This window comes from Ornithorhynchus anatinus, chromosome 4 (assembly GCF_004115215.2).
Source record: "Ornithorhynchus anatinus isolate Pmale09 chromosome 4, mOrnAna1.pri.v4, whole genome shotgun sequence".
Lineage (NCBI taxonomy): Eukaryota > Metazoa > Chordata > Mammalia > Monotremata > Ornithorhynchidae > Ornithorhynchus > Ornithorhynchus anatinus.
In genome coordinates, this window is record NC_041731.1 from 1,013,792 (window position 1) to 1,085,880 (window position 72,089).

The 72,089-nt window shown below is 45.2% G+C and overlaps 1 long non-coding RNA gene across 1 annotated transcript; it reads right to left on the reverse strand.

Moving 5' to 3' along the window:
* Window positions 1-20,896: 20,896 nt before the first annotated feature.
* LOC114811327 lies at window positions 20,897-35,089 on the reverse strand. Its single transcript, XR_003759011.2, has 2 exons — window positions 34,859-35,089; window positions 20,897-21,128 (listed from the first exon to the last, which is right to left on the reverse strand). It is a non-coding gene; the product is annotated as an uncharacterized LOC114811327 (long non-coding RNA).
* Between the last annotated feature and the right edge of the window lie 37,000 nt (window positions 35,090-72,089).

Genomic DNA, 72,089 nt, shown 5'->3' on the forward strand with positions numbered 1-72,089 from the left:
GACTTGTCTGCTGGGTGACCCTGGACAACTCAATTTCTTTATGCCTCAGTTCCCTCATCTGCAAAATGGGGATTCAATACCTTGTTCTCCCTCCTACTTAGACTGTGAGCCCCATGTGGGATATGATTATCCCCAGGGCTTAGTACAGTGCTTGACACATAGTGTTAACAAATACCACAATTATTTTATTACATCAGCATTTTTCTCTTGCCTGTTATAATGCTTGCTTAAGATGACCAGTCAGTCAATCAATAGTATTCATTACCCACATACTGCCAAAAAGCAGAATCTTGGGTGCTTACAATTTGCACAGCATTGTACTAGGTGCCTACTATATACAGAGCCCTGGAGTGGGATGCTTACTCATCTGATACCCTAGCCAGGATCACGTTCAGGTGATAGTTTAGTGTGGGATTTCAGATGATCATAATAATGGTTTCCACAATGTGGTAAAGAAGAGACGGTACTTTTTTTTTTAAAAAAATCATTGTTCTGTTGGGTGAAGTGGGTTTTGCAATTCACGGAGCAGAAATAGCAATGTCACTCAATTCCTCAGAGGGAAAAGTCTATTTAATGACTGGAGGCAGTTACTGCAGTCCTGAAAAATTAATCGCCACAAGTGAGATGTTAGGGAAGTTCTTAGAGCTCAAGCACTCCTCACACATAATTAAAAACCATACATAATTAATGTGGTGGAGCCAACTAGATCTGATCCTGGGAAGAAACAACTCTGGGATCATCTCATCTCTCATGGTTTCCGTTTCCCCATTCTCGCCTTCCTCCGCAGCAGAGACAGTGCAAGGGGGTGGAGAGAAAAAAGGCCGGGGGGAGACACGGAGACCACCACCCCTTTGGTCTCTCTTTGTAATGGACACACCAGACCTGCATCATGAGAGGCAATAGGCCTAGTGGACTGGGAGTCAGGAGGCCTGGCTCTTAATCCCAGCTCTGTCACTGGCCCGTTGTGTGACCCAAGGCAAGTCAGCTAACCTCTCTGGACCTCAGTTTCCTCATCTATAAATTGGGGATGAGATTCCTGCTCTCCTTTCCTTTTAGGCTGTGAGCCCCGGGTGGGATAGGGATAAAGTCTTTTTTGATGACCCTACCCCACAGCACATTGCCCAGAGTAGGTGTTTACTAAATACTATTGTTGAGGATGATAAACACATTGAGTTTATATTTTTAAGTCTCTGACCAGTTACCAGGATGTGTGGTGTACGTACTGAAACGTCACCATGACTCCTCAATCGTTCAAGTGCTTCCTGTTCTGTAGTCTGGACTTCCACGCCCCTGATATGTCTATGCTCTGGCTACATAGCCAGAGAGCTGTGCCCACTGTCTACAGAATTCTCTAGGTCATTCAGGACAAATTCTATTTTTGGAGCCTGAAATACCTGGGTCACTGGGGTGTGTAGCCATAGCCCTGGGGAGCCCAAATCTGTCTATGCTAGTCATCTGTCTGTGCTAGTCCAGTACAAGTTGGTACAGGTTGAGTACATGGGGCACACACGTGGCCCCTTGAGGTGAGTGTAGGGGTGTATATAGGTTGTTACAATGAACCATGGGAATGTCCAGTGGTCTGGTGAGGGCTGTGCTCCTCCCCAAGTGCCTCCTGGATCAGCAAGGATTTTTCTCCACCCTGGGAAAACTGGACCCAGAAAAAAACAAGCCCTGAGAGGTTCTGCACAAGAAGTAATGTGGCCTAGTAGAAAGGACGTGGGCCTGGGAGTCAGAGGACCTGGTTCTAATCCTGGCTCTACTACTGGTCTGTTGTAGGCCCTTGGACAAGTCACTGAACTTCTCTTTGCCTCAGTTTTCTCATGTGTAAAATGACAATTCAATACCTGTTCTCCCTCATACTTGGACTGTGAGTCCTATTGGGACAGGGATTCTGTCAGAACCAATTATCTTGGATCTACTCCAGCGCTTAACACAATGCTGGCACATAGTAAATGCTTAATGGACACCACAATTTATTATTATCATTATTATTGTTGATGTCGTTGTTATTATCATCCTGCTGCCTGCCCCGGTCCAATACCGAACTTTACCAGTCCAATTTCCATTTTCCCAATTAAGCAGGCCCCCCAGCTCTGGAAACCCAGGAGGCCTGTGATCTGTGCTGCTCCTACGCCAGCCTAGCTACCATCATGGCCACAATCAGCCAACATGATGTCAGGATCTTGGATCAGCAGGCTGGATGATGGCTTGGAAGCTGATGTCTGGTCATTGGAATTTTGCTCCCCTGTCAGTCTCTGTCGAGCCAGAGATCAACTCTCTGTTTCATTCAAGAAGTAGCATGGCTTAGTGGAAAAAGCCTGGGCTTGGGAGTCAGAGGATGTGGGTTCTAATCCTGGCTCTGCCACTCATCTGCTGTGTGACCCTGGGCAAGCGACTTCACTTCTCTGTGCCTCAGTTACCTCATCTGTAAAATAGGGATGAAGACCGTGAGCCCCACGTGGGACAACTTGATTACCTTGTATCTACCCCAGTGCATAGAACAGTGCTTGGTACATAGTAAATGCTTAACAAGTACCATCATTATTATTATTATTATCATTATTATTCACAAACCTCTTTTCCCTCCCAGATTTATCTGACTGCCATGTATCTGGATGTTTGGTTGTTTCAGTTTCACTGTGCTTATTATTCCAGGACCATCAGGTGAGTCCTTTCATTTTCTGTCAATCTCACCTCCTCCCTGCTCTCCTTTCCACTCATTTCATCTTCCTCATGTACCGTCTCCTCAACAGGGGTGGCCCTTACTAATTCCCTACTATTTTGCAATGTGACTCTTAGCCCCTCAGCCATCCTTCCTGCCCTCCTTGGCAGGTTAGGGGAAAACAAAATCCAGAGTGGCAACAATGAAGAAAGATTATGGGGGGCGGGGGACCGGCTGTAATTCTGATGCTTCTGGCTTCTCACCCAAACCTCTGCTTCTTTAAGCCTCCTTCTCCCATCCAATGTCACCTTCACAGCTCATCGTCCAAGTTAGTCAGTAGTACCTACTTAACACCTTCTGTGTGCAGAGTGCTTGGGCCTCTGGGTAGGGAGCCAACTGGCCTGGCCTACAGCACAGAGAGGGGCCTTTCAGAAAGAGCCGGTGGTCCAGAGGGTCCCGGGCCCACGACCGACAGAGATACAGGCGCTCGACCCACCAGAGGGAGCTATTGGCCTGCGATTCTTCCACCGTGTCTCCACGAGGATAGTGCTAGAACGGGAAAAAAATCGGGCCATCCCCTTCCCAAGCTGAGGCATTTAGAAGGCCCTGGCCATTTGACGGCAAATGGTAAAGTGCGTGTGTTTGACTACCAAAACACACACACTCTCTCTATCTCTCTCTCATACACACCCACACATACACAGTCCACTGGGCATTGGATTCCCCTGAATCAATCACTCAGCAGAAGATTCAAAATTATAAACTTCCACCTGGACATTTACCTCCCAGGGGAGGTGAGCTTTGCCCCGGGCCTGATTCCATGTGAGCCCAGGGCCGAGGAGCAATTTTGAGTCGAAGCTGGGGCCCTGGATGGACAATGTCAGTTGCCCTGGGGTTGACTGGTTTGGCCGTGGAAACAGGGAACCAAGAGTCCGGGGATCCTGGTTGGGGATGGCTGCTGGGAGAAGCTTCCAATGAGGACGAGCCAGGGTGTAGGAAGAGAAATGGCCTCCCTCAGTTTTCGTGAACAGTATGAGGCCTGTTGGTAGTCTTGTGTTTTTCAGGGCAGTCCGATTTTCGGCAAGTCCGTCTCCTGTCCTGTACTGCGTGTGTGGAGGTGGGAGGAGTCGCTGAGGGGTGTCTGCTATCTTGGTATTCTTGGACAGTGGGCCTGCAGAAGCCACCCAATCTCCTAGCTTGGCCTGCGGCTCAGGCGATGTTGCTGTGATGATAGAGGATGTGTTCCAGGCAGCATCTGGGATCCACCATTTTGATTTTGTCAGTGAGCAGAGCCAGAAGGCCAAATACACTCTCCCTTTCTCTCCCCTCCCTTCCCTCCTCTCTGGGCATCCTGAGGCCAGGTGCAGGTATCTATTAATGTTCTCTAGCAAGACCCTGCACACAGCACTCTACACACAGCAGACCTCTAATAGAATGCTGTCAGGCCAGGGAGAAAAAGGCCCACCTTTGTATTAAAGTCCACAGAGGAATGTGGTGGGCAGAAGATTGTTGGTGCATAATACTGTGGGACCACAAAGAAAGCTTTGGGAAAGTGAAGGGCTTTGTGGGTAGTCTGGAATCCTTTTATCAAACCCTACTGCTAGCCGTGTTACTTAATTCAAAGCCCTTTCTTCAAGACGTCTGACCATGAGAAATGACACTCTCGAGGCTTGTGCTTTCCCCAAACAGTATATTCTTTTAGCAATCTCAACAAAGATTGACAAAAAAATCCACTTTCACTCTGGGTTTTTGTTCTATTTCTGTTGAAAGTGGCAGGCCACCAGGGGAAGGAACTGTGGGAATTGTGTGTGAGTGTGTGTGTGTTGGGGGTGGTGGTTGGAGGGTCTTCACAACGCAGACCTCTGGTGGTTTTAATGCAATATGGAAGTATCAGGAGGGTTAAAGCTTCTGTACAAAAGGAGACGGACAATGGGTGGGGGGGGCGGGCATGACTGCTGCATTGGTAATAATAACTAATTTGGAAATCTTACTGTGAGGGAAAAACGTTTTTCTTATAAATCACAGAGGAAAACAAACCATTTCACTTGTGCAAGGTAAGGAAGAAGGGACTCCGGGACCAAGGCCACATGTGGATAAAGGCTATTTCCCTCTTTGCGGGAGAGAAATCAGACTATTTTCCACCCGCTAATTTTGCGACATGCTTTCCAAGATTGGCCTGTGCCTGTGCCATGACTCTCAGGAGAGGCAGGATAATACCACCTTCTATTTGTCTCGCACTTTGATTTTCCCCAGGCACTTTCACATCCATGATCTCATCTTATCCTCACAACATCCCTGGAAGGGAGGGAGAATGGGAATTTTATCCCCATTTTACAAAGGAGGAAACTGAGGCCCAGAGATGTTAGGTGACTTGCTCTAGGTCACACTCCAGGCTGGAGCAAAGCCAGAGCCATCCTGGCTGATGACTCTCCTGATCTCAGATTGTGCCAATCCTCATAGTCACTTTTCACCGTCCACATCCCCACCAAGAAGTTCTTCTTCCTTCATCTTCCTCTGCCTCATAACCAATATTCATTCATTCATTCAATCGTATCTATTGAGCACTTACTATGTGCAGAGCACTGTACTAAGCACTTGGAATGTACAATTCAGCAACAGGTAGAGGCAATCCCTGCCCAACAGCGGGCTCACAGTCTAAACGGGGGAGACAGACAATAAAACAAAACAAGCAATCTGGTGACAATCAATATTATTATCAATATTACTGATAATGATAATGACGATACTACTACTAATAATAATGAGTTGTCAAACACTCTATTAAGCACTGGGATAGATACAAGATAATTAGGTTGGACACAGTCCCCATCCCACATGGGGCTCACAGTCTAAGTACGAGGGAGTAAAATTTAATTCCCATTTTACAACTGAGAAAACAGAGGCACAGAGAGGTTAAGTGACTTACCCAAAGTCAACAGCAGGCAAGTGGCAGGACCAGGATTAGAACCAGGATCTACTGACCCTGGATTCTTTCTCCAATGGGCCACACTGCTTTCCCCCACATCCTGTATCTATCCTAGTGTTTAGAACAGTGCTTGACACATAGTAAGCGCATAATAAATGCCATAATCATCATCAATTGTACTGTCTCCTAAGTGCTCAGTAGAGTGTTATGCATACAGTAGTTGCTCAGTAAACACCATTGATTGATAATGGTGTCAAAAGGACACATGACAAACAATTTTGCAGCGACCCACAGAACTTGGATTATTTCTCTGGGAAAGATTGAGAAGTGATCACTGACTCCCTGAACAGTCAATTGCTTAAGAGATGTTGTGTTTGCCATCCCATGTGCCTTGAACATATATCTACCAATTTAGGAATTATGCAGCTAAACTGTGTCACTTGTGTCTGCCTGTCTTTTATATTGTAAGCTCCTCGATGGGAGTTACTGTGTCATTTGCTTCTATTTACTCTGTTAAGGACTTAGTACAGTGCTTAAAGTGCTTTACACCCATCAGGTCCTCAAAGAATTATTTGAACTATGGCCTGAAAGGTTCAGCATTTTCATAATTTGGAAGTCTGGATCACAGTGTTGATGGGTAAACTCCAGTGGGCCTTTCCTGGCATGTTGCAGGAAGTCATGGGACAACTCTGCTTTTCTTGTATAAAATTGCTCCTCTCTCCACTGTTTCCCTGCTTGCCACCAATCAGGATCACTCCGGAGTCAGCCCTGGAAAATAACAGGGGTTTATTATCATATATCAAACAGAAAACACACATTCATTTGGACCCTACCAGTCAAAACCACTTTCAGCAGGTCCTGGAGATTAGCAAATTGGGAAAAATGAGATTGATTGTTTGGGATGAGGGCACCTAAATTCAGCTACCTTCTTGGCTCTCCCATTCATAAGATCATGAAGACAAGGAACTGTTTATAACTCCTGTGGTCAACACCACAGTCTGTTCTATTTTGGGGAAACAATCTCAGGGAATAAAATCTCCAATTCCAAAAGGCCTGGTGAATGTAATACCTGTACACATTTTTTTCTGGTTCTTGAGACTATCTGAAAGCCTTTGAAGGCTTCTGGGCCCTCCCATATTTTATTTTATTTTTCAAAAACAAGAAAGTTTTAGGAAGTGTTGATCCCTTGTGCCACTACAAGAGAATCATTTTGCTGACATTCTGACCCTGCTGGTCAATTTGGCAAGAGTAATGTGGAGAAAATCCCAACAGCTTTAAAGGAAGTAATTAAACCCTAATTGGCCTCCTCTAGAAGGTAAGTTTGCTTTGGGCAGGGAACATGTCTACCAACTCTGTTGTACTGTACTCTCCCAAGCACTTAGTTTAGTGCTCTGCACCCAATAAACACTCAGTTAATACTATTGACTGATTGTTTGATTGATAGGTAGATAGAAGGACGCATAGATGGATAGAAAGATGAATGGATGGGTCGGAGAAATGGGTGAATGCATGGCTGGAGCTAGAGAGTGAGAGAGAGAGGTAGAGGTAGAGAGAGATTAAATGAATGAATGGGAAAGATGGACAGGCAAAGATAAGCAGATAGCAAATACCAAAAGATGGACCCAGGCAGATGACAAGTTTTGGCTGGACATATGGTCAAAGACAGCGGTACGGATGGTCAGATGAACAGAGACAGATAGCAGACTGGACAAACATAGAGACACAGACAGTGGGCTGCTGGACAGATGGACAAAGACAGATGGTAGGCTGGCCAGAGAGATGGATAGTGCTGAGAACCAGGGCTTCTGCATGATTTAAGTCCCGGTTATTTTCAGAAATGAACCTTCTCCAAATCCATCTTCAGAATATCTTGGGGAGAAATACATTTTCTAAATTGTTTAAGACCTCGCTCACAGAACAGCCATTTAAGCTGTTGTTCCATTATGCACATTTTGTTGTATCTATACTAACTTTCATTTTTTTCCCTTTCATTCCAGCATTAGCACAGAAAAAAAATCAATGTTCTACTTATGGAAATTGCTCAGAGGATATTAATTCTTTCGCATCAGACTCCAGATCTTTTTTTTCCATTTTCAAAATTGAAATCCAGTACCAAAGCATCAGAGTTGTAATCACGTAATCCACTAAATTCATCAGAAGACAAGTTAAAGGAAAGCACCCAGTGTTATAAACAGAAAAAATTAACTATCCCTGGAAAAGGGCATCCCTGAACTGTCAAACCTGTCTTTTAGGTGGGCAATAAGTGGTGGGGAGGGAAGTTTGCTTTACGGAAGAAGTGAGGTCTAGTGAAAAGAGCACGATGGGCTTGGGAGTCAGACCTGGATTCTAATCCTGGTTTCACCACCTCCTTGCTGTGTGACCTTCGGCAAATCAGTTAATTTCTCTGAGCCTCAGTTTCCTCCTCTGTAAAATGGAGACAAAGAACATTATAAGCCCCCTGAGGGGCTGTGTCTGATCTGACTGTATTATATCTACCCCAGTGCTAAGGACAGTACTTGGCATATAGTATATAGTTGATAATGACCACAATTATTCCCGGCTTGGAGTAGGTCAGGTAGCTGATTGCTGAGCAGATGGTTTGGCAAGAACACTGAGGTAGTTCTGAAATTTCATCAAATGAAACTTCAGGCTCTTCTTTCTCGAGGGTCCTCTGACGCAACTGTTGAATTTTAAATGAATTCAGAGTATGAATCTACAGTGCAATCCTGTATCCCCTTCTCAGACCTTTGGTGCTGGATTGGAGAAAAATGCCACCCAAAACAGGCTGCTGTGATGGAGGCTATTGCTATGGAATTCACGGTGCCCCTTGGTAGTTTGAGCACAGCCAAAGTGACATAATCCAGCAGGAAACCGGACTTGTACAGTGCTCTTCACCAGTAAGTGCTCAGTGAATACCATTGTTTGATTGCAATATTGGACCCATAGAGATATACTAAGAGATTCCCCTGGTGGCACTGTAACACAGAAATAACAATTCTTGATGATATTTATTAAAGCACGAGAGTAGGCATAAGAAAAGCAGATGGGACACAGTCCCTGTTTCAAACCCTCATAGTCTAAGAGGGAGGGAGAAGGTATTATTCCCATTTTACACATCAGGAAACTGTAGCTCAGAGAGGTTGAATAGCCGATCTGGGACTGGAACCTGGATGACTGCTAGACTGTTAACTCCTTATGGGCAGGGTTCGTGTCTTTTGTTCTCTCTCAAGTGCTCAGCTCAGTACACACAGTAAGCGTTCAATAGTTCACTAATTGATAGACTGATTAAATGAGTTTGGATGCAGAGTGCAGAATGGCCATTTCATTCATGTGCCAGATAGAAATAGAAACAAAACAAGGTTTCTAATTGTACAGGGAATAATGATAACATAGTGGTATCTGTTAAATACTTACTATGTGCCAACGTGTTCAAACACCTGGGTAGATACGAGGCAGTCAGACCGGACTCAGTCCCTGTCCCACATGGGCTCACAGTCTTAATCCCCATTTTACAGATAGAACCGAGGCTCAGAGAAGTTAAGTGACTTGCCCAAGGTCACACAGCAGCGTAGCGGAGCCGGGATTAGAACCCATTGACTGATTTTCCGGCCCATGCTCTTTGCACTAGTTGACATGCTTGTGGGTGTCCAAAATTGTAATTTTCTCAGGTATCTGTGCATAGCCCTGATGGTGATGCCTTTTGCCTTGGGCTACGTTTTCCCCCTAAAACCCTCACTGCAGCATGGTTTTACAAGTGCAAGTTTTGATTTGGATGTCACCCTTTATCTGCCCCTCCCTCAGTCCCACAGCATTTATACATACCCTTCCTTTGTTTATATTATGTCTGTCTCCGCTGTAGACTGTTAGCTCACTGTGGGCAGGGAACATGTCTATCAACTCTGTGATATTTTACTCTCCCAAGTACTTAGTACAGTGCTCTCCACAGTGAGCACTCAGTAAATATGATTGATTGATTTACTGGTTTTCATTTGCAGAAATCAGGCTTTCATCCCTTCTATGTAGAATGCCATCAGCACAAGCTCTTTTTGTTGAATTCTAGCTATTTCTCAGCAAAAGATGTTCTTCTTGAGTCCCTGCACTCGACACAGGCTGCTCGTGATAATTTCAAGTCCAAGAGACGCTCTGTGCCAATTACCGTGAAATCCTGCTGATCTGGAAAAAACCGACATACCTATGTATAAGACAGCAGTGGTAAGTACACCAAATCTCCGTAAGCGTGGTGCCCAGTATGTAGGACACTTCATTTAACCTCTCCCAAGTCACATCCAAATGTGTATGCACTTTAGCTGGTCTGGAACCAAATTTATTCTGTTAAAACGTTTAAAATAGCACCTCACAAGGAGCCAGGTGTCTCCAAAGCCCTGTTCTCCGATGGTACATCTGAGAGCAGTGCTCAGGCTGGGAAGAGGCCCCAACCCTCCATTCCAGTAAGGAAGGCTCCTACCCTGTCTCACTCTGAGCCGGCAGATCTCTGGGCTCTCCTCCTGGGATCTCCAGGCTCTCCCCTCTCCACTCAGCCCTGTGCCACACCCTGCCCCTGGGCCTGCTTCGGCCCTTAATGCAGGCACCCAGGGTCTCCCCAACCCCAACCTCGGTCCACAGACCGAGTGAACACTTAGGTAGCGATGTTTAAAGTCACTCCAGCCACTGACCTGGCTGGCCACTGTCCCCTTGGCTCCTTCACCTGTCTCGTCTGCTCAAGCCCCAGGTATTTCACTGCTAGTCCCTCACAGTCTAAAACAGTGCTGGCTGGGGGCCTCTTCTGTCATCTTCAATCCTGGTCAGGGCTGAGGTTACATTCAGATGAAGTTGGCTCAATTAAAATTGAAACCATAGCAGGTTGCAGTATTTCCTAGGAGGGAAAATGCAGTTTTTTCTGCTTTTTGCATTTCCTTTGCAGTTAGTGGAGGGCCAGGCTGTAAAAGACCTTTACTACTGGCCCTTACTATCCTACTTCTATATTGGACATATTCCACTTTCTGGCCTGGAACTCTCTTCCCGTTCATATCTGGCTTCATATCATAGCCCTTCTAAAATACATCTCCTCCAAGAGGCCTTTCCAGTCTAAGCCTCATTCCTGTATCACTCTCCTTCTGCATCCCCTCTGCACTTGAATCTGCACCTTAAGCACTTGATATTCACCCCACCCCCATTCTCACAGCATTTCATGTAGATCCTTATACTTTCCATTTCTCCTATCTATAATTTATTTTAATATCTGTCTCCCCTCTGCATCTTGAAGGCAGGGATAGTGTCTACCAATTCTATCGTATTGTACTTTCCAAACACTTAATACAATGCTCTGCACACAGTAAGTGCTCAATAAATACCACTGATTGATAATTGTTTAACGTTACAGACTTCCACGAGTTACCAGACTTCACAGCAAAGGTTTAGCAAATTGCCTCCAGTCTGATCTCTCTTGGTTATGCAGTATTCTCTGCGCACAATCTACTCACTACAGATGTTCTGAACCAAGGCATGTCCAGTACAGCATTCTGCCCAAGGTAGGTGCTCGATATGTACTATAAAAGGAATTAACTTTCAAACCTAAAAAAGGTATTATATGAATCAAACAGTATGGGGAGAAATGCATGTCTGGCCTGGCCCCCTCTGAATCCCACCCCCCAACCTTATTGTGTTCAGAGTAGGTTGCTATGGCAACTGGAAGGGGCTTGCCCAGCTCTTTAGGGTCTCTCTGTTACCATGTTCCAGCCAGAAAATGTGAGATGATTCCGACTTGGAGGAGGAGAATGATTCTAGAATTTGGTATCAGTGACGTGTAAATCAGACCTGGAATCTAAACATTGGAAACAAGAGGCTCCTTGGACCAAAATAAGATGCCACGTATCATGTCCCGGGTTTGGAATTTAGCATCAGAAGAGCCTGGAAAAGCTCCATTATGAGCAATCAGAATTCTTCCAAATTGCACCTTTAAACTGATTTTATGAGAGTGCTGAGAGGGTTGATCCATGAAAGAACTCCGCCCACTGTTCAACGTCAGCTCCTACAAAAGCAGGGAAAGATGGGGGCTTTCTTACATGTCTCCCTTGTGATATCTTTTATGTAATATCTCAGGTTATCTACCCTAATGGTACCATGAAACGCCTTGAGATTATTTGCGGGAGCACACACTACCCAGAGATTAACAAAAGGACGAAATGCTTTTCCAGAATAGCAAGATTCTCTGCAAGAGAAGTTAAGTTCCAGAGAAAGCTTTTTATTCGACAGGCTTTATGGCCTGTGCTGTTTCCTTCTCTCAGCACCTAATCCTCAGCCACCATAAGGCTTCCAAGTTTAAATAAAGGCTCATTTGGTATTATCAGAGATCACTGGGAAAAGATATACAGACACGATGTTAGCCTATGCACATCAATCCAGGGTCTATCCACCAATAAACTCTCTATCCAAGCTCTGCTGGAAGACTGGATTCATAATCATAAAAATAGGCAAAACTCTGAAAGCACTTTTCCTCTAGTCAGCTCCCACTTCTCAGGAAGGGGAGGGGAAAGAAAGGAGCAGTGCCAGCCTAGACACTGTAGAGTTGTTAATGGTTAATGCTAAATGCTTAGTATATGCCAAGCACGTACTAAGCACTTAGATGATATAGAACAACCAGGTTGATCATGTCCCTGACCCACATGGGGCAACAGTCTATAGAAAATGGCCTTCCTGGTGGAGAATGTGTTTAAATCCCCCAAGTAGGCTCCCAAATCGTCTCCCTGCTTGCCTGAGTCGTGACCTAGCTCATCTGCCAGAAAGAAACAATAGCATGGTCCAGTGTGGGAAAGAGCATTGGGAGTCAAGAGACCTGGTTCTAATTTCAGCTCCACTTGCTACTGTGATCTGTTCAAATCACTTAACCTCTCTGTGACTCAGTTTCCCATGTGTAAATGGGAATTAAATTCCCATTCTTCTCCTCATTAACTGTGAGCCCATGTGGTTCAGGGACTATCATAGCTACTTGAATGGTTTAATATCTCAGCGTTTAGCATAAAAGGACACGCTTAACAAATACCACTCTTATTGAGCACTCACTAACCTTATCATCCTCCCTATAGTGAATGTTGGCCCACTGCTCTCCTCTAGGCTGGTTTGACCCATCCGTCATCACCACATCTATTCTTCTGCTGCAGCCATCCAGCCTGCTCACCTGTCCTTTATTGCCGCTTGGATGGAGTGCAGCAATTGACTGTGAGCAGGGGCATTAGTTCGCATCAGGGAACTGCTGGCGTAGATGGAGAATGGGTTATTGTGGCAGAGGGCTGGACTGGGCACCTATTGTTTTGTGAGGACGCACTGGACCCTGCTGTACGCAAGCCTGAGCAAGGTTCTTGCAATTTGATAAAACAGATGACACAGTATGTACCCTCACGAAGCTTTACAATCTAATGGCAAGAGACAGCTGATGTAAATTATTTACAAATAGTTGAAGAAAATATTAGTCAGAGTGGTAGTAGTAATGATAGATTATTAAACATCCATGGTGTATACACTCTAATGAATCCAGGCCCCCCAGATATTTCCCCAAAATAATACAACGTTGCATGATGATACATACTTAAGTGGAGAAGCAGCGTGGCTCAGGAGAAAGAGCACGGGCTTTGGAGTCAGAGACCATGGTTCGAATCCGGCTCGGCCACTTGTCAGCTGTGTGACTTGGCAGTCACTAACTTCTCGGTGCCTCAGTTACCTCATCTGTAAAATGAGGATTAAGACTGTGAGCCCCACGTGGGACAACCTGATTCCCTGTGTCTACCCCAGCGCTTAGAACAGTGCTCGGCACATAGTAAGCGCTTAAACAAATACCAACATATTATTATTAAGTGCTAAGTGTGACTGTTGGGTTTCTCATGTTGGGAAATCGATTTGGAATCAAGAAGGAGGGCAAGATTCTTGGATTTGAAGGGGGAAGTAGTTCCAGATAGATGTTAAGGACCAAAAAGCCATTCTTCTAAAGTGCTGACAGTGAAGTAGATCCAAATATGAGCAGTAATTTGAGAAGAGGGAGACGGAGAGAGAATGAGAAAGAGAGAGGAGAGAGAGGAGGGAGGAAAGAGAGAGGGATGGGGAGAGGGGAGAGAGAGCGAAAGAGAATGTGTGTGTGTGTATATATATAGATATATATATACAACAAATATTCCAGGTATTGTGCTGCAGGTGAAGCTGTGCCACAGATGTGGCAAGTAATGAGATGGTTAGTGTCCCTTCTCTTGCAATCTCTCATTATACAACAGAAAAATATTGAACTTTAATTCAATTATGCTGTAGCAAGGTGAGGTAAACACTTCAGCCTGATTTTCAATCAGCGTGTGGACATCATGGTTCGTGGATTGTGGGGGCTGATCTCATGAGGGTAGAGTACACTTAGTGGGTGTCAAAACAGCAGTGAGAAGAGAGAGACAAAGAGGCCAAGACAAGAACCATGCAGGTGCTATCCCACTCAACAGGCACAAACATTACTGCAGGGAAAGGAAAGGAGGGGGACCAATTCATCAGGGAAACTAAGCCCAAGGGAAAAGACTGTAAACTTTAAACAGGGGAAGCAGCATGGCCTAATGGATAAAGCCTGTGTCTGGGAGCCAGACAACCGGGTTCTTACCCCAATTCTGCCACTTACCTGCTGTATGACCTTGAGCAAATCACTTACCTACTCTATGCCTCAGTTTCTTCAACTGCAAAATTGGGATTCAATACCTGTTTTTCCCTCTTTAGACTGTGAGTCCCGTGTGGGACAGGGACTGATCTGGCTGATGAACTTGGTTCCACCCCAGAGCTTAGATCGGTGCTTAATACATAGTAAGCACTTAACAAATACTGTAAAAAACTTGTCTACCAACTATTTGTTTTTTACTCTCTCAAGGACTTAGTATTGTACTCTGCAAAGTAAGCACTCAATAAATATCACTGATTGATTGATTACTTTGTGAGCTCCTAGTGGGCAGGTTACTTCTCTTTTGCTTCTATTGTGCATCCCAAGAACATGGGTACTGCTACTCTAGCTCAAAGTTGAGGAATTTGATTGTTGTTAGAATACTTGATGCCCAGCTCAGGGCCTGGGTTTCAGAAGGCTATGGGACAAGTGGTGTAAGTAGAAGCTGGAATTAGGTTACTGAAGTGAAGTCGAGGATGCGGGTCCGGGGCCAAGCAAGGGACCAAATGGTTGACAGAGCCAGGTTTACCCCAAGTGGTCCATCAGCAAAACGTGGCCCAAATGGAGAGGTATCTAATGGCAGACAGGGGTTAGCCCATGAGCCCAGGCAGAGAAGTCCAGAATGGACCAAGGTCCTGCAGAATAGACCAGAATGGATCAAGACCCTGGCAGCACAGGTCAGCAGGAAACAAGAACGTCGGGATGACTGTCACCCTGGATGGTTTCAGCATCGCAGGAGGCATGATCAAACTCTCCCTTGCTTTTCCTTTGGAGGTCTCTTCAATTTTTCTTCCAGTCTTCAATCCCAAGACGTCGCTGTGGCTCCGCTCTTATCTCTGCTGGGAAATGACGCTGCCGCTCTATTTATTGTTTCCGATATCATGCCCCAGAACAGTCAGAAGTACCATCCGGGCCTAATCCATCAGAATTAGTAACACCTTGCATGTCAAAAAATTAATGTTACTTTAAATTGGTTATAATCAGCCTTTATAGAAATAGTCAGAGCTACAGAGCTATATCTATCTATAAATATATATCTATATAGCTATATCTATGTCTATTTACAAATTACACCCCAATCTATACATCTGTGTCTATATCTATATTGTCTATGTAATCCCAAATTCTTGGGAAACCCATCCAGGCTCCAGCCACTACAGAATGTATGTAATTATTTGTACCATCCTCAGGACACTTCTACTGATGCTTATTCAGTTGTCATTGTTACTTACTGTGATGACCCTGTTGGTACATATTTGTACATGCTAAGTGGAATCCTTGTGGGCAGGAATGTATGGGTATATTCTAAGGCTTCCAAATCTTACTAATCCCTCATCTTGCCACCCTTTTTTCCTTCACTATTGCATCACTTCTTCCCTTGTGTCTCTACACCCTAAACATTTAGGTACTTGTGAGAAAGGAATGTTTCTGCCAACTTTGTTATATTGTACTCTCCTAAGCACTTAGTACAGTGTGCTCCCTCAGTAAATGCTCAATAAATATGATTGATTGTTTACTCCACCCCTATCCCCATAGCACTTATCAATCAATAGTATCTATGAACACTTACTGGGTGCAGAGCACTGTACTAAGTGCTTGGGAGAATTCAATACAAAGAGCTGGTAGACACTCTGTCCACATGACCTTCCAGTCTAGAGGGGAAACAGACATTAATATTAATAAATAAATTACAGATAATACATTCATTCATTCATTAAATCATATTTATTGAGCATTTACTGTGTGCAGAGAACTGTACTAAGCACTTGGAGAGTACTTGAGAAGCAGCATGGCTCAGTGGAAGGAGCACGGGCTTGGGAGTCAGAGGTCATGGGTTCGAATCCCGGATCTGCCACTTGTCAGCTGTGTGACTGTGGGCAAGTGACTTAACTTCTCTGTCCTTCAGTTACCTCATCTGTAAAATGGGAATAAGACTGTGAGCCTCATGTGGACAACCTAATTACCCTCTATACCCAGCGCTTAGAACAGTGCTCTGCACATAGAAACGCTTAATAAATACCAACATTATTATTATTACAATGCAACAGTAAACTGACACATTCCTTGCCCACAGTGAGCATACATAAGTGTGTGGGGTTGAGGAGGGGTGAATACCAAGTCCAAAGGGTACAGTATGTGCACGATCTTGGGTGAGAAATGAGGACGAGATGAAAGTCTCTAAGGACTAAGGTCTAAACCACTGGGGGGTTGTGAATTAATTGGGGAAGTCAACTCCAATTCAATCCCAACCCTTTCCAAGCTCGTCTTTGTGGCCACAAGTGTTTCTTGGACAAAGGAAGGTGGATGAATTTGGTCAAACTAGCTGGCATGTCTTTGGCTTCTTTGATTGACTTCTGGCTTAAAAGGTGGAGGTATTCATTCCTCTTCCATTCCAGAGCCAATTTCCAAAGATTCATCTTGATTCTCCCAGGGAAAGGTCTTTCCTCTCTACCTCTCATGAGTCAATCAATGTTCATGCTTACTGAGCACCTGCAGAGTACAGAGCACTGGACTAAAAGCTTGGGGCTCTTCCACAGAAACAATGTTCCCCCCTCATGAAAGTCACCGTCTAAAGGGAAGGCAGGCAGACATAAACTATTTACCAAGAATGGGAGCAGGAGAATGGAGGGGAGAATATTAATAAATAAATAAAATAATTGAACTAAAGCAACTGAGCACATATATTGAGGAAAGAGCGACATGGACACAAAAACGTTCTTTCCCACCACACACACACACACACACACATTTCTCTGTGTCATGTAGGGGAGGAGAAGGGGGAGAAGAGAGAGAAAGGTGTGAAGGAGAGGAGGAGAAAAGAGAGAGAATTGTTATTCTGACTGGAGTACTCTTTTCCAATTCTGTATTTCCAAGGAACAGTCGTGATCAGTTGGATCTGGAAGATGCCAAAATATTTTTTGGATTTAATGTAAATGGTGTTGCGGAAGGTGGAATAGGGAAGTTATAAAAGGCCTTAGGCCCGTCCACTCCCCAGACAAGGATGCTGTGGGCCAAGACATCAACTCCCAGTACTGGAAAATCCCTGACCTTGGCAGAGCTACTCCTTAGGGCAGTGGAGGCATTTGCCATTTGAGAAATCAAAGAAGACTGGTTTAGTGGAACCACTGCAAGTGATTATGTGCTTCTTCCCCACTGGTTGCCCTTCTGGTTTCTGACTTGCTGTTTTGGGTTTCATTCAGTCGTATTTATTAGAGCTTTCTGCTGTGCAAACACTTTACTAAGGTTTCTTTCCTCACTCGGACTGGTGGTCTCTACCTCCAGGGTCGACTGCAGGAGATGCGGAATAGGGAACCTTAGTCTGACTAGGGGTTCTGCCTGGGTCTTCTTTGACACTGGGACACAAGCCAGTGGGCCTGAGACAAGCGAGTGAGAGTGGACCCACCGAAGATCTCTTAACAAAGGGAGAAGGATGAACAGCGTGGTAGACCTACATTGAGAACAGATGGATTCCTGTGCCAGCTAGTCACAATGGTAGTCCTGCCTATCTGCTGTAGAGATTATAATACGAACACTTCTGTTTCAAAGCACTGCATTAACCCGGAGGTAGACAATATTATGCAGATGACACAGTCCTGTTTATAGAATTGGAAAATTTCTATATTAAAGTTTGCAGTAGGCATTAACATGTGGAAAAATGTAATCGAGGGATTGATTTTCAGCAAGTAGTTGCCAGTCTGGAATGACCAGTTCCCTTCCGTCATGGACACCTCGTTGCAAGCTTGATGGGTCCTGTGGTCAGGCAGAGGACGGGTTGCTGTTGGTGGGAGATTGTCATCATTCCTTGGATAGAGTATTCTTATTATTATTATTATTTCCTCATATTAATAAGTGATAAATACAATGATTATGGTGATGGTACCATTGTACCATCGTACATCATACCATCTAAGAAGCAGCGCTGAGTGGAAAAGACCTGGCTGGGAGTCAAGGTCATGAGTTCGAATCCCAGCTCTACCACTGTCAGCTGTGTACTGTGGCAAGTCAACAACTTCTTTGTGCTCAGTTCCCTCATCTTGAAATGGGGATTAAGACTGTGAGCCCACTTGGACAACCGATTACCTGTATCTACCCCAGCGCTTAGAACAGTGCTCAGCACATAAGCACTTAACAAATACCAAACATTATTATTATTATATCGTCATTAACTGTTATTAAGTGCTTATTATGTGCCAAACATGTTACTAACAATGGGTAATACAATATTAGGTTGCTGTCCCTGGGGCTCACAGTTTAAATTAGGAGGTAGTAGAATTAAATCAACATTTTACAAGTGAGAAACAGGCACAGAGTAATAAGTGACTTGCCCAGGTCACACAGCAACCAAGTGGCAGATCTGGGAGTAGAATTAGAATCCCAGTCCTCCGATTCCCAAGCCCTTGCTCTTTACAACTAGGCCTCACTGCCTTGCCTGGCCAAACTGCTTCCTACTCTAAACAATTAGTACAGTCTGTGCACACAGATAGGCACCCAGGACAGTGCTCTGCTAAAAGTAGATGCCCATTAAATACTGATGATAATGAATAAATTGGGTGGACATATATGCAAGAGTGGTAAGGAGGGTGTATAGTTCACAAGTGTTTGACTGAGGGGAGGAAATGGTTGAAGGGAGGGGTAGCAGAGGGGAATGGAACTGATATCACTGATGGTTTGGGATTCAGGAGCCACGGGGGGAGCTCAACTCACTCTGCTCAGGGATTTTACAACTGGAACCTCAGTCTTCCGGTTTTACTATTACTCCTGGTTCTTGGAGTAATAACAATAGGCACTGTAATTTTTGAAGAGCCCCGTGTTATCCCTGAAAGCAAAAACAATTCCTTTAAGATTCATGGAATTGCAAAGGAAAGGGTGATTACTGGAATTTTTAGGATCCCATTTAGAATCCACAGTAGCCATGGTGGAATGCAGTGAGCCTTTACTGGGTGCAATGCAATGTGCTAAATGTGCACTAAGCACTTGGGATAGCAGACTTGAAGCAAAGAAAACATTCCCTACCCACAAGCAGAGTTTAAAGCAGGTCCCCAAAGAACACTGTTGTTGACGAAAGTGTTGCTTCTGAAGTTTTCCGTCAGTAGTCTTGGGACCACTTGCTTTATTCTGGCCTATAGAAAGGTGCTGTGAAGCCCCAGAGCCGCACAGTTGCTCAAATATATACAGGCAAGAAGTCTGAAGATGGAGAACTCTGCAGTGCTCATCAGTGCCAAACATTTAGCCTTTTGCCCATGATTTGTACTTTTGACACTTTCAATTGCCGTCAAATAGTCCCTAACGAAATGGCAACATTCCCACATTCCATTACACGAAACTGAGGTAGGAACCAAGCTAAGTTTCCAGCAGATGGTTGAAAAGCCTCATCTGTGTCACTGCAGATCTGAGAGACTAACATTTTTGATCTACAGAACAAGTGTCTCATTATATGCAAATTGAAGATCTAAAAGCATAAATTCTGAGGCAGAAAGCTGGATGTTTCGGGGTTTCATTCCCCTGCGGTTACACTCGGAGAGTGACATATTTCACAAATAATCTACCGGTGGGTGTGATTAGAAAACCAAGAAATTGGCTGGTTTTAGGGAAGAGGCGAGTTGGCAGACACTAATTCACCCTATTGTGGAGCCAGGCAATATGGATATTTGGGTAGACACACCCAGGCGACACTAAAGGTGTGTGTCCTGATAAAGTCCCAGACTTGCTTGAGGAAAGCGCCCCCATCTTTCAGCCCATCTTTCAGCTCCTAGAGGGCAGGGATTGCATCTGCCTACTCTATGGTCCTCTCCCACGCTCAGTGTAGTGCTGTACACTCAGTAAGAGCTCAAAAAATTCCACTGACTGACTGCAGACTGGTTACCAACAACCTGAATTGGACTCATTCATTCATTCATTCAATAGTTTTATTGAGCGCTTACTATGTGCAGAGCACTGTACTAAGTGCTTGGAATGTACAATTCAGCAACAGATAGAGACAATCCCTGCCCACTGATGGGCTTACAGTCTAATCGGGGGAGACAAACAAAAACAATAGCAATAAATAGAATCAAGGGGATGTACATCTCATTAACAAAATAAATAGGGTAATAAAAATATATATAAATGAGCAAATGAGCACAGTGCTGAGGGGAGGGGAAGGGAGAGGGAGAGGAGCAGAGGGAATGGAGGGGAAAGGGGGCTTAGCTGAGGGGAGGTGAAGTGGGGGGCAGAGAGGCAGCAGAGGGAGCAGAGGGAGAAGGGGAAGCTCAGTCTGGAAAGGCATCTTGGAGGAGGTGAGCTCTCAGTAGACTCCCCTGCCTGGTTCAGGGTGTCTGTCACAACCTCTCCCTGAGGCAGAGCATGGAGTGAGCAAATAATGTCCACACCCAAAGATATTCCCTCTTTGGCTCAAGCAGGATGAAGTCAAGTCTCAGCATCTAACAATGGGATGGGATCCTTAAACACGGACCTTAGATGAGGGCTTTGGTCATAATTTTGTTTTTACTAGTGACAGACATGTTGGGTGTTTGGGGCACTCCAAGGAATGAACATCTGGCATTGATAACTTCACAACATAAAAACACAACCAAATTACACCCTATTGTACTTGGCAGATGGGCTGCAAAGCAAAAAAAAATCACAAGACACCAGCTAGATTCATCCACTGCTATAGAGATCTTGATTTAATTCAAACAATGCATAATGCATTGGCTTTTAACAATAGGCAGCAATAGTAAGCAGTCTTTTCTTACTGAGGCACGTTCAGTAATGATTATTCATGTAAACAGGCTTTTTGTTTAAAATTAATCCTGGAACTGTTTTGACTGGCACAGTGGCTTTTCCATGGAGGTGAAATGATCCATGCATCTTGCTGTCTAAGAGAACTGGCGAAGAGAAAACACAACAATAGACCACCTTAGTTCCTATTCCTGAGCAACCATGTTGTGAAGATGGTGGTAGTCTTTAAGGTGCAGAAGGGAGAGATAAAAGGCAGAATCATAAAGACTCTCACTCACCCCACGCTCCTCTATGCAGGCCGTTGGATAGCAGTGGAAGACACCAGCCTTCAGAGCTGATCTCAGGCCCCGGAGCAGGACAGGGCTTATCTGTTTTAGTTGCTTATTTCCTCATTCTTTCACTAAGTTTTTTTAAAAATTCCAAACCTTTTACTATTTTACAATCCTTTTACTTTTATTATTAGGGTTTGGCTAGATCCAGGAGAGAGGATCCCAGTGTATTTAGGTTTGATCCCAAATGTTGGATTGTGTTATCTATTTTTGACCCAAACACGTGGAACCAGACCCCAAAATCCCACTTAAAAATCCCTCCAACCTCTGAAATCTTAGTCCAGAGGATTTTAAAGGATGGAGACATATGATTCCCCTGCCTTAAGGAATGAATTTAGGGTAGGAAGTTTCTTTCTTACAGCTAATTCTTTTCTCATGTGACCCAGGGAAATCTTTCTCGCTATCAATCAGTGGTATTTATTGAGCACTGTGTGAAGAACTCTGTATTAAATGCTTGGTAGAATGTAATCACCCCACACATCCCTAGCTGTCTGTCCTTCCATCTCCCAAACCAGAGAAGTCTATAATCTAGCAGTCAGAGTCTGCACTCCCTGATACTGTTTAGAGAAATAGACCTCGTGTATGGCTGTTAAATCAAGTTGTTTCTCTGACTGGAGCTTCCAGTGACATTTTTGTGAATGGGCTTTAAAACCACAGAATCAAATCGATCAGCCAATCAATCAATTGTATTTACTGAGTGGTTACTGTTTGCAGAGCACTGTACTAATCACTTGAAAGAGTACAATATTACAGAAACATTCCCTGCCCACAATGAGCTAGCAGTCTAGAGGGGAAGACATACATAATATAAATAAATTATGGATATGCACATAAGTTCTGTGGGGATGGGACGAGGGAAGAACAAAAAGAGCGTGAGGGCGATGCAGAAGGGAGTAGAAGAAAAGGCAACTTGCAGGCGATGTCCTTTCAACAAGTCTTGAAAGTTAGGAGAGAAATTGTCTGTCAGATATGAAGAGGGAGGGAGTTCCAGGCCAGAGGCAGGACATGGGTGAGAGGTCAGTGGTGAGATAGATGAGATCGAGGTATAGTGAAAAGGTTTAGCATTAAAGGAGCAAGTATGCTGGTTGGGTTGTAGTAAGAGAGTAGCAAGGTGAGGTAGGAGGAGGCAAGGTGATTGAGCTCTTTAAAGCCAGTGGGGAGGAGTTTCTGTTTGATGCAGAGGTGGATGGGCAACCACTGGATGTTCTTGAGGAGTGGGGAAAGATAGGAGGAACAGTTTGGTAGAAAAGTAATCCGGGCAGAAGAGTGAAATGTAGACCAGAGTGGGGAGAGACAGGAGGCAGAGATGTCTGGAAGGAGGCTGATGCAGTAATCAAGGTGGGACAGGATAAATGCTTGGATTAACATGGTAGCAGTTTGCATGGAGAGGAAAGGACAGATTCTAGCAGTCTAATCTCCTGGTCCATTTGTTCCTCATCCTCCACCGTGCTGCGCAGAAAGTTTGTGGGCATTGGTGAAATGTTCGCAGTCCTTAGAGGAGAGATATACTTCACAGAGTAGAGTATCATTACTTATCTCTCCCCCAGCCATCTAAGCCACTCCATCCACTCCCATGAATGTTCTACAACTTTGACTCTTCCTTCACTGAAATAATTACTGTACTTTTTTTCCTTTCAGAGGACCATTAATGCCATTCATAAGCAAGAATAGAGTATTTTCAAGGCACACCATTACTGCTTATACTCCCAACTGTACTCATTCCCAAATTTAGTGCAACACAGCATATCACTGGGTGGAAACAAACCTCAAATAATTGTATTTGTGACTTGCACAACATTCCGGCATTCACACTATGTTTGCGATGGATGATAGTTATTCAGAAAACGCTGCTCTGTTTGGTGCTTAAATAGAGTTAATTTGGAGTTGTCTGCACTCATATACCTGCTACATTTCCCCAGATCCTTAACTGGGAGCTAGCCTGTGCCTGTGAGATTGTAGGACTTTGTTCTCTTGTCAGGAATCCAGGAAAGCCTTGGTCCACTGCCATCGCCTACCTTTATTTTCTCAAGAAATAAATAGCAATAGCAAATGGCTGTAACAGGTCCTATCTCTTTCTGTGTGTGTGTGTAAATTGTGAGTATACATATATATATATAACAGACATTATATATAACTGTATACCTGGATAAATGCATTTGTAATATATACACCTACCTAAATTTTATATATGAGTATATTGTATTTTTAATAATATAACATGACTATAATAACTAGTGTAACACATAAATCTAGATAGATAAAATGCCTCTGTCTGTGGGATCTGGAGTTGCAATGATCCACCACAGTAAAAATGAGGCAGTAAATGAGAACTTTACATTGGATGAAAAACCCACCTAGAACAAGGTGGATTGTCTTCTGCCTGTCCTCTCTCCCCAACCAGCTCTCCCTAAACACTAAGATGGCAGAACTAAGGTTGGTGTTAACACTGGGGATGGAAACTCTTAATCAATCAATCATATTTATTAAACACTAACTGTGTGCAGAGTACTCTTAGTAGAGTTTGGAGCAGTGCTTGGCACTATAACAGAGTTGGTAGGCATGTTCGCTGCTCATTACTCCAGTTCCGTCCGGACCGTCTTAATCCTCATTTTACAGATGAGGTAACTGAGGCACAGAGAAGTGAAGTGACTTGCCCAAAGTCACACATCTGATAAGGGGCGGAGGTGGGATTAGAACCCATGACCTCTCACTCCCAAGCCTGTGATAAGGACGTATCACTTCCCCTCAGTTGTTTTCAGTTCCCTCCAGATGAGTCCTATAATCACTGGTGGAATAGGTAGTTGATGGCTAATGAAGATTTTTATCCAGATACAATCTTAGAGCTTCTACCTACATAACAGGAATACTAAGAACTTAAAAGAGGACTCAGAAACTAGAATGCACCCACTAAAGGACACATGATGGCTTGGTATGTTTCAGGACAACTTGATGGTTGTCACAAGTTGCTGAGGCATCCAAATGACCTGGTCTGGATGGGGCCTCAGTTGAGAGGCTTAGTGGAGGGCTGCTAGGGGGTGTCAGGAAGGGTGGGAATAACTAATAAAAACAAAAATAATAAAAAACCCATAATAACTGTGTTATACATTAAGCACTTACTATGTGTCAAGCACTGCTCCAAGTGATAGGGTAGATTACAAGATAATCAAGTTGGACATAGTCCCTGTCCCTTATGTGGCTCACAATCTAAGTAGGGGGAGAACAGATATTTAATCCCCATTTTACAGATGAGGGAACAGAGGCAGAGAAGTTAAGTGACCCACCCAAGGTCAAACAGCAGGCTAAGTGTCAGAGTTGTGATTTTATCATTTGGCACTGCATGATTATTCAGTGACCAGCTACTAGCGTTATTGGTATCTCATATGTTTACACTTCCTGAGCCCAGTACAGTGCTGTAACCCAGTAGGCTCTGAGTCAAGAGCTATTCACAGTGGTATACTGGATGTCTACTATGTGTGGAGCACTGTACTGGGTGTATATTGGTTGCAGAACACTGCAATGAACAGTTATTGCTTCCAGCAACTGCAGCCTTTTTGAGTCAAGCAAAAGCTGCTTCTCTATTCAGGACAAATGTTTCAGTTTTAATATGTTTGCTTACATGAATTTGCAGATTGCAATTTAATGGCAGGCTGCTTAATTATGCCTTCATTTGTATAAATTGGAATGTGCTGCTGAATAAATGGAAATCAAAAAACCTCTTAATTTCCTTCCTGATATTTCATTTGAATCATAATAAACAGTGATCTTTTTGACACAATGATAATTAATATTTCAGTAGACAGAATTAATTTGAAAACAGAGCATGTGGAACGTGTCGATGTCACTGGAACCCAAGAAGGATCGTAGAGTGGAATATGGACGCAGGATAGGCAGAGTGGAACATAGCAAGATGACAAAATGACTGGATAACATGATGGCAGAGCAGATTATGGGCAGTAGGATGGGCAGTGAGGAATATCATGTGCAGGCAGAGAATGTTGTCAGCTTTCAAGTTCACTCCGGAACAAGATGAGAGTATCAGGTCTCCACATGTGTTTCTGGAAGTAGAGACATAACTCAGATTTGGTGGTTGGGGTTTAGGGATATTCCAGGATTTGCACTCCAAAATCTTGGCAGCAGGAGAGAAAAGTCTGCACTGGTTTTGTGTCCAACTTCCCATTCCTTAAAAACTCCAGTGGTTGCCCATCCATGTACATATCAAGCAGAACTTACCATGAGCTTAAGGACACACAATCAGTTCTCCCCCCTCCACACCTAACCTTGCTCATCCCGACTACCACCAAGTCAGTTCACTTTGCTCCTCTAAAGTCAACCTACTCATTGCCCTTTGGTCTATCTTTGCTCACCTTCAACCCCCTTGCTCATGTCCTCCCTCCTCCCTGGACTCCTTCCCACTTCATCTTCAGCAGACCGCCACTTACCACCTTCAAAGCCCTCTGAAAATTCTGTAGTAAAAGTATTTATTAAGCACTTACTGTGGGCAGTGCACTGTACTAGATGCCAGGAGAAAATACATAGGTGGGAATTAACAGGATCTGAGTCTCTCTGGGTCCTCACATTTAAATCCTAACCCTCCAGAAGCCTTCCTAACTAACCTCTCATTTCCTCACCTATTTCCCTCACTTCTTATTTTGGCCTATTCACTTGCATCGTTACCACTAAGCACTTTGCTACTCCCCCTTCCCCTTTTCCCACAGCACTATGTACATTTATTTATACCCTGTTGCTTCCCCTACTTATAATTTATTTTAATTTTTCCATCCCCCACTAGATTGTAAGCTCCTCGAGGTCAGAGATCATGGCTACTTAGTGTATCGTATTCTCCCAAGCACTTTGTACAGTGATCTGCACAAAGTAAGTGTCCCAATAAAAATAATTAATTGATTGATTGATGTGCCCGTAGCAGACTTTTCTATTCAGGTTAGATGATAGTTCCCAACCGATGAAGGGAAATGATAAACTTTTAGTCAAGATTAGCCCCCAATCAACAGGCCAATGGCGTCTGCAGGGTACGACTTCTCATGTGATTGGCTCAGGAATCTCATGATTGGCAGCTCTACCTGGGAGTGATGGGGCTCCTGTCTGCCCTCCGGTCCCGGCCTCTGTTCTTCCCAGGGGCTGCAGCTGCCCTCACATTGGGACACAGAGTAATGCAGGACAGAGATGCAAAGGAGAAAGGAGAAAGAGCATGGATGCAGAAGGTTGTGAAACTGATCTTAGGGTGAAATAGCTGGAGACATACCTGCATCTGTCACTGACGAAACACCTGTTGTCTTTAGTCATAAAGCATAACTAAGCAGGAACTGAGCTCTTCCAGAGCTGTGATTTAATTCCAATGTTTGCCTCCCCCTATAGATTGGAAGCTCTTTGTGAACAGGGATTGGGTCTACCAACTCTACTGTACTCTCCCAAGAGTTTCATACAGTGCTCTGTACACAGTTAGTGTTCAGTTTAATACTCTTGATTGATTTTTTTTTCCTCTGGAATTTAAGTGCTTACTATGTGCCAAGCACTATACTAAGCACTGGGGTAGATACAAGCTAATCAGGTTGGACACAGTCCCTGTCCCACATGGGCCTCCCAGTCTCAATCCCCATTTTATAAATGAGGTAACTGAGGCACAGCGATGTGAAATGACTTTCCCAAGCTCACAGAGAGAAGGGACAGAGCCAGAATTAGAACCCAGGTCCTTCTGACTCCTGGAGTCAGTGTTTCTGGTGGGTGACTGTCAAACCACTCAGGGATGCTAGGCATTAATCGGGAAGGCTTCCTGGAGGAGGTGACATTGCTGAAAGGCTCTGAGAATGTTGCCTGGTGGCTCACATGTGGGTGGAGGAAACCTTCAGGCGGGGGAGTGCAGCTCAAGGCTGTAAGCTCAGGTGGCGCCATCTAGGCATTGACCTTTGTGAATCCGGGCTTCCCTTTACTCTATTGCACTTTCCCAAGTGCTTGAACTATGTTTCCACACACTGTAACTCCTTGAGAGCAGAGAATATGTCTACTAACCCTATCGTAGTCCCTCATGTGCTTAGTACAGTGCTTGTCACACAGTAAGCACTCAACAAATATTAGTGATTTATTGATTGACTGAGCACCACGTAGCATTCAGAAAAGCAGAAATGTGGTGTTAGGACTCACCATGGGTTTAGAAATCCTCTAAGTTGTCTATCCTCAGTCTTTCCCTTCCCTTTCCCCTACTGCCCAGCCCAGGCTTCAGATAATAATAATAATAATGTTGGTATTGTTAAGCGCTTACTATGTGCTGAGCACTGTTCTAAGCGCTGGGTAAACATAGGGAATCAGGTTGTTCCCATGTGGGGCTCACAGTCTTAATCCCCATTTTACAGATGAGGGAACTTGAGGCACAGAGAAGTTTAAGTGACTTGCCACAGTCACACAGCCGACAAGTGCCAGAGCTGGGATTCGAACTCATGAGCCCTGACTCCAAAGCCCGTGCTCTTTCCACTGAGCCATGCTGCTCTCTTACACGACAGATGGGGTCGTGTAGACACAGGCCAGAGGACAGAGCACCCCATGCTCACAGGCCACCCCCTGTCTATTGTGGGCCACCCCATGACCCATTTGCCCACGCCCCCAGCCACAGGAACAGCAGATGGGTGGCTGCTCTGTGTTCTTTACCCAGAGAGAAATGAAATGAGAGCCAGGGGACAGGCAGGATTGCTGGTTTCTTGGGAGCAATCACTGTAAATTAGCATCTTACATATTTCTGGAGACAGCTAAATGTCAACAGCAAGTGGATTCTATTTTTTTCCCTCTAATTATCCCTTTAACTTCCTCTCACTTTTATAGCTCTCCCAGACTGCCTCCTATGTAGTAGACCCAGGGATGTGTGCTGGTTTCACAGATGTCTGTGTTTGCTCCTGGCACAGTTCTGGCTTCTCTCCCTAACTGCCCTGACCCCTGCTGCCTCTGGTGCATTCCCTATTTTGGATTAGCACTTTATTTTCTCCGGGCAGGGGTGGAGGGGTTGGGGTGGGGGAGGAAGGGTTGGGGTGGGACAAGAGAGTAGAGGGATGGAGAGGTGGGGTTAGGAAGGGGGTGGAGTGGGCCAGGAGGTTGGAGGGTGGAGAGGTGGATAGGTGGGTAGAGGGGTGGAGTGGGAGAGGGTGGGAGGCAGGGGGGATGTCTATTTCTTAAGCCCCAGTATTATCCTGGCTTGGCTTTTATCAACTAAGAAGGACTGGGAAGACAGTTCCATAATGATGCCTTGAGGCACTGAATTAACCCTGATGACCTCAACCCAGCTCACACCTCTAGCATGATCAATAAGAACGGTGTGGATTTAGAAGAAACCAATAAAGAGGTTGCAACTGAGGAAACAATACCCAAAGGACCTATGTCTGTGGTAGAAACACAAACTCTAAAATCAAGAGCTGTGGAGAATAAACATAAATCTGGAAATAGACAACTGATTTGTAGGGTGTCCTGGGTTTTCTAAAAAATGATCTTCTCATTTGGGGTCAGGGGATGCCCTGGTTTCTAGATAATGATAGACAGTCAGACAGAGCCAGAGATAATAATGTTGGGTATTTGTTAAGCGCTTACTATGTGCAGAGCACTGTTCTAAGCGCTGGGGGAGACACGGGGGAATCAGGTTGTCCCCACATTGGGCTCACAGGTCTTAATCCCCATTTTACAGATGGGGTAACTGAGGCCCAGAGAAGTTAAGTGACTTGCCCACAGTCACACAGCTGACAAGTGGCAGAGCCGGGATTCGAACTCATGACCTCTGACTCCAAAGCCCATGCTCAGAGATGAAGAAAGAGATAGAGAGAACCAGGAGGCAGAGAAGGGAAGGGATAGGGTAGGTCTCTGCCTCATCTGGGGGACTTTTGGGTTCTTTGTTAATTCTAGAATCTTGGTTTTAACTTTCCCAATTACACTATGCCTTCTTCCAAGCCCCCATGATCAACCAAGCTCATCACAAGCAGGATTTCTAAAGTTTGTTGATCCAGAATTGAGAATTTTAATTTAACTTTTCCTGCAAGCAGAAATACGTTTGTCTGAACCGCTGGAATGAAATGATTGTTATAAACGTTTCCTGGACCCGGCAGGAGACATTTAGAACAATTATCTGCTAACTGAGCTTTATATTTGCCAGCCTTTCTTGAATGCCTTGTTGAAAGAACGGAGTTGTGATTGTGTGAAAGTACGCACTAGGAAACTCTCCTCACAGAAGGGCAGGCTCCAGACATTGCAGCCCAGTTTATCTCCAAACACTGGCAATTTTCAGAATCATCAACCCGTCAAATTCCATTCTTGGTGACCATTTAAACTAATCTAGTACAATGAGCTTCATTTCTACTAGGGAAACTGAAACAAGTGGAAAGGGGTAGTGAAATTTATAACTCTGTCCTTACTTCTATTCATGTGAGACAGTGTGTGTGTGTTTGTGTGTGTGTGTGTGTGTGTGTTTGCATGTGTGTGTATCTGTACTGGGTATATATATGTATTTGTAGCAGATGTGTTGTGTGTGTTTGTGATGGATGTGGTGTGTATGTGTGTTTTTTTAATGGTATTTGTTAAGCATTTACTACGTGCCAGGCACAGTAGTAAACACTGAAGTAGATACAAGCTAATCAGGTTGGACACGGTCTAAGTCTCACATGAGGTTCACAGTTTTAATCCCCATTATACAGATGAAGTAACTGAGGCATAAAAATGTTAACAGACTTTCTGAAAGTCACACAGCAGACAAGTGGCAGAGTTGGGATTAGAACCCAAGACCTTCTGACTCCCAGGCCCATGATTTATCCACTAGACTGAGAGGAGGATGTGTGTGGGTGATCTGTGAGTATGTGTTGTATGTATGTTCATGTGTATGCATTTGCCAGAACAGATTTTGGTAGAAATAATTTGAAATCTGATTTTACTTATGTTTGCTAAGTGCAGTTCTAATTGCAGCAGTTTAATAATTGATACTCTGGACAGAGCTTGCAAATCTTCCTTCCATGAAGGATCCCAGCCAGAGTGGAATGGAAACTAGAATGAAATGTTTTCTGTGCTCTGGGGAATTATGTGTTATGGAATTGGAAAGGCATATTTCTTGTTCTGGGATGGTACCTTAATTTCCAGGGCTTAGTTCATTCATTCATTCATTCATTCAATTGTGTTTACAGAGTGCTTACTGTGTGCAGAGCACTTTACTAAGCGCTTGGAAAGTACAATTTGGCAACAGATAGAGACAATCCTTACCCAACAACAGGCTCACAGCCTAGAAGGGGGGAGACAGACCACAAAACAAAACAAGTAGACAGGCATCAATAATGACTTACTTTGTGCAAGTAATAAGTGTTCTAAGTACTGGGGTAGATACAAAATACTCAGAAAGGACACAGTCCAAGCCCCATATGGACTTAATCCTCATTTACAGTGAAGGTAACTGAGACACAGAGAAGTGAAGTGACTTGCCCTAAGGTCACACAGCAGACAAGTGGCAGAGCTGCAATTAGAACTCAGTTCCTCTGATTCGCTGGTCAGTGCTCTAACCACTAGACCAAACTGTTTCTCACTTCTTCACAGAGACTCTCAATCACCCATACTTGATCGGGGCAGAATTGATCAGGAGAAATAGAAACAGCAGGAGAGAGTGCCATCTGTACTCCACTGCAGGTTCATTCCTGTCTGCTTCTGGAGCTTTCCTACTCCTGAAAGAGTGGCCTTCGCCATTGTGGCCTGGCCAACTGGAAAAAATAATTGGACTTTTCTCCCATCTACATTTGATAATGATCTCATTTCACTACCTGACCATTTTCAATTAGTCTTTCAGGCTGCCTTCTTCCTCCTTTTCTCTCCCTCTAGATTGTAAGCTCATTGTGGGCAGGGAATGTGTCTCCTGAATCTGCAGGAAAGGTGCTCAAGATCTTGATGATCTGGTCACTAGAGAAGTAGCAGTGCTGGGCAAGAGTACCTGGATGGCTGAACACCCCAAATTAGGAAGGCACAAGGAGTCTTAGACTGGGCTCACCAGCAGACCCTGACTGATAAGCTTGTTCTTTTTATGGTTTTAAAGTATTTACTATGTGCCAAGAAGTGCCCTAAATGCTGGGGTAGATACAAGCTAATCAGGTTGGACACAGTCTATGTCCTATGAGGGGCTCACAATCTTAATCACCATTTTACGTAGGAGATATCAAGCACAGAGAAGTGAAGTGACTTGTCCAAGGTCATATATCAGTCAAGTGGTGGCGCTTCCACTGAAGGAGCGAAGACTTGGGCATAATATAACTACAAGAAAGTAAGATGGCAACTCTCCAGAGCAAGGGTCATGTCAAGAGACCTGGTGAAGATGAGGGCAGCCATCACTTTGAAGGAAGAGTGACATCTGTTGCCAGTCAGTAGTGCAGCACACACTATTCGACTGCTCGAAGAAGGACAGGTCAAGGGTTAGGTGCTGGACTTCCCGCACCTTTCCCCTCCCCTCCATGGGAAGAGTTCTCTCATCTTCGGGATGGCTGACCACCCTCAGGGGGTGAATTTCTGACCAGGTGATCAATGGTTGGGGTTTTTAAGCCTGCCAGAGCCTTCTGGAGAAATTCATTTTCTCCTCACGTTTTCTCATGGGGCAAAAACAGCATCTTGTAATACTGGTGGAAAATTACTCCACTATTTGGTTGTCATTTTTTTCAGACAACCGAAATGTGAATGTTTGTGGATATTTCGGTCACATGGTTCTCAGATCCATTCTCTGTCTCAAGGTGGCCAGCTCTCATACATCTGGTCAGGTACACACTACCTCCCTCTTTCAATGCTAGGAATCATATCCCTCCAGAAAATTAGACATGAACTCAATATACAGAAATAACTGCCAGCAAAATGACTCCAGGTCCTGGTCTCTGAACAGAGCCAGGGCTAATGCAGAGATAAAGATTTTTCTTTTACAATCAAATGAAAAAGAGTCAACGAAGCAGAGAAAACCCCACTCTCAGACAGCCCCAAATAGTCCCTTTCCATCACAAGCCAAAACGAGCCATGAAATTAAAACACTGGATTGCAGAAGAAGGTGAGTCCAGGTCAGGATCTAGCCGGGGTGGACTTTCTTCAAGATGGTCTTATGGATGTGCCTCCCCAGCCTCAGAGTCAGCATTACTCACCCCATAAACAAATTGGCTTGTAGCAGAGAAGGCTGAGAAACAATTTAATGATTTGGTCAAGTTTGCCTTCAAATTCTGTGTCTCTGCGGGCCCTACCTGGAGTTCCTTGCCTCACCAAATCTGCCAGATCACAACGCTCTCCGTCTTCAAACCCCTTCCCCAAATCCTACCTCCTCCAGGAAACCTTCCCCGATCAACTCCCACTGCCCCAAATTGTAGCAATCCAACAGCACTCTTAGCACTTAGGAATTTATGCTCTTCCTCATCACTGAGTTTGAATTGTATATTCTCTGACATGATAATCCCCCTGAGGGACAGGAACCGTGTCTAATTCCCACCTGTGTATTCTCCCCCAGTGCTTAGCAACAGTGTTCTGTACCCAGGAGGCCCTTAATAAATACTACTACCACTACTACTATATTCAATGTATAATGTACCCTTGGTGATTTATTCTGATATTTCATTCTGGTATATTTACTTTCCATCTATTGGACCTTCGCTTTCCCCATGATTCTCTCTATTTGAAAGCCAGACCACATCTCATCCCATTTTCAAAGCCCTCTGAAAGAAGCACCTCCTCTGAGAAGCCTTCCCTAATTAATTAACCCCATTCCAGTCTTGACTACCCCTCCCTACTTCTATAGTATAGATGATAGAGAAATGGAGTGACTTGCCTAAGGTCACACAGCAACTAAATTGCAGAGCCAAGATGAGAACCGAGGTCATCTGATACCCCGGCCTGGGCTCTTTCCACTAAACCACACTGGTCCTGGTGTGGCCTAGTGGATGGAGCATGGGCCTGAGTTCCAATCCCGGCTCCACCACTTGTCTGCCGTGTGACCTTAGACAAGTCACTTCACTTTTCTGTGCCTGACACCTCTTTTGTGAAATGGGGATTGAGACTATGAGCCCTACATGGAACAGGGACTGTGTCCAACCTGATTTACTTGTATCCTCTCCAGAACTTAGTACAGTGCCTGGCACATAGAAAACGCTTAGCAAATACCATAATTATTATTATCATTATGTGTATGAGTCCTTTTACATCATTGCTTCCTCTACCTGTAATTTTCTTTAGTTCTGTCTCCTTTGTTAGATGATAGTAAACTCTTTGAGGCTGGGGACTGTGTCTACTTGACTTTACCCTCCCAAATGCTGAGTACAAGGGTCGACCCACAGTAAGTGCGCAATAAATAATGCATTCTCTTTCTTTCTCTCTCTCTCTCTTAAATGGCCCCAGTGTAATCTTGGGACAAGGGCTGGTTGAAGAGGGAGGTTGGATGCCAGTCCTAACTGCCCCCATGACCACTTCTGAATGAGACACTTCCCTCAAAGTGTCTGGCCCCCTGGGATGAGCAAAGAAGATAACAGGGGAGTTTGTTTCATGAAACAGAAAATCTCTCATATGTATTTCCAGCTCCTTTAACTGAAGCCCTTGGTTAATGATGCCTACCCTAGACTATTCTCCACCATCCCCAAGCTGGCCCCGCAAGTGGTGGAAAGTTCTCTTTGGGCTCAATCCATTTTAGATGGAAACAGACTGAACCTTTTTGCACAATTTTCTTGTCCCTATTTCGATGATCATTGCCCTGGTTCACGAGCATAAGGGGAATCTTCCTCTACCACCTTTTAGGATAAATTGAGGTGGCCAGAGGCTAGTTCTTTCCTTGCACCGTAACGCTCTGCTTAATGGAGATACAGTCCCAAGAAAAGAGTCTACTTTTTGTTGATAATCAAGATAATGACACTGATGAAGAGCCCACTAGAGAACTCTGAATTTGCTCCTCCTGGCCGGGCCCATCTGTTTCATAATAACATGCTTTTAGTCATTTCCTCTTGGAACATTTGGAGTGGTGGAGGCTGGTTAAATCTAAATGATTTGAGCAGATATTTAAGTCACTCTTGCCGGGGGTCTGGGTCTGGGCCGTGGGACTTGGCAGTGACACTGTGCTACTGTCAGAGCTAAATGGTGATGGGCCTGCTGTGGAGAAAGGGGAATCAGCTTACACCTCTCTGGAATGTCGCGATATGCCAATTCTGGCAGCTCAGGTTCCGATCCACCGCTGACCAGCTAAATGCCAGTGGTGCTGGTTGTTTTGGACCCTTGAGCGTGATGGCCTGACTCAAGGTCAGGGAGCGCCTACACTGGGGCCCCCTGGACCTGAATCACAGTTGAACGGTCAGAGTCTATCCAGGCTCGGCGCCCCGGGCTGGGTTGGGCTGGTGCAGGGCCAGGTAGTAGAACTCTAGTGGCGACTCCATTTAGCCTCTCCCGCCCTATCGTTCCCAACTAAGTGGGACCAAATTACTTCTCGGTTCTGAGAGAATTCCAGATTCTTAACCGATGCTTCTTGATTTCCTGTGGGGACGCTGGCAGGAAACACTGCCCTTTCTTTCCCCTTTCAGGCCACTCACCTGAACTCGTGGGGAGCTGCTTCCAGGCCCAAAGGGACAGGCATAGATGGGGCCTGTCAAAGCCAGAGGCACTACCTGTCTGGAGGGACTCTGTTTTCCTGGACCAGACCTGGGAGGCAGGACTCACAATGAGCACACCCTTCTGGGTCAGAGACCTACCTGACCCAGCACCCGGAGTCACTTTGGCCAAGATGGAGTCATCCCCAACTTCTCTGGGCCAAAGTGATCTAGAACTCTGCCCTTCGCACCCCAGGATAGAGCCCAGCAACAATGGAATGTTTGAGGAGTCCTTGTTGCTGACGTATGGGAAAGTCTCAACAAGCCTGGCGTCACCCACCAACCTGGGTGGTGCAAACTCTACATTGGGATAGAGTCTTACACTGACAAAGATGCTAAAACTTCTACCACATCTAGCGTGTGCTGACAGCATCCTGTCCCCTAGATGCTGTCGTGGCAAAGAATCAGAAATCCTAATCAAGGAAGCCAATGTACATTGCAGGGAAATGACCAGGGTGTGACTTCACTGAAGCTGCCATATCTAAACCAATTGATCAGTAGTATTTGTTGAGCATCTTCTGTGTGCAGAGAGTCCTGTTCTAGATGCTCGGTCTATAGAAAAAAAGTCTAGGTCTATAAAAACCTGAATGCTCCCTTCCTCTTTCAGAGAGCTTGCTCTTGATTAGTCCCAGACATTGAATCTGCCTTTTTCAACAGTTTCAACAGTGAAATGTAGAGCAGTTAATTCACAAAAACAGGGTTGATTAATCAAAATGGTTCCAACATAGGACTTACCAACTCAGACCCTGAACCGGAGAGGTAGGTGGCAGACAACATGCTCGGGCTTGAAATTTGCACTCAATGCCGAAGGTAGAAGAGAGGAGAAAACTTGAATTCCTCTTGTCTTATGAAGAACTAGTTTTTTCAGATATCTTTTGACTCCTATGTTCCAGATCAGAAAACCTGTTCTTTCAAGTGAATCCTTTTCCATTTTTCCCTACCGCTTGGGTGAACTTTATTGAATACGTTCTCGAAATTCAGATTCTGGTCTTCTACCCGCAGTTCCTGACAGATGGATTTCCGCCTCTTTGAATCATAGTCACTGCAGGGTTTCTGCACTGTTGCTAAGAGCTGGGCTGAAGTCACGATGACTGACCCAAACACATGACTCGTCCACTCAAATTTCTTCCTCTTCCTAGTACAACTCTACTTACCATTTCAAGTAAGGAACTGTAAATTTAATAATGTTGGTATTTGTTAAGCGCTTACTATGTGTCGAGCACTGTTCTAAGCGCTGGGGTAGATATAGGGTGATCAGGTTGTCCCACGTGAGGCTCACAGTCTTCATCCCCATTTTACAGATGAGGTAACTGAGGCACAGAGAAATGAAGTGACTTGCCCATGGTCACACAGCTGACAAGTGGCAGAGCGGGAATTCGAACCCATGACCGCTGGCTCCCAAGCCCGTGCTCTTTCCACTGAGGCACGCTGCTTAAGTGTACTTCTAAAGGTAAACCCTTCAAACCAATCATCCCCAATAAGCCATTGAAAGGGAGAAGACAAATCCAGTTTAATTACTGTGCTAATTGCCCCTGGCTCATTAGACTTTAATAGGTGTGTAGTTTACATAAGCAGAACTAAAAGTAATTAAAATGATATTATCTATTGTTTTGCCTGGCGGCAGGGAGAGAGAGGCTAGAGTATATTTTAGTTATTCTGGAAAACAGACAATTTGGGCTACCCCAAATTAAGCATGGCACGAGAACACAACTATGAATGCCCACCACTCTACTGAAGAAACCAGCAAGACAGTGGTACCACCATTCTGGGTAAGTGCTGGGGAAAGCTAGTTGATATACTGAGGAACAATGAATTTTTGTTTCTGAGGAATTTAGTAGAGTAAGGGCAAGCCAGGAAGGGCTTAGAACCAGTGAGAACACTGGATGGAAGCTACAAGGCCTTGTGGAAAGAGGACAGAACAGGAAGTCAGGAGACCTGGGTTCTAATTCCAGCTCACCTCCGACCTACTGGGTGGCCTTGGGCAAGTCACTTAACTTCCCTGGGACTCAGTTTCCTCAACTGTACAATGGGGATATGATCTCCCTTCTCCCTTCTCATTATTCATGCATTCTTTCAATGGTATTGATGAAGTGCTTACTGTGTGCAGAGCACTGTACTAAGCACTTGGGAAAGTACGGTACAACAACAAACAGTGACAATCCCTGCCCACAATGAGTTCACAGTCTAGAGGGGGACTAGACTCTGACCCATGTGAGATAGACTCTTTGTTCAATTGGATTGTATTGCATCCACCCCGGCTGCTTGGACCATAGTAAATGCTTAACAAATACCACAGTTGCTATTAAGTGGGGAAGTTGGCTGATGTGATTATTTGACTTAAGGTTCTGGGAGACTTAACTGGGGACCTTTCTGGGCCTCCATTTCCTCTTCTGTAAGATGGGGATAAGATTCTGCTCTCCCTCCCTCTTCTGGGAGAATCCCATGTGAGGCAGGGTCTGTGTGTGATTTGATTGTTCTGCTTGGTACAAATATGGGAGCCCACTTTTATACAAATGACCCATGGGAAAGGCTAATTTACTTGTGCTAACTCACTTCCAGTCATCTTGTCAAAGTGATTGTGCCCTAGCAAAATGCCTAACACAAGACTTTGGGGGTAGATTGCAACTTCTAGAGGGTATGAATACTAATTCTATTGCACTCTCCCAAGAGCTTATCATAATTCTCTATATCGAGTAGGTACTTAAAAATACTACTGAATAATTGATATGAAAGTTGAAAAATATAAATAAACAGAGAGAGGTTTGTCCTGGCCCCTCCCTCTTTCACCTCTTTTTCTCTCCAGAGTCGGGGAAGGAAGGAAGCTCCAAGGAACAGCTTCTCATCTGGTCCCTCCTGAGACCCACTGAACCCTGGAGCTCCAGGAGGAAAAGGAGCAGCGGTGTAATGTGGGTGGTATTCAGCCAGAGGCAGAATGGGATGGGGAAGACATCACGAGTCAGAGGAATAGATGTTGGGACAAGAGTGGAATGAAGGGTGGAGAGAGGTAGCTTTCCCACCGAAGTACCTGTGTGGTGGGGGAATGCAATGGGGAATCGACGTGACAAATAGTTCAGTAGTGCCCACAGCCAACCGCTGTGACCGTAGTCCTGATGCCCAGGATTCTTCTTCCCACCAACCTGCTGCTGCCCCAGCTGCTGCTAAATGGGCGAGCTGGTTTGCTGAAAACCTCCGCAAAGGAATTCACCCAGCTGACTGATTTACTCTTGTTGCCTGCGGTCTGGTGCTTCCACACTAAATGCTACCCATTAAACTAATTAGTTGTGCTCCTCTGATATAATTAATAAGCAATAACCACATCGTTGTTTGAGGATGCTAAATGTTTAATGTCCTGGTGTTATATGTCTCACTTGCAGAGAATGCAGTGTGTCTGCATAATTGTGAAGGAGCCAGGGCCTTTAGCTGTATGGCTATTACTGACCGGAAGCTCATCTAAAGGTAGATACTGCTGTATTTTAGATCACAGAGAGAGTTAGTAGGCCCTGATCAGAAACAGTCCTGGCACAGAAACAGCTATGGGGGTGAATACATTTATCACATGGTCAGTGAAACAGGTATGGGGTGATTATATTTATTGCTTCATTATTTGCAATTTGAATGGAAAATTTAGGATGTGTTCTTGCCTCAAAACTTTCCTGAGATCCCTGCTTTTCTCCTGTTGTTTCCAGTGAGGACCGCCCCAGCCCTCCGAGGGCCCCCACCCAGCAACGTTCTCCAATCCTACTGGAAAACATTTATGAGGAGGCTGAAGCTTCCCAGGACCTGTCTTTGATGCCTGGGCTGGTCGGTGCCAGCAACAGATGTGGAGGAAGAGAAGGGAGCCTACAGCTGAGGGGAGAGGCCCTGCAGGGCTGCCCACACCGGGGAAGTCTAAGGATCCTGAGGCTAACGGAGGTTTGATGGTGAGAGTCTGAAAATCGATGTATTGGTGCTAATGCTTGCTGGACCTGTTTCTCCTCCACCTCCCACTGGAAGTTTTAATTTCTGCTGGCTCCCTCCCTGGTTTACCTCTCTCTGGTCTCCCTCTCCCTGGCCTCCCTCTTCCCACCCTCCTGCTCCCAGTCTCCCATTTCCTGGCCTCCCATATGAGAGCCCACCAAGCTTCTTCATCAGACTGGAGGACTCTGACACTAGGGGGTCCCAGGCTCTGACCTCCCTAATCACCAAGAGGAGGGAGAGGCCTGAGCTTCTATTCTTCTGCCATTCACTACTTCTAGCTGAATCCCATCCCTCTTCTGAGTGCTCTGATAACTCAAGGGGTTGATTAGAATCTGAACCTCATCACTAATTCGAGCTTGAGTGGCATTCTTAGAACCTGCATGGAAAGCATCTCATTGAGGAAATGTTCTTGTCCTCCAGAGTATCTGGCTCTGAGTCTCCGATCTTTCAGGAGAAAAGCATCAGCAGGGAATTCAGAGAGAAAGCTTTATATAATGCCCTTTCAATCTCAAGCCGATGTTTTAGACCGTCGTTAAATTGTGAACTCCTCAAGGGCCAAGAGCTCACTAGGAGATGACAACCACATTTAATGTGTCATGGATGCCCCATCAATACCACTGATGGACAGATAAGCCTCGGAAAGACCTAAGCAGGAACAAAGGCTCACTCAGAAATTTGCCCCTGCATTGTTACAAACCCCTGCCTGTTACAACTTTTTTAACTGTGCCTTTACAACAGTAGAGAGTTCAGCCTAGGAAGATCTGATTCACAACAGCCCCAGGGTCAATACAGAATAATCAACGGTTTTAATTGAGTGCAGAGTACTGTGCTAAGCACTTGGAATAGAGTATAATAGGAGACAGGATTTCTGCCCTCAGTGAGCTTACAGTCTCCTGTGTGCACAGCTCTTTCTAAACACTTGGGATAGTAGGACAGAGTTAGTAGTCATGATTTCTGCCCTAAAGTAGCTTACGATCAAGTGGGGGAGACTGATAGGTAGAAGGAGAAAAAGGAAAAATGGATGCGTTTTATTTATTTTTACCCTGCCCCTCCTGAACAATGTCTTCAAAGGGACAATATATTCAATATTTTGGAACAGTCTTTGCTGAAAATCTTCATGACTGGATACCCACCACAGAAAGCCCCAGTGCCTGAACATGTATGGAAACTTTTTCTTCAGAAATTCAAATTATCAGGACTTAAAAACTTTCTGACAGGAAGCAGATTATAACAGTGTGGTCTAACATCACTATTACTAGTTAATAATGTTAACATTCATTCATTAATTCATTCATTTAATAGTATTTATTGAGCGCTTACTATGTGCAGAGCACTGTACTAAGCGCTTGGAATGTACAAATCAGCAACATATAGAGACAATCCCTGCCCTTTGACGGGTTTACAGTCTAATCAACAATTAACAGTGTTAACACTGTTAACAATTAACAATTAATAAATACGATATAGATATATTTATCAGGGCAGGGGGAGCAGAATTGAAACAATGAGCAAAAGGTCAAGCAAGATGCAGGCCTAATTTCAGTTTTAAAAATGCTAACTGGATGACTGGGAAACAAGAAAGCTACCACAGGAGGCCAATGGATTCTTGGGCAAAATCAGACACCTGAAGCCAGCAGAGCTACTTTTAGCTGCTGCTTATAAAAATTTTATTCCAGTCTTTGATACCCCTTAAATAATTGAGTTTGCTGTAATTGAATCTTTCCTATAATTGAAAAAAATCCATTAGGTGTAAAGGAATGGAAATTACACATAAGATTAGCAAATGATTGTGATAATCACACACAAACACACACACACAGTTTCTTAATATTGCCTTCATGAGGAAACATAGCAGCTTTGTCAGAGGTAACTGAGGCACAGAGAAGTGAAGTGACTTGTCCAAGGTCACACAGCAGCAGACATGTGGCGCAACCGAGATTAGAACCCATGTCCTTTGACTCCGAAGCCCGTGCTCTTTCCAGTGAGCCATGCTGCTTCGACATGACCTGTCATGATCCGGCTCTATCCGACGTGATGCTCTTAAATAGCTACCTCAGACGTTGGCTCATCAGAGGCATGGAATGAATATCAAAACTGAGGCTCAAAGAGGTGAAGTGACTTGCCCGAAGTCAGACGGCAGGCCAGTGGCTGAACTGAGACTAGAACCAGGTCTCCTGGCTTCCAATCTAATCTTTCCCTACTAGGCTAAATGTTGTCTTCTTATTTCCCAAAGAAGAAATGACTGGGCAACAAGTACAGGGGTATCCTGGGGCTTAGAGACCTCTGTACGCTCATCTGGGAAGTTCTAAACGGAGCAACCTAGGACTGATGTTGAGGATTGGAGTCTCAGCAGAGGCCCACCTGTCGGTGAGAAGGCTTCCCTTCCCTTCCCTGCCAGGAAGCGATATCAGGGCCAGAAGGCATAATAATGTTGGTATTTGTTAAGCACTTACTATGTGCAGAGCACTGTTCTAAGAGCTGGAGTAGATACAGGGTAATCAGGTTGTCCCTCTTAATCCCCATTTTACAGATGAGGTAACTGAGGCACAGAGAAGTTAAGTGACTTGCCCGCAGTCACACAGCTGACAAGTGGCAGAGCTAGGATTCGAACCCATGAGCTCTGACTCCCAAGCCTGTGCTCTTTCCACTGATCCTCGAGCACCCCCGCATCCATAGCTTATAGAGGGGAGTGAGACTTCCCGGCTATAGGGTTCCTCCCTGTGTGGTTTCCTCCCTTGTTTCCCATTGTGGGGACATTTCTACCCTTCTCCTTCTGCTCTATTACTCTCCTCCCCTCCCTCCCTCTTTTTCTCCTTGGAGAACAATTCTTTGATTAGATGCCATTATGAATCATCCAGTATCTTATTAACAGGGTTGTACTGTGCCTGATTTCAAAGAAGGGGAGTAAAATTTAATTTAATCATTTCTGCAGAAACCACCCAAACTTTTCTGGCCATTCTTTTCTCTGCAGAGCTGATCTTTTCTATGTACTCTGCTATGTACGCTGCATGCATGCATGTATCTGGTACTGCTTGGTGCTCTCATTGTGCAGTTTCTACCTGGTTAGGACTGCATGAAAGGAATCTCCAGAGTTCATTCAAATCTCTCCCTAATCTGCACTGACAAACATCCTTGCCCAAGGCTTACACCTCTTCATATCATTTAACATAGACAAAAACTACCTTTATTTAGTTTTTCATTTTTGATCCAAGTCACCCTGGAATGATACTTGAAATGTGCTATCGCTCCCTTCTATCCCACTACTTTTCGGGCTCCTCTTTCCCACTCCTTTTCTTCCCCCCACCACCACTCTCTCCTTCCTGTTTCTCCCTCTCCACCCTTACTCCCCATTCTCTCCAATCTTCTCCATTGCCTTCTCTCCCTGACTCTCTCTTGCAGTCCCTCAATTACATCATTAAATCAAAAATATTTCTTGAACATCTTACTAAACACTCTACTGCAAAATAATGGAATGTTCAAACTATCCTTTGCTTTCCCCGCTGGGGCACATCCAAAATCCACTGCTTCATTGTTAAGCACTTACTATATGCCAGGCACTGTTCTAAGCACTGGCATAGATATAAAGTAATGAAGTTGGACACAATCCATGTTCCACATGGAGGTCACAGTGTTAATCTCCATTTTACAGATGAGGTAACTGAGGCATAGAGAAGTGAAATGATTTGCCCAAGGTCACAGAGCAGATGAGTGGTGGAGTCGGCATTGGATCCCAGGTCCTTCTGACTCTCAGACCTGTGTTCTATCCGCTAGGCAATACTGCTTTTCTACCTTCCAAGTTACATTTCCAACTTTCTCTTTGCAAAAACACTTTCCCAAGTGTTTGGATGCAATCAACTCTCTTTATCATTTATTTGTCAATATTAATACCATGGCCATTTGTGCAATTCATGGACAGTTGGCTGGGAGTCTGCCAGGATTGATATATTATAGACTCGTAGAATGCAGGGAGCATGCCTGCATTAATTTGCTTTATATAGTGAACTCCTGATTTCCTGAGCTGACCAAAGGTAAATCCTGTGAGAACAGGTGAACTAGGGTGAGGCAGTTTACCCTGCTAAACATTGGGACAGATGCAGGATAATCCAACTGGACACAGTGCTTGTTCCCTCTAAACTGTAAATTCCTTGTAGGCAGGGAATGTGTCTACCAACTCTGTTACATTGTACTCTCCCAAGCAATTAGTTCAGTGTTCTGCACATAATAAGTCCTCAATAAACATGATTAGTTGATTGTTCCACTCTGGGCTCACAGTCATTTAATAATAATGACAATAATAATAACAACAATAATAATAATACTTGTGGTTAAGTGCTACTATGTGCCAAGTATTATGTTAAGTGCTGGGATAGAAACATAATAAACAGATCAGACTCATCCTTGACTCGCATGGGGTTCACGGTCTAAATAGGAGGGAGAATGGGAATTGAATCTCTCTAGAGAGAGGTAGAAGTTCTATTTCCAGATGAGGAAACTGTGGGGCTGAGAAGTTAAGAGATTTGCTCAAGGTCACATAGCAGGTAAATGTTTCCTAAGTCACACGCAGCCTCTCCCCTCATCAGACCCTCTTGCAAAGGGATTGGAAGAAGAATCTTGTGTTCTGATATGATGCCAAGTAGATGCCTTTCTTTCCCAGCTCCCCCTTATTACCCACATATACATGGTATAAATTGGGGGGGGTAAGGGTTTGTATCTGTACCAGCTATCAGCTGGACTCCGCTACAATTATCTAGGTAACTGGCACTACCAAATATCTTCCGAGGTTCTTCTGAGGCCTGAACTCTCTGTGTTAGCTGTCTCTGCAGCACCAGCTCAGGGCCAGGCTAACTTTCCCTACTTTATTCAGTTTTTTTAGAACAGTGCTGGGCACATGGTAATCGCTTAACTAATACCATTATTATTATTCTCTGCATGGTGATAAATGACGGATTGGAGAGGCATTGGTTTCTTATCATTTGACTTCCTCACAGATCTGCTTCAGTAACTAAAGACTTAATGTTGTCTAAGGAAACACTGATCACCTCAGGGATTCTGAAGTCCATCACCTTCTAGACTATGAGCCCGCTGCTGGATAAGGATTGTCTCTGTTGTCGAATTGCACTTTTCAAGTGCTTAGTACAGTGCTCTGCACACAGTAAGCGCTCAATAAATACGACTGAATGAATGAATGAGTGCTAGAGGAGGAGAAAGAAGAAGTGGAGCAAAGGGGTGGGGGGTGAGGGGAGAGAAGGAGAAGGTGGAAGAGGAAAATTGTCTAGTAATGATATTTTCAGTCTTCATAGATGAGTTTTACTCTTTCATCTGAGGTTTAAAATCTTGTATGCTAGAAAGTAAGATCCTTGAGGGCAGGGATCATATCTACTTTATATACTTACCTCCCATATGCTTAGAGACCATCCTCTACCCACAATAAGATTTCAAAAAATATCACTGATTGATTAATAGTAGCGAATCTGCTTCTTTGGTAAATATCTCTCTCTGAAATCTCATTTCCAAAGGGATTGCTCATTCACATCTGATTCATCCTAGCCTAAAGTATTCTCTTTGGTTCTTACAGGGCTGATGCTGACCTGTGGGATTACTTTATTATTCTATGCTAATTGCATACGCAGAATCTAATTTAATTCACACTTTTTCTTTTTCTGTTCTCATCTGCCCTGACAAATACATCTTCATCCCTCAATTTCCATAGCAACCAAGAAAGTCAGACTGTGTCAACTGTAGCTGGACCAGACTGGTAAGACAGGTAGTATGGAGGTAGGAGGTAGGGGAGAGTGGTTTTATCTTCAATACCGGCAGTGATAGTTTCCCAATTAATGCTTTATTTTCCAACGTGTCATTGATTTCAGCACTGAAATTGGCCTGTAGAGCATGGGTACCCATGACCGAGTCCAAAATGAGCCCTGAGAGTGGCAGGACAGAGGTTGTTAGTCCTTCTGTGAAGCAATTAGAGATGGCAGTTGGGCTTCTTGGTCTGGTAGCCCCTTCAGAGCTGGTTTCTCATGGGCCTCGGGGCCCACATTGAATACCTGGAAGTCGGGGCCCTGGAAGAGGTTACCACCCACATCCAGTGTGACCTGAGGGTACTGGCAGGCTGTGGGGTGCCTCATACTTGTTATGTCTCTACCACATAACAGACATGCAGGTGATTCCTGCAACCTCTCTCCCAACCCCACCCTCTCCCCAACCTTCCCCTCATGGTCTCAAACATCAGCTGCCCAGCTGTTGGCTTCACCTTAATCTATCATTCCGTCATTCAATCACCTCACACTGCCAAGGTGTTAAATCCTGCTGGTTTTTCTTCCACAACATTTCTAGGTCCACCCTGCTGGGTGATTTCAGGCAAGTCACTTAACCTCTCTGGTCAATTGATGGATGCTATTTATTAAACTCATTCTCCATGCAGAGCACAACATTAAGTGTTCTCTGTGTTTCAGTTTCTTCATCTGTTAAAATGGGGATAATAATATCTGTTTCTCCCTACTTGAAAGAGAAAGTGTGAGGAAAAAATCAGAGGTAAATGCACTCTGGAGAAGTGGCAGAACCTGGAGCTTCTTCCCTTAAAGGGGCTCCAAGCCTGAATGGGGACAGAGAGTAGGGACATAGAGGGCTGAGGAGAGGCAGCACAGACCAAGGCCAGGCAGCACATGGTGGTGATTATTATTAATAATAATGATAATACTACTACTAATAATAATTGTTAAATGCTTACTATGTGCCAAGCACTGGGCTGATCACTTGGGTAGACACAATACAATCAGGTCAGACATAGTCCCTGACCCTCATGGGGCTCACAGTTTAAGTGGGAGGTAGAACTGGAATTTTATCTCCATTTTAAGGATGAGGAAACTGAGGCGCAGAGAAGTGTTTTGTCCAAAGTCACCCAGCAGGTAAGTGGAGGAGCTGGGATGAGAACCCATGTGGCCTGACTCCCAGGCCCATCCTCTTTTTACTAGGCAAGATAACAAGGGGGAGGATTGGTAGTGTGGCAGAGAGAGAAAAAAGAGTAAAGCACCCAGAGTTTAGGAGAGGTGGTGTCATGGATGGAGGAAAGCCATCAAAGCATTCAACTAACACTCATTAGTAAATGGTATGCATTCATTCATTCCATCGTATTTCTTGAGAGCTTACTGTGTGCAGAGCACTGTACTAAACGCTTGGAAGGTATAATTTAGCAGTATTGGCCCCCAAAGTGAACAGACCTCAAACCCGGGCCCTGGAAGCCTCCCAGCACTTAGTACAGTGCTCTGCACACAGTAAGCACTCAAATATTATTGCTATTACTACTATTATTACTATTACTAGAATTACTAATATTATTACCACGACTATTATTACTACTGCTTAGGGAGCTTGCATTCTAGTCTCTGGACAATTTCTAAATGTTGGTTTTTTCACCATTCAGTGGCAGGTTTGATCTCTACTTGAAAACCAGCAGTCAAGTCTTAAACATTTGTGCTTTCCAACCATCTAAATTGGGTTTATCCTAGGCAAGTTTTCTTCATGGGAGGAACTCACCCCACCCTCTCCAAGGCCTAGCGTGGTATTGTGTAGAGTCTGTCAAACGGGGGAAACCCACAGCTTCTAGTTCCGAGGCGATGCCCTAGGCTGGACGCTGCCAGGTAGCAGGAGGCCCTGGTGGCAGATCTGGTTGGCCGCAGCCCTGGGAGCAACGGAAGATCGGCCACACAGTTAGAAGGAGCGAACTCTGCCACCAAGCCCGTAATGGCATGGAGGACCTGGTCACAGGAATGCCATCTTGCTCTTTTCGTGGTCAGGCTTTACTGCTTAATAGTTAAGTAAATTTCAGAGCCCATTACTTTAATCAATGACACCATCTGTTATTTCTCCTGGCCTATTTATAAAATAAACATGAACAAAGAATATTTCTCTTATGGCTTTTTCTCAGAGAGCCAGCTCGACTGCTATAAAAATCTGTCTTTTGAAGTGTCGCATGGGTTTTATATGAATGCATAATTTAGTCTGCATAATTTCATAATAAAAATAAAAATACTATTCTTGTATGTTCTGCCTCTGATGCTGGGATGGATTTTCAAACAATGACTACATTTTGGTGCTGCACCTGAATGTATTATTTTCAGCATGAAGACAGGAAAAATGCTTTTCTTGCTTTCTTCAATATATCAAAATGAATCCCAGACTCCCCTGCCCAGCTCTCCAAAGGCCGTGTATCAGCAATCTTCAACCTCTTTTCCCCAGGTCAGTCTTTGCTCCTCCTGGGCCTCCATCTGTATCCCTCCCACTCCTCCAACCCTCTGTTCATGCCCTTCCCCTGGCCTGGAACTCCTTCCCCTTTCAAATCTGCCAGACTACATCTCTCACCATCTTTAAAATCCTCCTGAAATCCCATCTCCTCCAAGAGGCCTTCCCCGATTAACACTCTCTTAGCACTTGGGTGTAGTCAGGCCCTTAGCAATTCTACATAGATGTTTACACTCCATTTTCTTGTGCATTTTTCCATGATCTTATCACCACTTGTTTTAGCTAACTTCTTCTCCTTCCCTCACTGACTGTTTCCAGTTTATATCCTCCTGCCTCTTGCAATAGATTGCAAGTTCCCCAATGGTAGCGATGACATCTCTTATTTTGCTTAATGCTAAATGCAGTGTTCAAGATGCAATAGGTGCTCAATAAAAACTACTGAATGAATAAGTAGCAGGAATTCTCTAAGGATATTAATACCTTATGTGTGGATAGAACTTATCACATTTTTTCCCTCACAACATCCCTGTAAGATGGGGAGAGGAAGGTTTTATTATCTCCATTTTACAAATGAAGAAACAGAGGCCCAGATAATTTACGTGGCTTGCTGTAAATTGCACAACAGTGTTGTGGCAGAGCTGGGCTATCAATCAATCAATCGATAAATTGTATTTACTGAGCACTTACTGTGTGTGACCATACTTTGTATCGACTATACTAATCACTTGAGAGAGTACAATATAACAGAGCTTACAGTCAAGAGACATTATTGTAAATGAATAAATTACAATAAGTGCTGGGGGCTGAGGATGGAGTGAATAAAGGGTCCAAATCCAAGTGCAAGGATGATGGAGAAAGGGAAGGCTTCTTGGAAGAGAAGTGATTTTAATAAGACTTTGAAGGTGGGGAACGGGATCTCCTGTTTGATATGATGGAGGAGGGAGTTCCAGGCCAGGTGCAGGACTTGGGCCAGGGGGGTCAATGGTGAGATAGATGAGATCGACATTGGCATTAGAGACAAAAACCCAGGACTCCTAGCACCCAGTCCTGAGCTCTTTCCACTAATCCTCTTTGGCTTCTCTCACACAGAAACAGCGTGGCCTATGGATCTGGGAGTCAGAGGACCTGGGTTCTGCCACATACCTGCTGTATGACCTTGGGCAAGTCACTTAACCTCTCTATGCCTCCATTCCCTCGTCTGTAAAATGAGAGGTTTTAAGCTTGGCGGGAAGCATGTCTACTAATTCTGTTGTACTCTCCAAGCACTTATTACAGTACTTTGTACTTAGGAAATGCTCAATAAATATGATTGATTGATTGACAGTGTCCAACCCGGTTATCTAGTATCTTCCCCAGCACTTAGTACAGTTCCTGACACATAGTAAATGCTGAACAAATATCACTAAAGAAAATAAAAGGTGACCTGACAGTGCCCAGAGGGTCAAAGACAGGACCTCCAGCTAGACCCCCTCTCCTTATGCATAGAGGGCAAGAGAAAAAGAAGGCAGGGGAGAGTGATAATGACAGTGAGCGGGAACAGTCAGGCTCCCCAGGGCAGGTATTTGGTGAGGGGTGTTAGAGATGGGGAGGGACATCTTGTGGAAAGGAGTTTGGAACCGTGGGTGGGGGAAGCATGACAGACTTGGGGGTGATGGAGAGGACAAAGAGCAGGTGTGTGGCTTGGAAGGATGGGAGGGGTGTGGTTTACCCAAAGTGGTTGGGATATCCTCACCAGGGAAAAGGCCAGAGAAGTGAGAAGGAGGAATCCATTAATCAATCAATCAGTGGTATTTATTGAGTGCTTTACTATGTGCAGAGCACTGTATTAAGCATTTGGGAGAGTACAGTACAACTGAATTAGTAGACTTGTTCCCTGCCCATAACGAGTTTACAGTGTAGAGGGTGGTCAGGTTTCCTTGGCAGGAACAAAGAGCAAGCACTGGGTTGTGCTGGGGTTCCAGAAGAGCTCACCAAGGAGAGAATCTCTGCAGCTTCCATTATGAATCAGTTACAAATCTGCTTCCTTCATTCTAGCCGATGCCTCAGGTAGATAGAAACAGCGAGCTCAAAGGGAGAGGGACCTTTATGGCTGAGACCAGAAGGAAGCGGCCTTCTCTGATGCGGCCTTTTCAAGATGCTCAGTTGCATCCAACTTATCTTCTAAGTAAGCTCACGTCCAAATGGACTAATGATGTTTGGAAAGAAATGTTCCTGTCAGGACACGAGCTGCTGCTTGAAGTTGAAAGATGGGTTTGTTCTAATGACAGGACCATTACTTTGCATTACTGGATCCTTTTATGTGGAACTGCCGCTGGCAATGTAGTTTGGGCTGTTTGTTTTTCTTTATTCTATGTCTTCAGAACCTCCTGAGCTTGGCTGTTCATTCTGAAAAAAGTTGCAGAACATGAGCTGTTAGCCATAGAGGCTGCACAGTTATTCTAGCCATGGGCATGGAGTCCCTTGTCAGAAATGATGGGTGAGCCCCAGTTTGAGACCTTAGGAACCAGAACCTGTGAGGAGAAGTTGATTCTAGTGCTAGTGGCTGGAGAAGTGCCACTTGCTCGCTCTCATCCCTGCCTGCCACTGATAGCAGAAATGACTATAGCATGTTGTGAATGCTAATGATGATTACGGCACTTGTTAAACACTGAGGTAGAAGCAGTATATGCAGATCAAGCGCGGTCCCTCTTCCACACAGGGCTCACAGTCTGAGAGAGAGGCAGAACAGGTATTTAAATCCCCATTTTGCAGCTGAGAAAACAGAGTCACAAGGAAGTTAAGTGACTTGCCCAAGGTCTCAGAAAATGCAAGAGTTGGAACTGGGGTTAGAATCCAGGGCACTGGACTCCCAGCTGCTTTTTTTCAGCATTACTGTTGGGCTTGTCCAGCTCGCTGGCCATATCTGATCCAGGATAGACCAAGACAGAATCACATTCTTCATTTCAAGACTACAATTCCACAGTGCAGCATTCCAGGATGGACCATCCGGATTCATCTTGATGCCTAAATAAGGTGACTGTCTTACTTGTCAGGATCAGCTCTCTAAGGACCATAGACAAAATCAACATAGCGAAGGTGCAGGGAAGAGGAATGAGAGAAAGAGCAGAAGGAAAAGAACTGGTGAAAGAGGAAGAAGGTTGACTGAGGAGAACTGATTGAGGAGAAGGAGGATGATGCCAGACCCAGAAGGAGCAGGAGAAAGAGAACTGATGGAATGGAGGAGGAGGCTGAGGAGAATGTGGAGTAGTTCGAATAAATGTGGAGAAGTCAGACTACCCGGCTGGGAATTAGGTTGCCAGGCTGGTTGTACTTTTGGGGAAGGCAGCCCCATGGGGATCACTCTTTCCGTTCCTTCAGATCCAATGGGACAGGGAACAAATCCTTTTCTTGACTCCCCCAGTTCTGATCTTCATGGTTTTTGGCTGATGGACAGGTTGGAGTGTGGGGTTTTAATTGGGTGATATTTGATACGACCCCACCTCTCATGGGACTCTCCCCACCGGACCCACCTCCCAATAGTGCTGGCCTGGGACACGGAGAACTGTTATCCGGGCCTGGGAAAGGGTGGAGCGGGAAAAGGAAGAAGGGATGGGCAGCCAGAGAAAGCTGAAAATATTCATCTTTCTGTATACCTAAGTTACTGGCGATAGGAAGGCTGTGTGAAGCCCAATTTCTGCTTGCGATGGACTCATCTGGAGTATCAAATTGGATGTTTCTAATTACATGAAAGTGATTAATTATAAACAATTAAACCAAAGTTGTTCTTCCAGGACCTGCTGGCAGGGCTGCCAGATAAGAGATCAGATGTAGGATTTGGGATTAATGAACTCTGGGAAACCAAGAGTAACACATTGAGAAGCAGCCTCTCCTACTGGGCCTGAGAGTCAGAGGACCTGGTGTCTAATCCTTGCCCTGCCAGTTGTATGCAATATGAACTTGGGCAAGTCATTTAACTTCTCCATGCCTCAGTTACCTCATCTGCAAAATGGGGATTTAGACTGTGAGCCCTATAAAATGGGGATGACTCAGTGCAAACCATCCCTATTGCTGCAGGCATGACCCCGGCACAGGTCCTTTAGATGGTGGATGCACCTCTCCCCTCTTCGCCATTGCTGTCAGAGCACCACTTACCATATGGCAGGGGCCAGCAAGGGCACCTGACTGTATGTTCCCGGGACTCTCAGAGTAACACTTGCACTCACAGGTCCAATGACAAACAGTATGGCCTAGTGGAGGAGACCTGGGTTCTAATTCCAGATCTGCCACTTGTTAGTGTGTGACCTTGGCAAGTTATTTCACTTTTTGGTGCCTCCTTTTCCTCTTTCTCTGTAAAAATGGAGATAAGACACTTCTCCCTCCCCTTTAGACCGTGAGTCTCATGTGGAACAGGGATTGGGACAGTTTGCTTATAATAATAATAATGATGATAATGATAGTATTTGTAAAGTGCTTACTATGTGCCAGGCACGGACTAGATACAAGATAATCAGGTTGCACACAGACCCTTATCACACATAGAGCTCACAGTCTTATCCCCCATTTTACAGATTAGGTAACTGAGGTACAGTCAATAAATACAATTGAATGAATGAATGGGTACAGAGAGGTAAAGTGGCTTCACACAGCACACAGGTGGGGGAACCGGGATTAGAACCCAGGTCCTTCTGACTCTCAGGCCCATACTCTGTCCACTAGGCAGCATGGCTTAGTGGAAAGAGCAAGGGCTTGGGAGTCATAGTTTTAATCCCAGCTCTCCCACTTGTCTGTTGTGTGACCTTGGGCAAATGACTTAACTTCTCTGTGCCTCAATTACCTCATCTGGAAAATGGGGATTAAGACTGTGAGCTCCACGAAGGACAGCCTGATTACCTTGTATCTACCCCAACACTTAGAACAGTGCTTGGCACGTAGTAAGCACTTAACACAAACTATGCTTAAAATCACTTAATGACAATCTCACCTATGGCAACATCATCTTCAAATGAAAGCAAGGCCCCATTCTGGATGTCATCTTCAGACCCCCCTGTCGGTGCTCCACAGGCTGCAGAATTGCTGGCGAGCTCGACTCCGGGCAGCTTCAGGAGCTGTTGGCCACATCAGGATCTCAGCTGGATGGCTCTTGGTGGAGATGAATCCATCTGCTCCCTCATAAACCAAGGAACTTAGAGGCGGATTGCAGGTGATGAATTCTTGGTATCTTGACACTTTGCCCTAAACCCTTGTTTTGGGAGTGGGTTCCAAGAGCTGAGGGAATGTGAGCTTTTTGGGTAACCTCCTGAAGTACTCATAAAGAAAGGGGCAGCAAGTTGCAGAAGACAGGCCCTGATTTCTGTGCTAACCTTGTGGTGAGGCTTAGTTGCCGTTATAAATAATAAACTCCCCAAACATAATGAAGTAGTAACTGACAATAGAAAATCAATAATGCATGAAAACATTTTCGTGATTTACAAGCATTTAAGTCCCCCTCACATTGCAGTTTCCCATACTTGGATGAAAGAGACACTCAAGGACCCAAGGGTGATTGTGCAGGAGATAATGATGTGGAGGATGAGGGCATCTGTGACCTTGACATTCATGGTTTGATAATTGTGGAGATCCGCCCCCTCCAGTGGGGCTGAGAGGGCACAAGCCCAGGGCAGCCGATTAACGGTGCAGCCCTTAGTACTGCCAATGGTGCCCCTCGTCTTTTGGAGGAAATTCATTTGCAGGCAATTCTCCAGCACCAAACTCCTGAGTTCCCGCTCCCTGCCCTGACTGCTGGCGAGGCTCAAGTAGTTTTGGAACTGAATCTGAGTTCAGAGTGCTAGCCCCTGACTGTTGCCAAAGACCAGGAGCTGGGGAGGGAAATATGGGGAGTGGGGAGGAAATTTAGTCCATAAAACACACTTGACCTTATAAAAGTTACCCAGTAGAGTTACAGAAGATTCAGGCCTGTCTCTGGCATCCTGGCAGGAGAAGGTAGGGGTGGAGAGAAGAAGCCACCTATTGAGCACTATCATTTGGCAGTGGTGTATTAGGACACTACCAAAATGCTAGCAAGGGAGGGGTTGCTAGTGGAACAGGAGCAGGTGGAGAGAGATTTGAGGTTGGATACCAACCGCTCAGGTGTGAAGTTGGGAAAATAGGCAGGAATGAGCTGGAAGAAGTCAAAGACAACAGCTAGAAATCATGTGGCCCCCTCCCCCAGATGGAGCCACCACTCTCCTTTTGCTTTTAACAGCTTCTTTTTCACTGAAAGATAATTATTTTCTTCTAGAAAACACGTATGTCCACAAAGCAGAAAATGAAAGCGTGTGGAGGAAATGAACAAAATCAACATAGATCGCCCAGAAATGCTATTAGTGGGCTTTTTGTAATTTCGTCATCTCATATAAGTGTGATACGTGGGAGAAAGTTGAAATGGGCAGAAGAAAGCAATAAAGTCCTCGACTTTGGAGGTCAGCGTTCCATTAATGCCATGGGGATGCTCCGAAAATGGAGACAGTAATAGCTTCAATTTACTTATCCTAACAATGTATCTTATCACACCTCATCTTAGTCCCCACCACAAAATGAGTTTCTCCAATAAAAAGGTGCTAACAAATTCACACAGCCATGAAGCTGGACCTGCCAGACTCTTCCATTTTCCCTCAATCTCTCCCCTGCTTACTGTTTCAGTGTCAGGCAACTATTTAGAAGAAATTGAGGGGGGCGAGATCCACCCAACGTTAAACTCCAAGGTCGATGGAGGAAAGAAATGAGATGCACCCAGAAGCACTGGGAGACAGTGGGAAGCCAGTGGCCGTGTTCACTGTCGACACTTTGGATCTGGAGACACTGGCATCTGGCCCCGCCAATTGGATTTAGATGTTGGAAAGAAGAGAATTGGGGGCTTTTGTCTGCCTTGCATCTCCTGTGCATTCCCCCTTGTCTCCCATACTGCAGATCACCAGAACAGAGATAAGTACATGTGGACACTTCCCCTCCAACAGGGTAAGCACACATTCCTATAAACACCCAGGTCATACAAAATTCATGTAGCATCATCAGTTGTTTCACTGGAAAATAAGGGCTAGGGGAAGGTTGTTGGAAAATAGTCCCAATGGCACATGGCTGATTACATTCCAGGTCCTTATTGTTGGTAATCTCGTCCTGCCATTCGTTGTAGTAATAGTAGTAGTAGTAGTAAGTAGTAAAGCTGGTAGTAATCAATCAGTCGATCATATTTATTTAGAGGAGCAGCAAAGCGTAGTGGATAAAGCACTGGCCTGGGAATCAGAATGTTGTGGGTTTTAATCTCAGCTCTCCCACTTGCCTGCTGTGTGACCTTGGGCAAGTCACTTCCCTTCTCTGAGCCTCAGTTACCTCATCTGTAAAATGGGGATTGAGACTGTGAGTCTCACGTGGGACAGGGACTGTGTCCAACCTGATTTACTGGAGTCCACCCCAGTGCTTAGTGCAGTGACTGGCATACGGTAAGTGCTTAACGGATACCACAGTTATTACTATTACTACTGTGCAGAGCGCTGCACTAAGCACTTGGGAGAGTACAATATAACAGAGATGGTAGACGTGTTCCCTGATCACAAGCTTACAGTCTTCATGGGGAGACAGACATTAAAATATAGAAATAGATTAATTAACGATAGGTGCTGTGGGGCTGAGGGAGGGGTGAATAAAAGATGCAAATCCAAGTGCAAGGGAGGTGCAGAAGGGAGCGGGAGAAGAGGAAATGAGGTCTTAGGTAATACTAGTCTCACTAGCGGTGATATAATAATCATATTAATAATTGTAATAATAATAATGGTAGTAGGAGGAGAGATAGTAATAAAAGGATTAGGAGTAGTAAGTAGTAACAGCAGCAGCTTGCAATAGTAGTTTTAGCAGTGGTAACTATGTTTTATTGAGCCCAGCTGACCGTTAGTATAAAAAAGACCACAGAGCTTAGCAAGAGTAAAAGAGTAAGTCACAGGTAATAATTCTACAGCCATCCCCACTTGGAAAAATCTGGATACACTCAACACAGTGTTATCTGTCCTGCTCTGCACCTCCCTTCCCCCTTCCCCAGCTAACCCCTACTTGTCTAGTGGTGTTTCTTCCTCTCGGTTGAAAAGGTACAGAAATGAGCTCTGTAAAATGAATTAATAGCTTTGATAAAATCCAGTAACATTTACTGAACACCTACTGTGACAAGAACATGAACTAAGCACTTGGGGAAGTTTGATAGAACTAAAGGGCATATGTTCCTTTCATCTAATGGAGGATAAAGACAGGCACACATTATTTACAAATAACGGGACAGGAAGAGGAACAAAGAGCCTGCTGCTAATATCAGGTAATTATAAGTGAATAAATGGACTTTTTATTTGGTCCAAATTCTTCACCAGTGTTCGGGAGGGCTGAATATCTACCAGCACTAGGAAAGACTTCACATAGACATCAGCGCTAACGGAGGCTGTTGAGTGACTTAATTTGAGGTGGTGGAAATTAATTGGGGAAAACTTCATGGAAGAGGAATTTAAGGAAGGCTTTGAAGTCTGAGAGAGCTGTGATCTGGTAGATTTGAAGGGGAGGGAGTTTCAGGCAAGGAGTCACTAATTCGGTGGTAGTGTAGCCTAACCCATGTGAGTCTTATGTATTGATTTATGACACTGGCTCTAGCCACTGATTCAAACAAGGGGAAACACTACAACTTCTCTTTACAGAAGAGTAGCCAGAGCTCAGTTCCTCACTTCCATCTTTGTTTTCAGGCCCTCTCATGGTTTTTCAATTTTCTGCCTAAGATGGTGGGTCTCCCTGTCTCTCCCTACTCTGAGCCTACCCCCATCTAATCCCTTTCCTATCCCTCCTTCTTCCCTCCGTGTTCTTTGCTCAGAAGCAGCATGGCGTAGAGAGAAGCGGCACAGAGTAGTGGATAAAGCATAGGCCTGGGAGTCAGAAGGTCATGTTCTAATCCCAGCTCTGCCACTTGTCTGCTGTGTGACCTTGGGCACGTCACTTCACTTTTCTGGGCCTCAGTTTCCTCACCTGTCAAATGGGGATTAAGACTGAGCCCTATGCAGGACAGGACTGTGTCCAATCTGATTTGCTTGTATCCACCCCAATGCTTAGTACAGTGCCTGACATGTAGTAAGTGCTTCAGAAATACCATGATTATTGTTATCATAAGAGCTCAGAGAGGGCTCTTCGGTCCGCTGGGGAAGAAGGATACTGTGGGAAATACATTTAAAATGATTCATTCCATTCTTTAAACCATAGCAAGGGACGTCACAGCCTGCTCTCTCCCCCTCCCTCTGCTTTTAATAGAAGCTGTTTATTGTATACGATAGGAATAACACAACCTGATATATAAATTGACTTTTTTAGTTCAGTATAATTGTGCAGCTATAAATACAGTATAATTATATTATTCAAACTGGTCCAGAGCACAATTTTGCAACAAGTGAGACATGCGATCGATCAAACAGCTTCTTTGTTGGAAACAAATGGGTGTATTTTGAATATTTAATAAATCCCAACTCCTTCATAAAATATTCTAAAATATAATTCATTCACATGAAGGAATATAGGTAAGGGACATGAAGAATCATCCAATAACATTTATGGAGCACCCGCTGTGAGAGCGCAGTACTGAGCATTTGGGAGAGTGTAATAGAGTAGCAGGATCCCTCCTGTCTAGGACCTTAAAATCGACAGCGTGCAGAGTACCATACTAAGCACTTGTGAGAGAATGATAGATTGACTAGACGTTATCGCTGTCCTCAAGGACCTTTCGATCTACTGTGAGCCGAGTACTCTACTGGGCACTTGGGAGAGTAGAATAGGGTTAGAAGACACAGTCTTTCCCTTCGAAGGTGTTATGATCTAATGGGGGAGACAGACAGATGGACAGAAACAGAGAAGATTTAAAAATCTGAATTATCCCTGCCAAATACCAGCTGTGGGTTTCTTGTCTCAGAGAGCAAGCTAGGGAACGCTGGCCGTGAGGAGTGGGCCAGTGTGTTCAGCCTCACACTGAAAATTCTGTCCAGCAATCAGCAGAGCGCTTAATACATCGTACAGCTTTCAGCAGGCCCTCAGTGACTGCCGTTATCACCAGCAGTCGCGAAGGCAATGGCAAGAGACGGAGGCATAATTTGCTGTGGAGCTTGGGCAAACGCAACATCCACTGCCATCAATACAGAAGAGAGTCAATGACCACAGTAATAAGCATTGTGCTATTGTTTTAGCGTTTACTATGTGTGAAGCACTGGGGTAGATACAAGATGATCAGGTCAGTCACAGTCCCTGCCTCACATGGGGTTCACAGTCTAAGTAGGAAGGAGAACAGGTGTCGAATCTTCATTTTACAGGTGAGAAAACAAGCCCAGAGAAGTGAAGTGACTTGTTCGAGGTGACACAGCAGGCAGGTGGCAGAGCTGTGATTATTATTATGTTGGTATTTGTTAAGCGCTTACTATGTGTAGAGCACTGTTCTAAGCGTTGGGGTAGATACAGGGTAATCAGGTTGTCCCACGTGCGGCTCACAGTCTTAATCCCCATTTTACAGATGAGATAACTGAGGCACAGAGAAGTTAAGTGACTCGCCCACAGTCACACAGCTAACAAGTGGCAGAGCCGGGATGTTTAGAACCAGGATCCTCTGACTCCCAGGCCTGTGCTCTGTGGTCTTTCCACGTGGCCACCCTGCTTCCCTACCATGGTCTACAGTACACAGGGCAGTCTCCAAGTGGCTTGTCAGAATATTGGCATGACTCATCCATGCCAACGGCTCTCTCGTCGAACCCCTTCTACCACCATCTCACCTGCCCGAGGGAAGACCACTGGCCATTTGACCGATGGAGAGAGCTGTGTACTGTACACATAGAACATCTCCGAACCTGGCTGAGCCTTCGGCGACCCCACGGCCTCCACCTCAAGCTGACCTTTGACCCCATTGGGGTGGGTTCAGCGAACTACATCTCCAACCCTTTGGATAACTTTATCAGTGAAACTCACCCGGGCTGACCCTTGCAACTGTCTCCTGACAGAAGCTAACAACTTCCCGAGAGAGATTCCTCCTTATCTCCCTTTGCCTGATCTCCCTTTTTCTGGAGGGACACCCAAGCTGGAGATGGAAGAGAGATCGGGAGGGTAATGCTCGCTGTCGACCAGCTAGCCGTGGATTGCCCTTTCGTTCCTGTTTGACCCGTCTGTTAAGAACTGTGGGTTTGGTGCTGGCTTGCTTTCAGGGCTGCATGTTTGATATCCATCAAACATAGCTCTTCATTATGCAAATCTGCACCGTGGGTTTTTTGTTTGTTTACATTCCAGCCAAATGAGGGACAATCCTGGCAGGAGAGGGCTGCTTTCCAGCAGTCATAGGCGGCTGATTAATCGCCTGTAATAGCTTGGCAGCATGTGGGGCATAGTCATCCTGGAGCACTCAGGGACCCTTACATCAGGCCCCTCTGACACGCTGCATTTCCATATGATCCTATATTCTGACCAAGAGAGAATGAAAGAGAAAACGCACTCCACTGCACACTGCACGGAAGTCTTGCCAGTCACTGCAGAGAGATTCTGCCAGTCCTACACAGAGATCCTGCCAGCCACTGCAGAGACTCCGTACCAGCTGCTACAAAAAGACCATGCCAGTCATTGCAGAGATACCATGACGGACTCTGTAGAGTCCATGTGTGACTGTGTAGAGGACACCGTGCCAGTTACTGCAGAAAAACCAAGCCGGCCAGTGCAGAGAGATCCTGAAGTCACTGCAGAAACCCTGCCAGTCACTACAGAGAGACTATGCCAGTTGCTGCAAAGACCATGCCAGTCACCTCAGAGAGACCCTGCAGCTGTTGTAGAGACCATCCTCCTTTGGGCCAGCCTCCCTCATCATCCAGCTCACCTTTTCGCTTTCCCCTGGGACCCCAGGAGTTGCAGCCTCTCGTTGCCAGTTGCAGGTCAGTAGTAATTTATATCAGAAGTGAAGTGTGCTGAAAGAGAGCCGGGCTAGGGCATCAGGGATGTGTCTGGTGTTTCATGCTTTTGCCTGCAGCTAAACCTCCTCTGACAGTGTATCACAAGTGCAATCACACTGATGGGCAAAGCAGAAATGGCAGGAAACATGACCAGGCTGAGGGGGAGAGCAGAAGGCCCTGGGAAAGGCGGGAGCTGTTGGAAGAAACAATGGTGCTTGTTCTTGGCCCTGTGCCCAGCTTTTTTTTTTTAACAGTATTTTTTAAGAGCTTACTATGTGATAGGCACTATACTAAATGCTGAAGTAGATACACTCTAATCAGTTGGACAAAGACCCTGTCCCGCATGGAGCTCACAGTATTAATTCCCATTTTACAGATGAGGTAACTGAAGCACAGAGAAGTTAAGCGACTTGCCCAAAGTCACACAGCTGATACATGGAAGACTCAGGATTAGATCCCAGGTCCTTCTGACTCCCAGTCCGTTCTCTATTCACTAGGTCATTCGGCTTCATGCATCATGCTCCTCCAGCTGACCTGTTCCTTCCATGGCAATCCTCGCCAGAGCGTTTCATCAGGAATGCTGGTGTTACATGGGGATTAAGACTGTGAGCCCCACGTGGGACAACCTGATCACCTTGTATCCTCCCCAGTGCTTAAAACAGTGCTTTGCACACATAATAAGTGCTTAACAGCAACGTGGCTCAGTGGAAAGAGTCCGGGTTTGGAAGTCAGAGGTCATGGGTTTGAATCCCGGCTCTGTCACTTGTCAGCTGTGTGACTGTGGGCAAATCACTTAACTTCTCTGTGACTCAGTTACCTCATCTGCAAAATGGGGATTAACTGTGAGCCTCACGTGGGACAACCTGATTATCCTTTATCTACCCCAGCGCTTAGAACAGTGTTCTGCACCTAGTAAGCGCTTAACAAATACCAACATTATTATTAACAAATGCCACTATTATTATTATTATTATTATTACATGCTACTGCTACTTCTGCTACTACTACTAATGCACTAGTTTGCAAACTCTTTGAGGGCAGGGATCAGGTCTACCAATTCTATTGAATTCTCAAGTGCTTAGTACGGTGCTCTGCACAAAGTAAATCCTCAGTAAATATCATTGATTGGTTAAAAATAACAATTGTGGTATTTGCTAAGTGCTTTCTATGTGTGAAGCACTAGTCTAAGCATCTGGGTGGATACAATACAATCAGATCACACACAGTCTTTGTTCCACAGGGAGATTACAGAATAGGGGGAAGGAGAATATGTTTTAACCCCCATTTTGCAGATGAGGAAACATCGAATGGTTAAGTGATTTGTCCAAGGTCACACAGCAGGTAAATGGTGGAGCTGGAGTTACAACTGAGGGCTCCTGACTCCCAGTCCTGAGCTTCTGATGTCCAAAGCCACACGCTGAGGTAGCCTGGCATGAGGGAGAATGGGACTATATGTGTGTGTGGTGGGGGGGCGGGGGCGAAGACAGGAAACATTTGACCTGGTTTCAGATCTGCCCCTCACCCACTGGATGACCTTACACAAGTCACTTGATCATTCAACCAGTGATATTGAGACTGAGCACCTACTTGAATCAGGGCACTGAACTAAGTGGTTGTGAGAGTCCAGCAGAAGCAGACATGGTTTCTGCTCTCAACCTATAATCCAAACTTGACCAACTTGATTTCTCTGGGCATAGGTCTTCCTGGCTGGACTGTAGACGGATGGTGCCCAGAATAGTACCCTTGACCTTGGGCAATACACTTAGCTTCTCTCTGCCTCTGTTTCCTCATCTGTAAAATGGGATTAAGTACCTGTTCTCCTTCCCCCTAGGCTGTGAGCCCCATCTGGGACAGGGACTCTGTCTGATTTGATTGTATTATGCCTACTCCAGAGCTTAGCCTCATGCTTGGAGCACTTATGTATATATCCAAAATTTATTTATATATTAATGTCTGTGTCCCCCTCTAGACTCTTAGCTCATAGTGGATAAGGAATATGTCTATCTACTCTGTTATATTGTACTCTCCCAAGCACTTAGTATGGTGCTCTGCACACAGTAAGAGCTCAATAAATATGATTGATTGATTGTGATTAACAAGCACTAAATTTTTATTATTGCCATTGTTTGTCATTTTTCCCACCCCAATCAGTTTCATGAGAGTTTGCCTCCAGGTTTGGGCCCTGGATTTCCTGCTCCAGGATTTGGATGTTAGGGGCAGTTCTTAGAGACTGTGACCCAATCCTCCAATAGAACTACAATTTCCTAGGAGGATTTGAGGTTTGAAGCTTGGCTCCAGATGCATGCATTTATAGCCATGGAGTCACAGAGTTTCATTCTTCTCCCAGCTCTCTCCTCTCAAGACATCTTCTGAACCAAACATCACCTACTTATTTCTCTCCCCCCAAGTGATACTTTCACACTCAGGAGCCCCAGACACATTGGAGGGAGACTATGCTCTCCTCCACCTCCCCTTACATTCAGGGCCCTTTAGCCCTCAGCCAAAGTAGCAGTGTGACTCCATAAAGATGCCCAGAAAAGATACCAGCTATGGATTACCCTGCACCTCCTGTGAATTTAAGATTACATCGTTCATCTATTCGATTTTCTTCACGATGATGAAATTTTGGATGGCAGCTTCACTTATAAACTAAATTAAGCAAACATCTGTCTGTCTCCGTCTTGACTGACTTGGGCTCTGGACTGGCTGCTAGCATTTTTGCAGAATCAGGCCTGTAGCACTTAAAAGTTGCTTTTTGGGAGAATGTGTCGACTCATCGCATTTTGGCTGGGTGAGAATGATGTTGGGATCTCAATGGAGGTTCTTCTGGCGGGGAAACTTTCCTTGGAGTTTGTCCAGCTTGCAAGGTATTGGCTAGCCTGACTCCTTGCATGAACACAGGAAGGAGCCTGCTGAGAGTGGCTTTCCGAGGATCCTTGGGAGTTGGGCCAAGATTCATCCTATCCCACGCTCCTTTCTGTCCTCCTCTCCTGGTTCCCCAGCACATCCGAAGATTCTGTCCCCCAGACAGGGCTATATGTCCTCGGCAACACTAGACCCATTTTGTCAGTTCATTGGCATGTGTAGCAGGAGTCAAGCATCCTCACCTGCCCTTCCACGGTCCAACTGGCCAGTTGTTCCTTTGCTACATTATAGCCGGAAAGTCCTATCTACCGGCAGCCTCTGGAAAAGAGGGACTTCCGTAGTTCCCTGTCAGTCCAGGGCTTCTGCCGAGTCTACGGCCCCCCCCCAAGTGGCCTGCTCATGAGAACGGCAAGCAGTGGTGGACCTGCCTCCTCAAATCGGAAATCTGTGCCAAGGTACCTTGAGCACCCTCTGCACCAAGCAGCGTGGCTAAGTGGAAAGAGCCCGGGCTTCGGAGTCAGAGGTCATGGGTTCGACTCCCGGCACTGCCACCTGTCAGCTGTGTGACTGTTGGCTAGTCACTTAACTTCTCTGTGCCTCAGTTACCTCATCTGTAAAATGGGGATTAACTGTGAGCCCTACGCGAGACAACCTGATTACCCTGTATCTACCTCAGCGCTTAGAACAGTGCTCTGCACATAGTAAGCGCTTAACAAATACTAACATTATTATTAGAGAAGCAGCGTGGCTCACTGGAAAGAGCACGGGCTTTGGAGTCAGAGGTCATGGGTTCAAACCCCGGCTCTGCCACTTGCCAGCTGTGTGACTTTGGGCAAGTCACTTAACTTCTCGGTGCCTCAGTTCCCTCATCTGTAAAATGGGGATTAAGACTGTGAGCCCCACGTGGGACAACCTGATTCCCCTGTGTCCACCCCAGCGCTTAGAACAGTGCTCGGCACATAGTAAGCGCTTAACAAATACCAACATTATTATTATTATTATTATTACCAAGCAATTGCCTCTATTCTATGTTTCCTAGGTGTCTGTGGCTCCCAAGATGGTGGGAGCCCAGGATGGTGGGCTCACCCCTCTGAACAAAGCCAAGGCAGGGCCCAGGGTTTCAAGTGACAGCCCCCTTTCAGTGTAACTGCAGAGAGGAAGACAATGAGAAATCACAGAGACAAATCCTGATCTGGAGAGAGGAGACTTGGAAGTCAGAGTGCTGGGTCCAGTTCCTTGCTTAGACTATTTCAGTTGAGTCAGGGTTTCCTTTCCGTCAACGCTGGCAAACACCTGGCCTTAGGTTCTTTCAATCAATCAGTGGTATTTATTGAGCACTTACTGGGTGCAGAGCACTGTACTAAGTGTTTGGGAGAGTACATTATATCAGAATTAGTGGATATGTTCCCTGCCCATAACGAGCGTACAGTTTAGAGGGACCTGGCTCCCTCTGCTGATCCCCTTTCACAGGGGCTGGGTCTGTAGGGGAGAATTCCACAGGCCAACAACTCAGGGTTATGCTGGGCCCAGGAAAGACCTCTCACTTTTAATATCCAATCCTGCAGAGAGAAGCTGTAGGGGCATTCAGCTCGCATTTCAAGATCGGAGGTCCATGAGCATATTTTCCAAAGCCCCATCGGTGCTGCAGGCTGGGGGAGACAAACGGAAACGGGTCCAGGAGAAGCAGTCCCTGAACCTTTCCTCCTGACGAGAAAGATGACTTCTATTTCCTGACTCTCTCTTCTCACCAGAGCCAGGACTTTTTCCAGGATGGACAAGAGGCACTGCAACATTAAGCCTTTGCCGAACCTTTCACGTAAATGGCACTGACAGCTTGTTGCAGACTGTGCACTAAACAATTCATCCCAAATGTCAACTGCTCACAGAAACCCAAGCCCTGACAAGATAAGAGGGGAAGCAGGGCTAACGAGGAATGTTTTCTAGCCTGGGAACCTCCTTTGATCTTCTTCATTGGCTTATTTAGAGAAGCAGCGTGGCTCAGTGGAAGGAGCCTGGGCTTGGGAGCCAGAGGTCATGGGTTTGAATCCCCGATCTGCCACTTGTCAGCTGTGTGACTGTGGGTGAGTTACTTAACTTCCCTGTGCCTCAGTTACCTCATCTGTAAAATGGGGATTAACTGTGAGCCTCATGTGGGACAACCTGATTACCCTGTATCTACCCCAGCGCTTAGAACAGTGCTCTGCACATAGTAAGTGCTAAACAAGTACCAACATTATTATTATTATTTGCCATGGCAGGGAAACTTTTGGAAACCCATGGTCCTTTCTTCTGAGGACCCAAGGGTATTTCTCCTTGAATTATCAACACAAGAATCTGAATTATCAGTGGTGCTTCCAGAGAAAGAAGTATCAGTTTGAGTATTTACTGAGTGCCTACTGAGTTCAGTGCACTGCAATGGACACTTGGGAAGTACAAAATAAAGTAGTGGCCCGTTCCCTGCCCATGACAAACCCCCACTCCAACGAGGCATTGTGATAGAAGGCTTGATACCTTGAGGAAAATACTAGACACCAAAAGCAGTAGGACCCCAGTGAAGCAGTTTGGGGAAATATTCAGCTCATTTCTCCCCTATGAGAGCACTTTACCTTTTTGAGCACCTGCTAAGCCATTGGGTATTCCCCCCACTCCTACCTCTAATTCATTTTAGTGTTTGTCTTCCCCACTAGACTGTAACCAGTCTGAGGGCAGAGATCTTATCTACTAACTCCCTTATACTCTCCAAAGCTCTCAATATAGTGCTCTGTGTGGAGTAGGCGCTGAGTGAATACCACTGACCGATTGGCTGGGGACCTTTTCGAAGGTCGCCTCTAAATAAAGGTTTCCCCACAGATGCCAGGTTTCTTCCTATCACGAAATGTCAAAATGACAGCCGTCTGAGTGGAGGGGCTCCTTGTCATCCTCCGTCTTCCCTAGACCCAGAGCGGCTGAGGATCCTTGTCCATCACCGGGCCAGAAAAGCAGCGTGGCTCAGTGGAAAGAGCGTGGGCTTGGGAGTCAGAGGTCATGGGTTCTAATCCCGGCTCCGCCGCTAGTCAGTTGTGTGACCTTGGGCAAGTCACTTAACTTCTCTGTGCCTCAGTTACCTCATCTGTCAAATGGGGATTTAAAACAAAACAAAACTGTGAGCCCCACGTGGGACAACCTGATCACCTTGTATCCCCCAGGGCTTAGAACAGTGCTTTGCACATAGTAAGCGCTTAACAAATACCACAATTATTATTAATTATCAAGATGACCGACCCCGTGGGGCCCACTGGAATGCGGCCTGTAGAGTGGACATACATCCACCAGAGGTCAGCAACGCTTCAAATGACACCCGGCCCTGGAGCATTTCTATACTGAAGAAAAATACCTGGAAATCCTTTAAAGGAAACCCCCTGTAAATTCGGAATCAGAGATGGTGGCTTGGCAATCCATCCCCACCTTTCGCAGATTTGCCCACGATACATAAATATCCAATTTGCCTCATCTGTTTTGCATTTGGAATCTCACTGTTTTTCTTCCTCCTGTTTTGTCAAGAGCTGGCCCTGAGTGGACGTCTCCTATTTCCCCTCTCCCCCCTGTTGTTATTGTGTTAAATTGAATTGAACGAATCTGCATTCGTGGAGTGACCCTCTGGGTTGTGCTCTGCTCACTGTACTCTGTGCTTTTTGCTGTGTGCCCTGCATTCTGTGCACTTTGCTCTGCGTGCTTTCTGCCCGTCCAGACTATGAGCTCATTGGGGAGAGGAATGTGTCTGTTTGTCGTTCTTCTGCACTCTCCCAGGTGCTTAGTACAGTGCTTTGTACACTGTAAGTGCTCAATAAATACGATTGAATGAATGAATGAATTCATTCAATAGTATTTTTATTTTTCAATAGTATTTATTGAGCGCTTACTATGTGCAGAGCACTGTACTAAGCACTTGGAATGTACAAATCGGTAACAGAGACGGTCCCTGCCCTTTGATGGGCTTACAGTCTAATCATGAATGAATAAATGAATGCTTCGAGCTCAGCTCACTGTGCTCTGCTGACTGTGTTTTGCTGACTATGCCGTGCTTTTTGTAGTGCCCTCTCTGTGCTATGCTCTGTGAGCATTATATTCTGCTCATGTGCTCTCTTCACCATGCTCTGCTGGCTATGCTTGTGTTTCCACCATGCACTGTTTTCTGGGTACTATGCTCTGCCTGCTGCGCTCCTCGGTGTTAGAAGAATCAATCGATCATTCAGTGAATTGTATATATCGAGTGGTTACTATGTGTGGAGCACTGTACCAAGCACTTGGGAGAGTACCGTATAACAGAGTAGGTAAAAAAGTTCCCTGCCCACAATGAGCTTACAGTCTAGAGGGAAGAAGAAGCAACTTCGGGTAATCTTACCACTGGTTTTATACTGGACTGCCCAGTTTTCAGCCAGTTTGACCCCTTATCTGGTTTCAACTCAATATCGAATGCTTTAACAGCTGTCTTATCATTTTCTGCATCGCCTCCCTCCGCCGCGGAAGCAACACCCGTGATCACGCTGACAAGGGAGGAGAACACCAAAACTCTGGATAGAGTGGAGATCTAGGTTGCCCTGGGGAAATGCTCTAGCATTTTGTGATGTCCAAATCCTTCTACAAAATGGCATCCGTAATGTCACCAGGTGACACTATGTGCCCAGTGTGATATGTGTGAAATGGCATGCAGCTTCTGTGTCCAGTACGTGAAGGGACCGTCACTGGCCAACCCTAAGTGTGAATGCTGCCAACAAGGCTGATAATAATGTTGGTATTTGTTAAGCGCTTACTATGTGCCGAGCACTGTTCTAAGCGCTGGGGTAGACATAGGGGAATCAGGTTGTCCCACGTGGGGCTCACAGTTTTCATCCCCATTTTACAGATGAGGGAACTGAGGCACAGAGAAGTTAAGTGACTTGCCCACAGTCACACAGCCGACAAGTGGCAGAGCTGGGATTCGAACTCATGAGCCCTGACTCCAAAGCCCGTGCTCTTTCCACTGAGCCACGCTGCTTCTCAATGTCAGCAACTCCACTCAGTTTAACCTTCTAACATTGCTAAAATCTTCCCTTTCCTCTCCGACTAAACTGTTACTACAATAATCCAAGCACTTTTCCTATCCCAAATTGATTACTTTATCAGCCTCCATATTGACTTACCTGCCTTCCAAACTTTAAGCCCATTGTGGGCAGGGATTGTCTCTTTTAAATGCTGAATTGTAAGAATAATAATAATCATATTTGTTAATAATAACAATAATGATAGTGTTTGTAAGCACTTACTATGTGCAAAGCACTGTTCTAAGAGCTGGGGGATTTCAGGTGATCAGGTTGTCCCACATGGGGCTCACAGTCTTCATCCCCATTTTACAGATGAGGTAACTGAGGTCCAGAGAAGTTAGTAATAATGTTGGCATTTAAGCGCTTACTATGTGCAGAGCACTAAGCACTGGGGTAGATACAAGGTAATCAGGTTGTCCCACGTGAGGCTCACGGTCTTAATCCCCATATTATAGATGAGGGAACTGAGGCACAGAGAAGTTAAGTGACTTGCCCACAGTCACACAGCTGACAAGTGGCAGAACTGGGATTCAAACTCATGACCTCTGACTCCCAAGCCCAAAGTCACAGCTGACAAGCAGCAGAGCTCGGATAAGAACCCATGATCTCTGACTCCCAAGCCTGTGCTCTTTCCACTGAGCCATGCTGCTTCTCTAAGCACTTACTTCCTCTCTAAGCACTTGTTAAGCACTTACTATGTGCCCAGTTCTAAGCACTGGGCTGATGGGGGTTGAGTCTCTAAGTCAATCTATAGTATTTATTGAGTGCCTATTGTGTGCAGAGCACTGTACTAAGCACTCTGTAGTATCCAAAGCAGAAGGCAAAATCTCTGCCTTCAGTGGTCTTGCTGGGGAGACAGATGGTTAGATGAATTACAGACAGGACGATGTTTTAGAGAATGTGACCAGATTGTTATAGCGGGAGTGGGTGCATTTGATTGTCTATGATTAGAATCAACCCCCCTGGCCCTAGCGGGATGGATAACAACACCCAATTCTACTCAGCTTTCCCAGACCCCAGGCATTTTGCCAAGCTCATTGACTAGAGATTTATAAGGATGCACTGGGTTCTGGGTTCTGACGCTGACACATGAGGTGGCAGATCTGCCATGTTCTCTGCTTCCAAAATGCCCAAATGGGACATCTGGACCCAGCGGGAAATCTGATGGGAGGCCAAGAGGTAAGCCAGGATTTGCTCTCTGAAGACCAAATGGGCAAAGAGCTTTGATGGCTTAGCTGATGGAGCTGCTTCCTTTAGGAGCCTCCCCCAACCCCTGCTTCTTCCCACCCATCTACAACAATTGCCAGCTGGGCCATGGACCGGATCCCTTCCCAGGCACAGCCCGCATCCAGTGGAATGCCAACTCCCTCCCTGTCTCCCTTCCTTTCTCCATCCTTCCCTCCCTGTGAATTTTGATTGGGGCCTTCCATTTATCTTTAGGTTTTATGTGGCTTATAAAAGACTTCCATGAGTCTGTGTCAGCATGAGCGCTTGTTGGGAAGGGTCTAGCCCAGCAAACAGATCGGTAGGAAGTTTCTAATAGATGCCTGCCCAGAGCTTCCCCGGTGAGCGATGTCTTCGGAAACCAGCGTGGCTGGTCTCGGCCCATTTATTAGATGCAGCACAAGTGTTAAACTGCCTTAAATCAATAGTTTAGAAGACAGGAGAGTGCTTGGGTGCAATAAGTCATCGTTTTAATGAAATATAGATTATTCCTAGACTATTTAACAAGAGGTTGGTGTCAGGAAAATGGTTCCCGTTTTCAGGACTAAACAAAACCATCGATTTTAGTGGAGTAAGATCGATGGGCAGTTGGAGGCCACCTGATAGGCTGAAAGGGGAAGCGGAGATGGAGCCAAAGTTAACCACAGATAAGCGCCACCCCTCCCTCTTCCATAACTAGTGACATCACATAGGAAGTGTCTCATCCCTATGGAGAACAGGGAGATGTGGTGAATCATTGTGATTCCTGTGGGTTCATTCATTTATTTAATTGTATTTATTGAGTGCTTATTGTGTACAGAACACTTACTAAGTGGTTAGGGGAGTACTATTTAACAATAAGCAGACAGAGCTCCTGCCCACAACGAGCTTACAGTCTCTGGGGAGAGACAGGCCCTAATACAAATGAATAAATTTCAGATATGTACATCTGGTATCATAGAGACGGCCTTCTGTTCAAGCACTCCGTAGCTGACACAGTGGCTGCATCTGGAGGTGAGTGTGGGTGGGAGAAATCCCTGGAACCCCTGGACAATGTTACTCCACACCACCTCCTAGAAGCGCAGTGGGGCACCACGGTGGGCCCCTGACATTAGCAGAAGCTGTTTTTCTGGGTCTCAGGGAGGGGCAGAGGAGTTCACCCTCATGATAATTATTGCAACCCCAGGCCTTGTTCAATCCTCTCTCTGGGTTGAAAATAAGGTAATTTCCATTCATGTCTCAGGACTTCAAAAATTCATCTGAGTGGCGGTTGTCGCTGAACACCTGCCTGTGTTCTCTCCCACTTCCTTCCCCTCCAGATCTGGATAAATCCTCCTCTCTGGAGAGGGTGGATGGGGAGCTTCCCATTCTTGGTCTAATCATTTTGAAGATCGGGAGTATTTGGAGCTTTCGTCTGAACTTGATTGAGGCTGCAAAGTCGGGCTGAAAATAGCAAGGCAACAGGATTCTTTTCCCCAATCTCTGGTCTGCCTGGAAACCCACGGTGAGCGTTTCCCACTGTACTTTCACACTTGGGAGCCGCCCCCGTTGCAGCTCAGAAGTGCTAAAGAAGGGGAGAAAAAGCAATCGGTGCTGACAACGGACTCGTGATCGGAAGCTGGAGAAGCCCCTGGCTCTGGATTTGCTCGTGTGAAGTGAAGAGACACTCTGTGCAGACCCCTCCAGGTCCAGATGGCATCTAAAGTTGGATTTTAAGATACACAGACATCCAGGGGGATCTAATCGGACTGTTTTGATTATGGATCAAAAGTTTTTTAAATGTTGCAGCATTTTGTCCCAAATTGGGTGAAAGGTCCAATAATGTTCCCTCCACTCTGGCCAGGTGGAGAAGACAACAAAATGGCAGAGGTTGAGGCAGCCTCTGGGCAAGGACAGGAGGAAGAGATAAGAGAAGCAGCGTGGCCTAGTGGAAGGAAAGGACACAGGAATGGGTTCTAATCCCTGTTCCCCCACTTGCATTCTGTGAGACCTTGTGCAAGTCACTAAACCTGCCTGGGCTTCAGTCTCCTCTGTAAAAGGAGACTAAATATGTGTCCTTCCTCTGTCAATCAGTCTGTCGTATTTAGTGAGCTCCCACTGTCCACAGAACTGTACTCAATTCTTGGGAGAAGGCAGTAGAGTTAGAAGACACAAGTCCTGCCCTCTTGGTGCTTATATTCTAGCAAAGGAGACAGACAATGAAAAAAGAGTTAGCCTGATTCCTTGTGAAGAGGGAGATCATCAGCTGGTTTCTGTTGTATATAAAGAATAGTGCTTGCACCATTATTTCTTGTTTAAAGATTAAATGAAACCTCACTCTCTTAAAAAATTGCTTTTGTCCAGCTCTGTTGAAATTGACTTTAGTGAGGACTGAACATAATTATTGACTTAATTAAATTTTTAAATAAATAAACACATCATATTAAAAATAAAATTATACTAATGAGATGTTATTGAAGCGGGGCAAATGAACAGTCCATCGAAGGCTTTGAATGAATTAAACATGAGGCTTTTCGGATGAATGAACTTAATTTGGGCAGCTCTGGAAAATCAAACTGGAAACAGGGTAAGTAGACTGTTCCCAGTTTCTGGGGAGACAAGACTCAGATATGTGGAGACCTATTTCTCAGATCACCCCCTATTTGTTCAGTTGCTCCCCAACCCATTTGCTGCCAAAAATTGGATTTCCTCCTTTGAGGAAGCTTGGGGGCCTTACCCCCATCTTGAGAAGGACTAGTTCATACCAGGCGCCGTGGAGTTTGCTCTTGGGAAAAATGGCTGACTTGGAGGGGAAAGCAAAAGAGTAGAAGGATCCTTGGAAGGGTTGGAATGACCAGGCTGCCCTAACCCTTGACTAAGGGAAAGGGATTGTGGGGAGAAAGCTGGGGAAGGAGGGAGTAGGAGAGGCCACTGGCAACAACCAAGTTTGCATCGTACTTTGGTGTATGTTTGAACAGGAACTAACAGTGTTGTCAGCTCCAGCCAAAATAGCACGCAGACTTGTTTGAGAGTTTGTTACATATCGGTAATTTATTTTAAGGTTGGTCTCCCCTTTTAGTGTGAAAGTTCCTGGAGGGCAGAGGCTGTCAAGACCTGTTCTTTTGCACTGTGCTCTCCCAAGTGCTAGAAACAATGTTTTGCACGCAGGAAACCCTTAATAAATACCACTGAAGGATTGATTACAATTGGCCAACACAACTGGGTGTCTGTCCTGGACTGGCTGTCTGTGAGGCTGATGTAGGTGGCCAGGCACCAAGTCTCGGAGCACTGGACTGTGCTCCTTTGTGTGCAGAACACTGTACTGGCTACTTGGGAACATACACTAAAAGTAAAAGACCCTCCTCAAACCCTGGTATCTGGTCCACCAAGCCCTGGCACTCAGTCCACCAAACAGAGTTGGGACACCTTCAAAGCCTTAATAAAATCACAACTCTTTCAAGACACCGCCCCTGATTAAGCCTTCCCCTATTCCCTCTCCGTTCTGCGTTGTCTACGAACTTGGATCTCTACTCTTTAAGCCCTTGATATTCACCCTGCCCTCAGCCTCAAGGTACTTAATAATTGTGGTATTTGTTAAGTGCCTACTATGTGCTGGGACACTGTTCTAAGCGCTGGGGTAGATACAAGGTAATTGATTTGGACACAGTCCCTGTTCCATATGGGGCTTGCAAACTTAATCCCTATCTTACATATGAGGTAACTGAGGCCCAGAGAAGTTAAGTGACTTGCCCAAGGTCACACAGCAGACATGTGGCAGAGCCAGGATTAGAACCCACATCCTTTGACTCCCAGGCCCATGCTCATTCCACTAGGCCATGCTGCTTCTTCAGATTCTTATGTTTGTATCGTAATTTATTTATTCACATGAATATCTGTCTCCCCCGCTAGACTGAAAACTAATTGTGG